We start from the raw sequence: 72,089 nt of genomic DNA on the forward strand, positions 1-72,089 counted from the left end.
GTCAGTTTTTTTGCTAGACAGTCTGCTGTTCATGGTGGTTCCCTGATAATTGTTAAAAATTGCATGAAATCTAAAGAGCGTAAAGATATTGTAAATTATTCCATAGAAAGAATTATCGAAATTTCCTGTGTAGAATTAGAAAAATATATTATTGTATGTGTTTACAGACCACCATCAGCTGACTTCAGCACATTTGAAACTACAATGGAAAGTGTGCTGAAATTAGTATGTAAGGGCCAAAAACATGTTATAGTCTGTGGAGATTTTAATGTTAACTTGCTCGAGTCCTCTAGTAACACTGTTAAAATGCTGTGTTTGTTTAAATCATTCAATTTACTTAACTTGTTTCTTGAACCTACTCGGGTAGGGGTAACTAGTTATTATTATTATTGTATGTCTTTCCCATCACGGAACAATGGTGTTCCGGACCTTTGGGAGGCGTGCGCGGAGCCGAAGCCAACACGTAGAGGCCCTTTTGACACTTTAATGAAATGTAAGGGGTACACCGAGCGGATGCTGCCCTTACCCGTGTCATGGGACGCACGCAGAGGCAGCACCCGCCAGGGTGTAAGGGCTATTGAGAGTTGATGAAATCTAAAATGAACTAGGTTATTGGGTGAAAGCGATGGACTAGTACTGAGCTATGGGGTAAAAAACCGGACGCCTGCCTAATAAAACGGTATGCAATTTTATTTCCGGCAGACGGTGACTCGCCCTCACAAGATGGGCCCCCACAAAAAAGCGACATCTAGGATGGCTCAAGGGCAACACCGGTGTGAGCGGCTCAGGGGTGTCGAGAGGTGTGCGCCGCTTTCTACCCAGTGGCTGTTAACAGCCACTGTGCCAACTCGCGTCTTATGCATATTTCACTTCCACCCCTGGAGCTTATAGCTCTAACGACTCCACTCTGGCCGGCCGGCTAAGGCAAGCCAGAGGCAGAGAATCCTGTCCCACCCACCCTCCTTGCGGGTAACAGAACTCCCCAGGAGCACTCGGGTACGTGAGGTCGCTAATCCCCAACAGCTCGCCACAAGCTGCCCTGCGTTGACTGATTGCACTGGTAAAACCAGCGGGCGATGGGGTCGTCACATCCCTACGCCTTATTATTATTATTATTATTTATTTATTCCATAATTTAACATTTACAGTCAAGCTACACATGTTAAAAGGAGTGACATTATATAAACATTGAGAGTAAGATTTTACTTAAGTACTAACTATACAATAATTGAGCTCGGCGTCGTTATTGACTCCAGGTATCGGCTACTAACTGACAAAAACCTAGGTTCCGTGGATTGGAATATGTCAAATTCGCTGTCGCTGTCCAATATATCGTTCAGGAGAGACAATGCGCGGTGCAGCGGTGAGTGGGATAATGCCCGGGTCCGCGCCGCCGGGACTGCAAACAGCGCGCGGCGACGAGGGCGCAGCTGAATACTGCTGTGGACAGGTACTCGAAACGGGACAAGTGCTAGCAACTGAGGGTTATGTATTTGGCCACGGATTAGGAGATAAAAGTATCTTACGAGTGCCACATTTCTTCTGGCCTCGAGGGTGGTGTAGTTAACCATTCCGAGAATATATAGACTGGGGTACATGTATGGATAGTAACCATAGAGTTTATTATATAGATGACGAATGAACGATTTCTGGACCCTCTCCAACATAAGTGTGTAGTGTTGTTCATGGGGACTCCAAATTATCGCATTCGTCTCAAGTCGGCTTCGTACATACGCGTTGTACAGTATTCTAAGTGCATTCTGTGCACTGAAGGATTTTGATTGGCGGATTACAAAACCTAGGCATTTTCTTGCAGCCTTACTGGCGCTGACAATGTGGTCATTGAATGTGAGCTCTTGATCGAATATTGTGCCAAGATCATGAACTGATGCAACTTGCTGCAGAGAATTATTTCCGATCCTGTAATAACATTTTTGAGGATGTCGAGCACGGGTGTATGACATGACTGAGCATTTCTCTACGTTCAGAGACAACTTGTTTTGGACACTCCAAGCACAGACACTATCAATGTCTTGCTGCAACTTTAGACAATCCTCATAATGACCAACCGGTTTGACTAATTTTAGGTCGTCAGCAAACATTAAGCAAGTAGAATGCCTAATATTTGCTGGCAGGTCATTAACTAAGACCAGAAAAAGGAGAGGACCCAGGTTACTACCCTGACCAATGCCTGAGTGTACTGGGTACAGATCAGACCTACATTGGCCATATTGCACATACTGTTGCCTCCCTGACAAGTAAGAGGCTAAGAAGGATAAGAGCTGACGGGAAAATCCAGCTAAAGCCATTTTCCCAAGTAGTACGTCGTTATTTACTGTGTCAAAGGCTTTTCGATAGTCAAAATAGGCAACATCGACCTGTTTTTTATTATCTAGGCTATTGGCAATTACGGTTGTTGCGTTTATAAGGTTCGATGAGGTCGAACGCTTTGATAAGAACCCATGCTGCTCATCGCAGAACCAGCCTTTGAGATGCCGATTTATGTGTGAGCAGAGGACACTTTCAAAAATTTTCCCGAATATGGATAACACCGCAATTGGCCTGTAGTTTTGAACGTCCGTTTTTGAACCAGTTTTGTGTATCGGCAGTACTTTTGTTATTTTCCAGGCCGAGGGAAATGTCTTCAAGTCTAGGGCGAGGTTAAGAATTACTCGTAGAGGCTGCACGAATACTTCTCGACAGTCCTTGACTATAAACTGAGGAATCCCATCAGGACCTTGAGTGTGTTTAGAGCGCAAGCGTGCTATTGCTTTACGGACATCATCCTCACTAATGTTATCAATAGTTACATGGCGATGGGTTTCTTGGATACCGCGTGCAGTTGCGGTTGCTTGTAACTAGTGCAACATGTCTGGATAATATATTTTGTAATTGTGAATGTATAGATAAGCAAATATTTAACTGTTTTTATTCTGATCATAGCGGTCAAAGGGCTGTTTTCTTAAGCGATATTCGTGATACTCCACAAACAATAACATATAGACCCATTACTAGTAGTCGCTTGGAATTATTCAAAAATGAAATTCAAAAAAGTCTTTGTAGGTTACCATTTTCACATTACAACTGTAATAATTTGTATGAAGATGTTTTTAACGTAATTCTTTATCATTTTAATCAAAATTTCAGTATGAAAACTATTAGTGGGTCAAAAACTAGAACAAAGTTTAGTGAATGGGCTACTGCAGGCATTTATAAAAGTAGAAAAAGGCTTTATGAACTTTATAGTGAGAGAGAGCTGAACAAAAATACAGATTTCCTGGACTATGTGAGGAACTACTCAAAAATCTTCAAGAGAGTGTGTTTAACAGCCAAAGCAAACTATACAAGTTCTAAACTGAAAGTGTCGGACAACAAAGTGAAGACAACATGGAATATTATAAATAAGGAAGCTGGTAAATGTAAATCACGCGATTGTCAAGTCAACATTGTCTCGGATAAACAACAGACCATGTCAAACAACGATGTTGCCTCGGCATACGAAGATTATTTTTCTAAAATAGCTATTAATACCACGAAATGTCTACATTCATCTTCGTCTCGAGCTCATTCCTTACTTTGTGCTAATGTTAAGAAATGTAATATTAACTTTGAGTTTAGTCTAGTAGATTCAGCAATTATTGTTAAAACATTCAAGTCACTCAATTTAAAGAAAACGGAAGACTTATGGGGAACATCCGTTAGAGTCATTAGTCATGTCTTGGACGTAATAGCGCCTTACTTAGCCGTAATTTATAATATTTCAATTTCACAAGGAGTCTTTCCAGATCTTATGAAATATAGCAAAGTCATACCTCTTTTTAAATCGGGTGATTCGAGTGATATGGCTAATTACCGTCCAATATCAATACTTCCTGTACTAAGTAAAGTTTTTGAAAAGTTAATGTTAAATGATCTACTGGGTCACTTCAACAGACATACTTTACTCACAAGCAATCAGTTTGGTTTCACAAAGGGCCGTTCCACGACCGATGCTGCTTCGGTACTTATTAAACATATTTATGATATTTGGGAAAATTCTTGTGATGCAATTGGCATATTTTGTGATCTTTCTAAAGCATTTGATTGTGTGGATCATGGAACGCTCATTTTGAAATTAGAACACTATGGTCTGTCAGTAAATGCCCTAAACTTTATGTCTTCTTACCTTAGCAACAGAACACAAACAGTTGTTGTAAACAAAACCCGGTCTAGCGGTACTGTAGTCCAATTAGGAGTGCCACAAGGTTCTATTTTGGGTCCATTCCTGTTTTTGGTTTATATAAATGATTTGCCATGTGTAGTAGAAAATCTTTGTGAAATTGTTCTTTTTGCTGATGACACATCATTACTTTTTAAGGTTGATCGTAAATCTACCGATTACAGTGTAATTAACAGCACACTCGTTAATGTTCTAAACTGGTTTACTATGAACAATTTGCTTCTTAATGCTAAGAAAACTAAATGCATTCGATTTTCTTTGCCGAATGTTAAACCAGTCGATACTAAGATACTTTTGAATAATGAATGCTTAGAGATGGTAGATAAAGCACTGTTTCTTGGTTTAACATTGGACAAAAATCTACAATGGAGTCCTCATATAAGAACACTAGCAAACAAATTAAGTTCGGCCGCTTACGCTGTGAGGAGAATTAGACAATTGACTAATGTTGAGACAGCTCGCCTTGTTTATTATAGTTATTTTCATAGTGTAATGTCATATGGTATTCTGGTTTGGGGCAAAGCAGCTGACATACAGACTATATTTGTCTTACAAAAGAGAGCCATTCGTTCTATATATAATTTAAGGGTGCGTGAATCATTAAGAGAACTTTTTAAAGAAATTAATATTTTAACTGTAGCTTCCCAATACATATATGATAGTATTATTTATGTTGTTAAGAATCTAGACTCCTTCACTAAGAATTCTGATGTCCATAACTATAATACTAGAAATAAAAATAAGCTTGCTATCAGAAAGTTTCGTGTTCGTAAAGTACAGTCATTCGTTGGGCAATGCATTCATTTTTATAACAAGTTACCTGAGGATGCTTTAAGATTACCCTTTCCAGCTCTTAAGAATTACTTAAAAAAGTCATTGATGTTGAAGGCTTATTACAGAGTCGAGGACTACTTGACAGACAAACATGCATGGTCCAAACCAGAAACTGTAATAACGACAAGTAGCAATTAAAAACATTGTATTATGTGTAGAGTTAAAGGTGACTCAGCTCAGGTAAGAAAGCACATCAAATTGTATGAAAGCATCTCATAACAATCAGTTAGATTCATATAATATGTATTCTCATTTCTTTTATTGATTTTATTTTCTTTTCCTTTTGTAAGATTTGATTTGTTTTCTGAAAGAGCTACGTATTTGTGATTTCATGTGCATATATGTTTATTTTTTATATCAAATTCTATAAAGTTATGTACTCACTGAGTATAATTGCATGAATTCTATAGTAATTTAAATTGTATTAATTACTCGTAATGCATGTTAATTATAAGATGTAATAATGTTTTGAAAAGATGTGTCCCGCCGAGTTTGTTGCCGGTCCCATATTGGGATACCCTCCTCCAATTGAGGGGGGATTTAAATCTTCTCGGGGCAGAGGTGTACGGTTGGAGCCGGTAAATTTATTTGACGTTCATAAGCGCATTGTAATATGCCTACTTGAATAAACTATTTTTTTATCTTTTTATCTTTTTAATACCAAATGATGAATACGTTCAGTGTGAGAAGGTATTCAATGAGCACTCCAGAACGTCTGATCTGCCGCCCTAAGCTAAAAGGCAGTTTTTCGACATTTTGCCAAAATGGACTTTTTGTGATATTCGTAATGTAGAGATCGAGACGCATCGACCACTTTGGCCCGTTTTCCGATAAGTGGCTTAGTTTTCGAGAAAAATATCGTTAAAAGACCGTATTTGCACTAATTTTCGTTCATTCCTAGTCTAAAAAGCGACTATTTGACAAAGCCAGGCTAAAACAACGTATATGCAGCTATACGTTTTTTTACGCTCTGGTTTGCGTAAAATCTTATCCACCATGTCTAGCCTAAAATAACGTATAAGCCAAAAACTAGGCTAAAAATACGTAAAAGACGCTATACGCACTTTAAGATTAGGATCTTGAGCAAAATTTTAGATCTGATACTAGTCTAAAAAATCGTATAATATTTTTTTTTTCTTTAAATGTGTCATACGCCATTTTAGCCTTGTATCACTTAACTTTTTTACGTCACCATAATAGTCTTTAGAAACGTATAACTATTATACGTTCTTCTTATTTTGTATGGACGTCGTATTAAACGCAAACAAACTTTTAAAATGGTTGAAAGTGCGTCTAACTAGTCTATAACGCAGTATATGCTCCAACCTTCGTCATGCTCCCCGCGCGCCGAAAGACACCTTTACGCTAAGTAAAAGCCGTCAGCCGCAAGCGCAGGCTTGTGGCTGCCGGAATTAGAGCGGAGGTGGCTTTTTGCGCGCGAAATATTGACCGAACGCCAAGGTTAAAAAAATACTTTATTATTGCATTACCATCATATGTTATCAATAATATGTTGTGTTTACAATTAGTACCTTCGAGTATTATCATTTTTATCAAGGTATATACTTTAAAAATACCTCGCAAATACTTCCGCTCGACAGCAAATACGTCTTTCTAGCGTAGTTTGTGATGGTAAAATTGTTCATACGTACTTTTCTACAGCAAACGTTGTTTAAGTTTTATTTATTCATTGGACGGTTTGACTGCTTTTATTTAAATAAAATCAAATTGATATTAGAGCTAAACTTATCGGGTTGAATTCCTTATAAGCCAAGTAGGTATTTGACATTATGAAGAGTTTAAATCTTATTGAAAAATGTTTTAAAGGGAAATTTAATGAGAATTCTTACGGGCAGTATAACATTTTCCGCCTAATTATTTAGATAACCAGGACATAGGACCATGGGCATCTTTGTATGGAACCTGGGTCCACCCGAAAACCAACTGAGAGTTAAATATAATATTATATTATATATATATACGATATTTCTTATCGAAATCTATTAGTGCGATATGAACTAGATAAAACCTACTTAAGTATTTAATTTAAGTAAAATATTATACATATATATACATAATATTTTACTTAAATTAAATACTTAAGTAGGTTTTATCTAGTTCATATCGCACCAATAGATTTCGATAAGAAATATCGTAAATTAATTACTGCAAATTATATTACGTTTTATTTATCATAGTATTTATATATTACAGTTTTATCTATTACGTTTTATAAAAAACAATATGTATCTTAAAATAGGTTGGTATATTTGTGTATTAGGTAATAGTTGTATGTTAAAATAGTCAAAGATATGAGTTTGTAATCTAATAGAAAACTATTTTTATTGTGAATCTGATTTTTAATTACAACCGCTAAAAGGCGTTTTAGAATTAAATAAATGACAGAGTATGTGCAGGAATTAATACACTCGTATTAATTTTATTGCTAACGTAGACTACATAGTTCGCTAACGTATTATCGTACGATGAAACTCTCGATGATTCCATGCCTATTGATAACAAACTAAAATAACTATTACAGATGCCACGAATTCGGTAAAACATTATGTATTTTTTGAGTTACGTGTATGCAAAAACTGGTCACCTACAAAGATAAATGTTTGCTAAGATTTAAGTCAGCAGCAAGCTGGGTTCTCAGTACAACTGTAGTTACGCTCTCATTTTAAAACGATTAGCTAGATTCCTCTAAAACTTTGTACTCAGTAAAGGATAAGGTATATCTATGCCTGTAATTTTATTAATGTGTAGCTTCAGATACCATAGTTAAAAAAATACAGCGAATATAAGTTTTTCATACAAAACTTATTTTTCCTCTATTTCATTAATTTTGTTGGAATATAAACTAATTAGGTACTGGCATAGATATGCCTCATGTCATTGTATGTGCAATTTATTACAATCCAACACTTTGTTTTAAAATAAGTACGAATCTCCGTTTTTATGGGAAGTAAAATTCGGCTGAGCTTATTGCGGACTCTTTTAAGTTTCGTTGCTCATGCTCATTAGCAGTATATGTAATGTCATTAGTAGTGTCGAGTAAATCTAGCCTATGATACAAATAAAATCAGAAAGACCGTACACCATCAGCTCAGTTTTGTAGTAACTACTGGAATTTGTTTCCCAGTAGTTACCACTGGTAAAAGGTGGGATTTTTTTCCTAGTAGATACCACCAACATTTTTTTGCAGTACAGTTTAAATGTTTATTTATTATATGAACAAAAAATACTATACTTCTAGGCTATTATTAAAAAACGAGATCCAGCGATTACTTGTTGGATTAGAATCCTAATCACCATACAAAATTAACACATAAATCGGGTTATTCCCACTAGTTACCATCAAGTTGTTACCAGAGGTAACTAATGGGATTTGTTTCCCAGTAAACAGTAAAGTTTGTTTCCCACTGGTAAAAGGTGCGATTTTTTCCCTAGTAGTTACCACCAACATTTTCTTACATTTCAATAGTAACAAAAACAGTATAAGTAGAATACTATAAATATAGAGGATTTATTGAACCCTAACAAAATTGTAGTGGTAACTATTGGGAAAAAATTCTCACCTTTTACCAGTGGTAACTACTGGAAAACAAATCCCATTACTTATCACTGGTTATAACTTAATGATAACTAGTGGGAATAACCCAATTTATGTGTTAATTTTGTATGGTAATTAAGATTGTAATCCAAAAAATAATCGCTGGATCTTGTTTTTTTAATAATAGCCTAGTAGTATGGCATTTCTAGTTCGTATATAAATAAACATTTAAACTACGTGACTGTTTTTTATTCCCATTTCTTCCATAAATACTAATCTATAAAACCGTATGTTCGGTGTTTTTGGTGGTATACGGTTTTTTACACTAGCACGCTAGTCGAAAATCTGGACAAAATCTTAATTTGTCCTAGTATACTAACCAAAAAGGCCGAATAGCTGCTATAAGGTCTTTTGACTTAGGATTTCAAGTGCGAATTATTCATTGTTACTAAGCAAAAAGGCAGCATGTGACATATACGGCGTTTTTACCTAGTTTATGCTTTGTAACTAAATTAGAACGCCGTATAACGCATGTTTACCGCCTTCTTGACTAGTACAACCTACACATTTTTAAGCTTAATACTAATCTAAAGTGTTTTTTATAAATTAAAAAAAACTGAGCTGTTTAGAAACATACTATAAATGCCTAAAATAAGTACATATATATACCTACCACATACAAAAAGAAAAAATGGAAAAACTTTTTCCGTTTCGTAGAAATTCAAGAAAGATGTTTGGGTTGGTTTTTTGCGATTATCTCGAAACTAGCTTTTGTCGAAAAACTGCCTTTTAGCTTAGGACGGCAGTGATGGTAACTTCGTGGTATCTATTCCCTTTAAGGAGCCGCCTACCGATCTAGGTCAATCGCGATCTGTAGTTTACAAACGATTTAAAACATTAGAATCCAAGTTCTCTCGAAATCCCGAATATAAGGAAAAATATGTTCAATTCATGAAAGATTTTGAAAATGCAGGACATATGGTTCAGACAAAAAATACTGAACACTGCAATTACCTACCCCATCATGCCGTGTTAACCCCCCATAAGCCCACGACACCTCTTAGAGTCGTGATGGACTGTTCATTTCAAACTAACAATGGAAAATCACTTAATAGTATTCAATACAAGGGTACAATAAACCAGGACGACTTAGCTAACATATTGCTAAGGTTCCGAAAAAATAAATATGTAATAAGTGCAGACATCGAACGTATGTACCGAATGATTTATATCAACCCCGACCAACGACATTTACAGTGTATACTATGGCGCGAAAATCCTACAGAACCTTTACGTACATACACACTTACAACTCTAAGTTTCGGTTTAAAAAGCGCACCCCATATAGCTACTCGGTGCCTACAGCAGCTCGCGCAGGAGTGCCAGGAGAAGTATCCAGAGGCAGCGGCCGCGATACGTGACAGCTTCTACATGGATGACCTGCTCCACGGAGGCGACGACGAACGTCAGGTCGAAGAAACAGCTGTTCATCTCAAGCAGATCCTGCAAGGAGCGAATTTTCACCTGCGAAAATGGAAATCGAATTCTGCCAACATATTGAAAACTGTAAGTAATACCGATCCCACACACACTAACACAACAACACCCATCTCACTCGCACACGATACGCATAAGGTGCTAGGGCTCGCGTGGTGTAGTACAAGTGACGATTTAATGTACCAATTTAAAGACGAACCAGTATCAAAGCCATTAACCAAACGAAAGATTTTATCCCTAGCCTCAGCTATATTTGATCCCCTAGGGCTTCTAAACCCTACCCTAATTATTGCTAAATTCATTATTAAAAAGTTGTGGGACAATAAATATCAATGGGACCAAAGTTTACCTACAGATGTTATAAGTGAATGGGAAACCTTCTATAAAAAGTTGTTTACGCTCAATTCACTGCATATACCTAGGTACGCGCTTATCAGTGATTACATAACGTTAGAATTGCACGGATTCTCGGACAGTTCATTAACTGCATATGGTTGCGCTATCTACCTACGCACTATAGATATGTACGGACATGTTTTAACACGATTACTATGCTCAAAAACAAGGGTGGCGCGTAAGGAAACTATACCTAAACTCGAACTTAGAGCGATGCTGCTACTCGCACAGTTATTTAAAAAAGTAAACAACGCCTTAAAGTGTAATTTTACCAAAGTATACCTATGGTCTGATTCAAGTGTAGCTCTGGCTTGGGCAAAATCGCAACAACCGAATAATCTTAATTGTTTTGTAAAAAATCGAGTAATCGAAATTCAAGGCTTAACCGACATTAACGATTGGCATTGGATTTCGTCGAATGACAATCCCGCGGATCTTTTGACGAGGGGCATACAGGCAGACAAATTAGTTGACTGCGCCCTGTGGTGGGAAGGACCTTCGTGGTTAAGTAAACATAGCGACGAATGGCCTTCCAACCGTACCCCTACTACGCTATTGCCAGATACCGAGCTGGCAGAGACTAATTGCAATGTCACTACGAGTGTACAGTCAAACTCATTTATGGATAATTTATTTCAAAGATGGTCAGATGTAAACAAGCTAATCAATTGTGTTTCATTCATATTTAGATTCGCGAATAATTGCATAAACCGAAACAAAAAACTTACCGGTCCATTCTCTGTGAGCGAATTAGAATTCGCATTAAATAAATTAATCGAAATTTCACAAGTTGAAATGTTTTCAACCGAATATAATTTACTCCAAAATAATAAACCGTTACTAAAATCATCAAACTTATTGTCTTTAAATCCATTTATGGAAAACAAGCTAATTAGAGTAGGTGGCCGTTTGGGTCTGTCTGCTTACGACCATAATAAAAAACACCCAATCATTCTTTCACACAAACACATATTAACCAAGCTCATCATGAGCGACTACCACGTGAGACTGCTGCACGCCGGACCTCAACTGTTGCTGTCATCGGTTCGCGAACGATTTTGGCCGATAAACGGTAAGAGTTTGGCAAATAAAATTGTAGATAAATGCGTAACCTGCTTCAGAGCCAAACCAAGGTCACAGATTCCCATTATGGGTAACTTGCCGCCGACGCGGGTCACACCCGCGCTTCCCTTTATGTTCACGACGTTGGATTACGGTGGTCCGTACACGGTCAGGGACAGGAGGGGACGTGGGTACAAAACCTATAAATGTTACATAGCTATTTTTACATGTATGACAACGAAGGCAGTTCACATAGAATTGATTTCAGGGTTACAGACCTCAGCATTTCTCTCGGCTTTTAGACGATTTATTGCTCGACGAGGGGACCCCAAGGAACTCCTGTCAGATAACGCTACAACCTTTCATGGTGCTTGTAACGAGTTAACAGAGCTTTATGATTTTTTGAATGAGCATTCTAATGACTTGATGACCTTTTGTGCGAAAGAAAGAATTCAATGGAAATTCCTTCCACCCTATACTCCCCATATGGGAGGGCTCCATGAGTCCGCTATAAAGCGATGTAAATTTCACTTAAAGAGGGTTCTAGGTCAAGCTCTTTTAACCTATGAGGACTTTTTATCGATACTTGTACAAGTTGAAGGAATTTTAAACAGTCGTCCCTTATGCCCTATTCCAAATTCAAATACTGATGAAATTACATGTCTCACGCCAGCCCACTTCTTGATTGGTAGGACACCTAGCTCAATGCCCGATTATGACTACAAAGATGTACCTATAAACCGACTCACCCTGTATCAACAATTACAGCAGCTGCAACAGAACTTCTGGACCTCTTGGTCAAGAGACTACATAGGACTGTTGCAGGAACGTACAAAATGGAGAAGTTCCAAAGGTCCAGCGCTTCGTGCGGGAGCCGTGGTACTGGTGCGAGAGGAACGTCTGCCGCCCTGCCTGTGGAGGATGGGGCGCATCATCAGCTGCTGCCAAGGTCGTGACGGCATCGCAAGGGTGGCCGAAATCCAAACAGCAAGAGGAATTATTAAGCGATCTTTTAATAATATTTGCCCGCTACCGATCGACGCGATAGACATATAAGTAGATTATTCTATACGTATACCTAGCTATATAAGTAGTTTTAAGTTTAGCACATACCTAATGTTACATAAGTTCCTATTGTTTATTAAAATTTGTTTCCTGGTTCTTTTCATTGACCTTAACCTAAATAGTAAAACAAAATGTTTGGTACTTACTAACAATTGCTTAAACTTTACTCTTAAATAAATATATGACGGAGGCACCACGGGCAGCACGGGTGTTTACACAGGATGGCGGGTGGGCGTAGTATCTCAATGTATTACTTCACAGCTAACTCAGTATGCTACCAGTGCATGAAATAAACTTTCGGACTTGTTAACCATACTAGTGCCTACTAAAATATCTAGTCGCTATTGGGATGTATTTGGATAGCACTCAAACAAAAGGATCGCATAAAATCGTTCAAGTCTTTATTCACATCTTTTGAAAACAACACTAACTTCTTCTCTTTACAAAGGTAAGCTTCTAATCACACGTAAGAAATCAAAATAACACTTTAACACTTAGCTAAATGGTTAAAGAAAGTTGGATTCTATAAGCTTTCAGAATAATCCTTCAGGTATAAGCCTTCAGGAACGTGGCGAATTAGGCACGAGGTTGGCTAACGTCCGATCTCTAGCGCGGTCCGGTCTCTAGCGCGGTCCGATCAAGTCTGATTACGGAGCCTCACCGCTCCCGCCTTTTAAGTCGAGCAGGCACACCTGCTCGACCGGTCCACCAACATAACGACAAAACTACCAACTCGTGCCTACCTTCACCCAAGAGAACCCTCTTGACGTTCCAAAGCCTTCTACCTGTCATCTTAGTTCAACAACACGCCAATAGATGGCGTTACTCTCTACGCAACATTATGAATTTCGTTACAACCCAGTAATACGTAGCCAAACATTGCTAATCGACTTTATACAGGCGTCTTTAACTATGAACTGTAACGCTGCAATACGTCCTTCTGGAGTCACGCTCCGACACGGCCGTCCTGCGGTACACACGTCCTCGTGTGTGGGTGTATGCATTTGCTTCTGAAACAAGATACACAGCACAGTATCATATCGCTCGGTCACTCCTGACCAACAATTTGTGTCTCACTCATCATCGAATAAAATCAATGATCACATGTGATTCTTATTGCTCGGCTAACCTGACCAATTATACGGTCGGGGTAGATAAAACAAAAACAGGGCCACCAAAGACAGTCTTTCAATCAATCTAGATCTAATGATCGCAACAGCAATTGCACAAATGTACTGTGTTTAAATTACACTTGTTAAATCTATAAAGCTCACAATGACCACCATCATCATGAACTCGTGACTGGACCACCATCCGATCATCTCGCAATGCTACACTCACAATGACCACCATCATCATGAATGCATGACCGGACCACCATCCGATCATCTAGCAATGCTTCACTCACAAAGACCACCATCATCATGAATGCACGACCGGACCACCATCCGATCGTCTAGCAATGCTACACTCACAATGACCACCATCATCATGAATGCACGACCGGACCACCATCCGATCATCTCGCAATGCTACATTCACAACGACCACCATCATCATGAATGCATGACCAGACCACCATCTGGTCATCTCGCAATGCTACATTCACAATGACCACCATCATCATGAATGCACGACCGGACCACCATCCAATCATTTCGCAATGCTACACTCGGCAACACCAGCCGATGACACAGACCAAACGCACGCCACCACGTGTGGCCGCACAGCAACGGAAAAGAACATAAAAATCTACTTCCGGTGTTTTACGCCTACGTCTACGCTTGGTAAGTGTAACCTGACTGACTGTAATTGAGCATTATGAACTGCACGATCACACATTTTAACCATTACAACTACAATAGACAGTAACTTCGCTCGGTTATTCTGACCGTGCGCACTTGAGACCTTGTGACAATGTGTATTGAAACTCACAACTCCAAATGATCGCATTTAATCTCTATTCAAATGGAATACCATACACATCATTACAATCTCAACATCCATTGTAACAAAATTATTTTAAATCAACATCAAATAGCGCCGCACCAACGGCTCATCTTACTTTCGCTTTCTACTTTAGCTTTAAACAGAAACTCGCTCAAGAGTTCCAATCAGAAGTAAAACAACTCAAAATAACCCCAACGAAATGTGAACTGCTCACCAGATAATAAAGTATGATGCACGTGTCCAAGTCAAAAGGTCGTGGTGGTGAAGACCAACCCAAGCACGAAGGCTGACGCTTTCCGCCTTGCAGTTGCCGTTACTGTGGCAGGTGGCGAGATGCACGATGTGGTTTATCGTAGCTGGCTGTTACTGAAATCATCATTTGTACGGTATCAGGTTTATCATGTATGCAGGTTATACTCCAAGATTTGTGAAATGCCCTAGTAGCGCACACAAAAGGCATGTTACCAATGGATACAGGACTTTAAAAAACTCAGAATATGATTTAAACTTCAATGAGTGTGTTTTATTTTATTCCATGAACAAACACGTGTTCCTAAAATGAGTAAAAAGGTAAAAGGGCCAATACGAAAAGTGACAGCTAATTAGTTACGTTCGACTGTTATGCTTCGCCATTACACTCAAAATAAAAATCACTAATAAACAATCAGAACGAAACCTGTCCTTTTATTTCCAAATCTCCATCACAGAAGATTCTGCACAGCTGCTTCTGTGTTACAGGCGTGATGGCATCTGTAAGTTGTCTCTGCTCAGGTTGCAGCACACTGTAACATTAATTTTCACATGCGTAGCTCATGTTTTCAAAGTAAGCACGATTTGTTATCTATCACGGCATTACGGGCAATTACTTGTCGCAGCTTATTAATTACAAAACGATACAAAGGATGTCATAATTTTTAATAGGAACATTTTCTACCAGTTCATTTCTATTTTCATTAAAAATCCATTTTTGAGGGTAGATTCACAAGTAAGCGATGAAATAATATCACGTCGTGATAGTCGATAGTTGGTTTTAATTAAGAATATGGATTTCACAACAAAATAACTCAAGATCACTTTGATTTACATGGATTATAAAAAACAATTATAAAGAAACGTCGCGATACCAGAGATAACGTCACGTCACGACTGCTCTGTTCGACTGTCTCAATCATAATTCACAATTTCACAATAATTCACATCAAATAACATAATGAACTGCACTCACCTTTCAATTAAGGTTAGACACGTGAGCTTACCATTACCACGTGTCTCGATGTAGGTCACCAAAAACACACCGTAAATACACCGCACTCCCACGTGGCTGTGTAAGCAATACATGAGACTCGGCATCCCACTTCTGATGACGGAGGCACCACGGGCAGCACGGGTGTTTACACAGGATGGCGGGTGGGCGTAGTATCTCAATGTATTACTTCACAGCTAACTCAGTATGCTACCAGTGCATGAAATAAACTTTCGGACTTGTTAACCATACTAGTGCCTACTAAAATATCTAGTCGCTATTGGGATGTATTTGGATAGCACTCAAACAAAAGGATCGCATAAAATCGTTCAAGTCTTTATTCACATCTTTTGAAAACAACACTAACTTCTTCTCTTTACAAAGGTAAGCTTCTAATCACACGTAAGAAATCAAAATAACACTTTAACACTTAGCTAAATGGTTAAAGAAAGTTGGATTCTATAAGCTTTCAGAATAATCCTTCAGGTATAAGCCTTCAGGAACGTGGCGAATTAGGCACGAGGTTGGCTAACGTCCGATCTCTAGCGCGGTCCGGTCTCTAGCGCGGTCCGATCAAGTCTGATTACGGAGCCTCACCGCTCCCGCCTTTTAAGTCGAGCAGGCACACCTGCTCGACCGGTCCACCAACATAACGACAAAACTACCAACTCGTGCCTACCTTCACCCAAGAGAACCCTCTTGACGTTCCAAAGCCTTCTACCTGTCATCTTAGTTCAACAACACGCCAATAGATGGCGTTACTCTCTACGCAACATTATGAATTTCGTTACAACCCAGTAATACGTAGCCAAACATTGCTAATCGACTTTATACAGGCGTCTTTAACTATGAACTGTAACGCTGCAATACGTCCTTCTGGAGTCACGCTCCGACATATATAACTAGTTCTTGTGATAATACACCTATTTTATCTGTCTATAGTACCAAACAGTTTGTGTTATGCTTCTTCCAACAAATGTCGCGACATGTCGCCAATAATATTTTTTTCCGATATTTCCTACACAATACAACCGATTTACTTATGTATTTTACTATATATTTTTACACTATATTTGCAACTATTATTATAAAATAAACATTTTTATTTCAACGATGTACCAACGTATTAAGCGTCCATACAAATGTCATTGTAGTCGTACCAAAATATATCGAAAGAGATTCTTACTTGTATTAAAATAAATTAAATTGTTTTCGCGTCTACATTCGATGTCAATCGATGCCCAACTAATCGCTCTATTGCGTCGTAAATTTAATCTAACCGTTATCCAATAGATAAAAAAGATTATAGGGGGTATATTTAAGTCATAACAAAACAGGTGCCGCGCGGGACAGCGATAAAAACGCTTCTCTTGTTTTATTAAATAACGCATTAATTTATCAATATGATTAAATCAATTCTCTAGAAAATGCTCTTTATAAAAATATAAAGCAGTTTTTAATACGTTGCCTACATCCCAAGTTATGATTTTTTTTATTGCGCTATGACGCCACTGGAACACGCGAAAAACGGCAAATTTCGCCGTTTTTGGAACTTCAAATGCGATTTTGTCAGGAACAAATAACATATTAGGTACAGTTGTACATGTTTTTTAAAGCTTATAATACATTGAATGAAAATATATACATACCCAGTCTTATAGTCCTATGGATTTCGAGTTTTAGCCGTGGGACAGCAAAAAATGCGTATTTGAAAATTGACCCTTTAACGGTTTTTGAGCAAGTGACATAGTGAGTGTTGTGTGCAATTTGACACCTCAGAAAAATTGAAGACAGATCGTCATAGAAGAAAGCGAGTACACCTACAGAAGAGCTGGGGCCCATTTTCTGGAACGGTATTTCCCCAAACTGTCAAGTCGTATGGGTTACCATGGCAACACACATATAAAATTAGACTAATACTGTTTGGGAAATGGACCCCAGAGTGCATGCCCACAGTGCACGCTGTTTTTTTTAATACATTTATTTACCTACTCAGTATTTTTTTATCAGTCCCAGTTGATTACATTGTGGCATTTTTTTACATTCTAGGAAATTAAACTAATAATCAGTCAGAGCAGTCTACATTTTTGAGCATTCACGAACCACTCTAAGTCTTCCGGATTACGTTCGGATAAAATAATAAAGCTATGAACCCAAAAATTATAAGTAAAAATGAAGTTCTACAAAATCTCTCACAAATTTTAATATTTTCCCCGTCAAAGTGAAAGCTGTCTTGGAAATAATAACAGATCATTTTAATCTGGCTAGCAAACGTTCGGCCGGCAGCCCCTGGCGTTAAGACGTGATCAATTACCCACGTATCCCTCTGCCACCCGCCACGGCCAATTTCGGCTTAGAAGAATTTTAATTTGAATATATTAAACACTTTTTTCTGAGACAAGTACATCAAATTAAGTCGAAGTTATTTTTTTAACAAGAGATTTCATCCCGAAAAAAAGTATAAAACTAAAAATACCAAATAGACAATGATTATTAAGTAAATTGCAAAAACCGCTAGACAAAAAATGTCTACTTAAGTAGATAATTCCAGATAACAAAAGAGAAACATGTTAAAATTATTATATAAGAAAATATACTTACTAAAAAACTAGAACGAAGCCACCTGAGTGAAGAATGACTTAGAAATCGTGCTTATTAAAAGTTTTGAACTCGGGGACAAGTCAGACGAATAGAACTAATCTTTCCTAATAAGGCTTCCAAAGAATATTGTTTTGGTAAAAGGGATATTTATTTTGTATCTACTAGTATATACTAGTATCTACTCATATAATACCTACTTTAAATGAAGGATGTATTAAATGAGAGCTCAACGTAGTAACTAGATACACAATATTTACTTATTACTTACAATAAACTTGATACGTAATAGTAAGTAATTACCTTCTCTTACCGGTTGGGCGGTCATTATGAAAATAAAGCCATTATGAAAAAAAAATTACAATACGATTATCACATTCTGGCAATGTCGAGTAATTGGCGATAAATAACAACCTAATAAATTAAAGACAGCCAGTTATAAATCGAATATAATTATGAAAACAATTCTTTAATTAAAACAAGCTTGTACAACAATAAGCTGCTATTGTTTATTATAATTATCTAAACGAAGTAGGTACTTTATTTATTATTGAACTAACGCCGCCGATACTGGAATCAGTTATGTAACGCTGCCATACATGACCCAAAAAATTTTTATTAAGCTATGAGCTTCATCACATCTGATATTTGAGTAATTCTAAGCATTTCTAGCCTGGGGTAGGGGGGAGGGTGGGGTACAAAGACGGCCGCCACCCGTCATCTTTAAAAAAAATCTATTCTGATCCTGGTGGGAACTAGGGTAAGTTTGGTATCATTTTCGTATAAACCAAAGACGTAGAATTGATTGCTGATATTTGTTTTTTTCAGTTTCATAGTAATTTTACAAGAAAAACGTAAAAAGGTGAAAAATATGTTTGGAGATTTTTGCTACGCGGAGCCGAAACTACAAAAGATAGAAAGTTGAAATTTGCACACTAGATTACATTTATAAAGTGTACAAGAGAAAAGAAGCGATTTTGAGAAATTCAACCCCTAAGGGGCTTAAAAAGGGGATGAAAGTTTGTATGGGGTTCAAGTTTTATTTTAAGCTAGGAATTTGAAACTTCGTAAAACGATATATTATTAAAATAAAAGGAAACTAATTTCAGCGTTTTCGAAAATTCATCCCCTAAGGTGGTGAAAAAGCGGTTGAAAGTTTGTATGGATATCAAAAAAATTTTCGAACGCGGGACTTGAATCTTTGTATTTGGGGATATTATTAAAAGACAGGAAAAGTAATTTCAGCGTTTTGTAAAATTCATCCCCTAACAGGGTTAAAAAGGGGTTGAAAGTTTGAATCCATTACAAATCCCAGTAGACACACATTTCTTATTGCCTCCCAGGCTTGAAATGCTTAGAATTACTCAAGGAACATACGTGATGAAGCTCATAGCTTAATAAAAAATTTTTGGGTCAACTTTATAACTACTTCCGCTACGAACAATAATGTATTGTTGATGAAGAACAAACGATAGACCGACCGCGCTCTAATGCTCAGTAATGAAATGATAATCATCCTAAATTGATTCAGGTGCATATCCACCGAAAGTGACCTCTATATTAGAATCCAAGTAAAACCACTCAGACTTGCGGCCGTTAAAACCGCACCACTTAGTTTCCTAATAGATCCATCTATTACTAGCAGGGAAACTAAATTTCTATAAATTTTCGATAGGCAGGTGCACAACTTGATTGCGAAGGAAACAAAAAGTTGATCGGTTTTAAAACTTATATTTTCTTCTAAACCAATTTAATTTAAATGCAAAACATGAGGGGCAGTTGTTCCAGTTTCCTCCTTCCATTGTTGTGAAAGATTACTTTACATATAATAAAGTTAAGAAAATAACTCTCATTTGTAGCTGACGGGAAAGTTTTAATAGCAGTTTTGGATTTCTTTTTATGTTTTCCTGAACCAGATTTTTTAGTTTCAAAACTCAGGATATAAAAACTCTTTTATGCTTGATTTTCATATCTAGTTGCCATTATATATACTGATATGATATGTCAAATATATATACATAGCTGATCTAGGGCCTATTTCTCGAACGGTATTACTCTAATAATATTAGTGTGTTGCCATGGTAACCCATACGATTTGACAGTTCGTGGACTAATAATATTAGTAAGTAAGTAAATATTCTTTATTGCACCAATAATCATACATCTTACATACATGTAAAATTACAAAGAAATTTTAGTGGAACAATAGAACCCGATAACAACAGGCGGTCTTATCGCTAAAAAGCGATCTCTTCCAGACAACCTTTGGAACAATCTTTCTTTTTAGTCTAATACCGTTCGAGAAATGGGCCCCTAACCTCACTCTTCACTTACTTTTTTTCATCGCATTTTCTAAGGTTATGAGCAGTTACTTTTATAGACGGTTATTATTTGTCTAAGTAATGAAACGTTCCAATTAGTTTTAGTCGGTTTTTTTTCTATTTTGCCACTGACATTATCGCTAATAGAAAGTTACTTTATCTTCAGCGGCTGAAAGTTACAAACGTTTACTAATCGCTGGCAATGACTCGGCGATTCTGAACACTGAGCAATCAATTACACCGTATATCCTTCGTCACTTCGGCTACCCCTCACTGCATTCACTTTTGTATAAAAATACTATAATCGGAAGACTCTCAACAGGAATAACGGTGTCGTAAATAAGGATTAAAATAGACACATGAGTAAACAAATTGCGATGGGAAAAATAATAATGAATGACAATTCAGGCTATATAAGGCCCACTGTTGGGCACGGGCCTCCTGGGGCCTTGGGCTATAATCCCCACGCTGCCCAATGAGGGTCTAACACTACTTTTTTCTTCCTCAACATGTTTACCTACACCGATAAGCTAGTGGTAAATCTTCTTCCTCGCGCTGTCCCGGCATTTTGCCACGCCTCATGGGAGCCTGGGGTTCGCTTGACAACTCAATCCCAAGAATCGGCGAAGGCCCTAGTAGTAGTAGGTTTAAGTTACGTAAAGCTCAGTTTTGAACCCGCGGACTTCGGATTGAAAGTCGGAAGTCAGATCGACTCGGTCACCACCTTCACAGTTCCACAGTCGATGTGCGCTGTAATAAATAAAATAAAACATTGCTTGTATTAAAATTTCCTTTTAAAAAATTATATCGTTTTCCTGATCACCTGTCATACGCAAAATGTCAGACCGTGAGTGGCATTCGAAATTCCCTTTCAATTGGTTACCGTATTCTCGCGTAATAAATTGTAACTTCAAACTGGTTTTTCAATTTCACTTACGGCACGGAGTTTACGTTTATATTTCGCGAGTCAAAATCATACAAAATACAAAATGGTTTATTTACATAATTCAGGTTACATACAAAAAAACTGGTCAAGTGCGAGTCGGACTCGCGTTTCAAGGGTTCCGTACTAAACACAATTTACAAAAAAATTTTTTGTACGTGTAACGTGACGCGAGTGAAACGCCTTGAAAAACCCGAATGAGTCAATCAAGTTTTCAACACATGTAACATGAAGTTTTCTGGCGTGGTGGCTTATATCTCTGCAAATATGCAAAGTAGCTTCTAGATAGGAAATTAAATGCCGAACAATAGTACAAGTGTCTAAATGCGAAGACTGAAGACCGAGCTCCGCTTAGGGCTGAAACTCGGAGCGTCCAATGGGTCGCGCTTCCTACAAATTCCGCAAGTGTTTTAAAAGCGAAGGCCGAAGAGAGATAATACCTACAGAGTGGCCAAAAAATAAGTACATTCCCGTAACCAGGGAGGTATTGGGATTATACCTACCTACTGAGCAACATTTACTATGGGACCCGAAATCGCGAAAAGAAATGTATCCTCCCATAGAAAACGGACCAGTCAAAACGTATGAAACAGCCAAATTTTTCTTTGCGATTTCGGGGTTGCACGTCGGCAACGGAAATACACTTAGTTTATTTTTTGGCCACCATGTATAGTGCTTTTTAAAACACGTGACAATACCTAGTAACCTAATCAATCAGTACTACAAGTACCATTGCGGCTGTGTGCCAGATACAGCTTAGTCGCATTTTTTATCTTAAGTCCGACTCACGCTTGAAGCTAAAGGCACGTCTCTTCGGGACGCTTCGGGTCTTCGGCCTTATGCGGATTTCAGCCTAGGGCCTTCGCAATAGCTGTCTAGAACTCTAATACATCACGTTTCACTTAAACCATTGCGGCTGTGTCCCTAAAAAACCTAAACCACATTTTTGTTCTTAAATCCGACTCACGCTTGACTCTAGATTTCTAATAGGTTTTCCTGTCATCTTTAGGAAAAGGACAATTTTGTGTATTTTTTTCAGAGTTTTAGACTTAGTAGTTTCGGAGATAGAGGGGGGGGGAATGGTCATTTTTTGTCTATTTTCTTGAATAACTTCTAGAATTTTCATTGTAAATTTATAAAAAAAATATATTTGAGATTCTCACAATGAGCTCTTTCGTTTGATATGTAACACGACATAGTTTGCAAAACTTTGATTTTTAATTTTATGGTTTACCCCCCAAAAGTAGCCCCTATGTTTAAAATTCATTTGTTGACGTTACATATCCGTCTTTGGGTCACGGACTTACATATGTGTACCAAATTTCAACTAAATTGGTCTAGTAGTTTCGGAGCAAATTGGCTGTGACAGACGGACGGACAGACAGACGCACGAGTGATCCTATAAGGGTTCCGTTTTTTCCTTTTGAGGTACGGAACCCTAAAAATGTGGATATCCGTCAGAAACCAAACTAGGCTGAGCCTATATCTTGGCCATCTGCGCTACGAGTGCGGATTATGTGCAATTATGGATCGCTTTATTCACATTTATCCATGTGATAAAACAACTGTCACTTTTTAACTCTGCGGGATAGAAAGACAAAGAGACCGTTTTATCACGCTGTCACGTAGACAAATACGACCATCATATCCGTACATCCGTATATCCGTATCGCTCCTTTAGATTAAATGTATTTGGCACTTTTGCACAATCATAAAAGGCGACGGTAAAAATAGATATAAAAATGCAAACAGCTCAGAAGGTAGCCAGTTATAATATTTATCCAAAAAGACAACTACTAAAAGACTATATTTTAGTAACTAGTTTTCTTAAACCCAGACGTCTCTAAATATTCGATTTCTCAATCACCTTGCATTAATCTGTTGGATAATTTGGTGTGATCTATCCGTCGTTTCATTATTTGCGACATGAAACTAGGCTGTTTTAACGACAACGGTTATAACTTGAACTTTTATTCGCTATTGGCGATATGTTTCGGGCCCTTCGGGTGGCCTTCCTCAGGCTCGATTGCTCGAGTGCAGGAGTGAGTGAAAGTTTAATTTCGATGTAACGAGACTTAAGGTAAAATTCTAAGAGCGATAGAAACAATGTAGCCTCACCTGAACACATCGCATCAGTGATGAAACTGATGAATTTCATAATTCCCAATTAAATATTACAGGTTTTTACCGAAACACCTCAACCGTTGCTAAACTCCCTACACTCCCGCCGGCATTTTAGTGCAGCCATCTACAAAATTTTATAGCTGTTTAGACGCCATCTTTACATTCGCCGTCAAAAACATTTTCCTGCGAGTGAACATAAAAACGTCTTCATGTCAAAACGATTCACCGAACGGGTAAAGGAATTCTCACGTTTGCGAAATGTGGCAAGATTTGTACAAGTGGAGGCCCTTTGGGAGATCCAGTGTAACGAAGTCGAGGGTGGGCTGGAATCCAATATCTGTGAGCTGCAGCAACGATTAAATAATACTACAGTAGATACGTCACTGTGAAAAAAATATGTCCCTGATATCATAGGAACGCGCAGTAATCCATTCCTTATAATATTTTCTAGTTTACTTAATCAGAGTGACGTATTAGGCTGTAATAACAATGTATTTATTCTGTACAGATATTAATAACTTGTATTTACCAGATCTCTCCTACTTAGAAATAATAAATACCAAATCAATCATCAACAAATTATAGGATCCATCGGAAATAAAAAGTTTTTTATAATGTTTTTTTACTCCCGTACTTGTATTTGTCATTTAAAGGGTCGTGCACACACCTTTTAAACCCTACCTTATAGTTTACCAGACAAGTCTTTAGTCTATTCCCCAAAAAAGAATTTGTGCATACACGCAGTATCTTTTTGGCGATTTTACGATACTTCGTGTAATGACCACTTAAAAAATATTGAATGAAATACAGTGTTGCCAACCTTATTTTAAATGTCATCTCTGACAAATAAGTGAACCATAGACATGTTTTTTTTTTCGTTCATTCATTCATTCTTTTCCCGCCCGTACCCTCTATTTTTCCTACTTCTTGAATTAAAACTGCTTGGTCGTAGAAAAAGTATTGTATGCAACGTTGTTTAACTGAATCAAAAAATACTCGTGGCGTTTTTATTACCGTTTTTACTCACGCCACTCGCCTTTTTTGACCTGTCTTAAACAATGGTTGCATAAAATACTATAATGCAATGTTTTAAATTGACTCCTATTTGTTTAGGAATCTGGTATGTGTAATTGAATAAAATCAATGCAAACTTCATTCGTTATTACTAATATACGACAAAAAGTTAATACGATATAGTAGGTACCTAATAATAATTACTGAGCGTATCTGCTGTAGTAAACTTAATCCGCAACTGCATGCCTATTACACTATAGCAAAGGGTTACGGCTGAGAACTAGTCTGCCTTCTGCTATAACTTTTAATAAATGCTTTTGAGCTTGTAACTTCTCAAAGCGGCAAATGGAATAAACGGAATCCCGAGCGATATTTACGTTTAGTCTTGGCCTAACGTTTATTGGCAGTGATGTAGCGGCGGCTTTATTCATAATTTGCCGCCGGGTTGACGTTGGTAAATCAGTTGTATTAAGATTTGGAACGTTTGTGGAGATGAGATAATATTTATTTATAAAGCTAATAGAGCTTACTGGTTTTGTAAGGGACGGTCACCAGAGTCACCCCACAGTCGACGACAAACGTCGGTGCACCAAAACTTATACAGCCTGCTGTTATTTTGAGTGTATTAATTTAAACAACAAATTGTTTTTATAATCGTGCAAAGTGGAGGTAAGCAAGTAGGAAAGCGGACCCTGGCAAAGGCCGGGATAACGCTAGGTAGAAGAAGAATGCCTTTTATTATGACAGAAATCAGTAAGTACATAATAGTTATTTACGATACAAGTGCAGAAAAGAGGAAATTCGAAACGAGTGGCGATAAATTAAAACACGACCGAAGGGAGTGTTTTAAATCGACACGAGTTGCGAATTACCTTTTCGCACGTGTATCGTACAACGTTTTACAGTACATAATATGACCCTTTAAACTTTTGACATACGCACGAAAAGTGCTATTTTACTCATTAGTGCGGGAACATAGGACCATATGTAGTGTAAAATATTTTCTCCATTCCTATAAGTTCGGAGTTGAAAAAAACATACAAGAAAGCGCGCGAAAGCACATATCGGTCCCAAATCGAATTCGAACGCGTCTTAATACCCTTTATTGTATTTTTAAATGGAGAGCTTATATGAAAGAGGAGTCGTATTCTAGAACAATATTCAACTAGCAGTGGCACTTCGATTTTGAAAGATTCCGTACTTTTTGTTAAAAAAATAGTTTTCAGTATTGATTTATTTCTTGAAATCCATAGTTTGCAGGGGTGCTAAGCTAATAAATTTTAGCTGCCTATACCTACCTACACCTTTCTGAAGGTATCGTAGCGACCCTGAATATAATATAGCGCAAATACAAGTGGGAACTATAATAGTTATTAAGGTTTTTTTTAAATCTATGAATTTAATATAATAATAATTAGTTACGTAACTAAGGAATGTTGTGTGAGAACTACGCAATAATTTGTGGCGATGTTTTCTTTTCTACCAAGCAACATACCAAGCGGAAGCTACGAGTGCATTTTACTAAAAATAGGCAACTAATCCCACAATGAACTAATTGTCACAATAAATTATAGTTAAACCAAACCATCCCATTCTCAACCGCTAGCCGTGAATTTATTGCATTGACTTCCGACTGCCATTGTCGTCTGATAATGAAATTCTGCTTTCATTGACTCTGGCAGTCAGTGAACCGAAACAAACTGGCAGAAACAATAGATTTAGGGTAGTTGCCACCCGCATAATCTTTATCCCAGATCAACGCTAACGTTCTATGACGTATTCAGAAACGAATGGTACCAATTTGATAGCAATATCAGCTCGTGCGTCTAGTACATATGAGTGAACGAGACACTAATATTGAAATAAAATGAATAACAATACGTTTCTGGTACTAAAACCGAACTTATTTATAAAGCAAAACTAAATTAAAACTGAAAACTAAATAAAACTAAAATATATCTAGAATTATGTTGCCCCTTTGGCATGATGCCGAAGATGCTGGCAGCATTTCCTCGCTGTATTGCGATGCTAATGCGTTGCGCGAGAAAGCTGCTAGCTCTTGGACTCCACTAGAGACTGAAATCCCCATCCTTTTTTTACATTTATGTTAAATACGCATAACAGAAATGTTCCTTAACTACCTCTACAGAACTTTAAATACCTCCTATGTACTATAGTACCTATACTATACTATACTAAACGAATTAGTAACAAATCAAAGAACGATACAATCAAAAATAAGTTACCTACCTTTTCTTCGCAAACGACACATACATTGTATTTTTCAATTTACCTCTCGGAAAATGATTTCATTTTACAAGACAAAAGTTTTATTACATATGAACTACCTATTATATCAATAACACAATGCAGCCTACGTTGATCATGGGGCATTACCTATAATGACGACCGAGCTGAAAATACATTAATCCCCATATTCATAAACGCAATACAAGCCTTAATGAATTAATTTATGTTTTAATCATTTCTTAATACATAGAATACATACATAAGTCAAAATAACTAGCGAATAGCTAATTATAATATATAATAATAATAAATTTCTTAATTTCAATAATTGAGGCTTGTAGCTCAATTATGTAGCTAATGATCGTTTGTCTTTATCCGTCATTTTGACTTATGTATTTGTAAGAAAGGGATATAAAGTTTTATAAATAAGGGGGTTAGTGTTTATAGTTTACGCCAAGCCACATCTAGGAACTGTATCAAGACGTCCCCCGGAACTGTAGCTGAAAATCTTGGCTGAAGTGGGACTTGTATGGACTATTTACTACATGCCGGTCGTAGGGGCAGCCCCGCTTTGATTAAACCCTTTCAGCCCGCTCGACTCGTTTCACTTTTATCTACTTCTTCAGTCGTAAAAAGACCCCCGAAAATATTTCGTCTGTGGACGTAAATGACTGGCATTTTCAAGAACGTTTCGGATTAAATTTGCTTGTAGCATTTGACTCGAATAAGGGCTGAATTTATGACGCGCCGTTTCTTGGAATAGGTATCTTTTTTTGAATTTGTACGATTTTATTCATACATTTGTTACTTTTCTCTCAGTGACAACTTGTCTATTCTCTGTATGAGTATTAAATGTTGTAGTCACTGTAAATTTACTGCCATCTATCGACACAAGACTATAACTCAAAATAAACACGTATAAAATTATCAAAAAAATATATCATTTTGACCCGTGTTCATTCATTGATATCTATGCGTTAAAATTGCTAAATATGAAACGGTATCGTCACGCCATCTAGCCGAGAATGACTTTTTCTTGATTTCCGAGGCACGTTTTTTTCTTAGACTTTATTCATCTTTTTGATATAGGTATTTAAATGAAAGTAATCAAACAATTTCTACATTTTCGGATACTTATAACATTTATTGGCTAACCAACCAAATACAAAACCGTCTGGATCTGTTACTGAACGACCTGACTTTAACCTACATTATTTGATCATGTAATGTTTTCATCTACCCTCAACTGGCGGAGGTCAAGAAAAGGAGGGGAGGCCTTTACCCAGCAGTGGGACACGAACCTAATCTAACAAAAAAAATCAGATAACCAGGACCCACCAGCAACTTCGTCGTCTTATTTATTTATTTATTGTGACATCAGGATTCAATATACATTATTATCTCAAATAATGTTCTAGTGCTCGACATGCGAATGCCCAATAGATGACACCTTTCTGTCACCTCTATTGATATTGATGTTTCAAGATGACATGGTACTGGGACCGCGTCGAGCACCAGTACGTCTACCTTAGACTAATTTGATTAAAGCAGAGCATGGCACTCTCATTTACAGCGCATATTAGATAAATAATCAAGTACAGTTGCCATCAGATATATCGGAGCGGCCGAGGAGCTCAAAAATCCTTGACAATATAGGCGTGTTCAGATAATTGTGAGTGCCTTGGCTGCTCCGATATATCTGATGGCGACTGTACCTACATACCGGGTGTGGCCTGTAATACGAGCAAAAAATTTAACTGTAGGCTATACTCCTCATACTGACCAACATTTGTTCAGCAACTTTTAAAAATAACTTGTGGTTTGATTTCTAATACACTTTAAAGTTTATTCTAAGACGCAATGTATTGCGAATTTTGTTATGTTTAAGGCGTGACAAGCAACGTCAATCACAATGATATGGCATGGCAATGGCGTCCATTGAAGATAATATTTATTTTGTATGAAAAATAGGGAGTCTAAATATTTATAATTTTTAAAAGTTGTTGATCAAAAGTGTCACCGTTTGAGGAGTACAATCTATGTTTTAATTATTTGCTCATGTTACAGGCCACACCCGGTATATTCGTGTATTTATTTTAAACATATCGCATTTCTAAGGCGAGACGTGAGCGCTAATTGGTATGTTTGTACATAACGCTTTGTCTGGGGATAAATTAAGCGTATTAATGCATTTCGTTGGAATTCGCTATTAATAATGTGTTTCTACGATGTTACTTTAATGAATAGTTATGTTCGTCTGCCTCTGAATGAAGTTAACTTCAGTCGTCCTAATGAGGGCACATAAATTATGATTACTTGGAACTTACCCTCTACTCAACAAAAATATTTTTTATTATAACTTATGTACTTGCCTGGAAATTTTCCCAGGATGTAGGTAATAGGGGTTAATTTGTTCAAATGTATGAAAACTATAAGTGGCTAATGCGCAATTGAGCAATACTTTTAGGCTTGGTAATGTCGCAGTAAGATAGATAAAGCCGTTATATAGTTATAACCCTAGGGATATAATTATATGACGTAACATAGTTATATGAAAGCGATTCATTACTATCTTACTAGGTATATAACTATAATACGGCTTTAGTTTAGTGATATAGTTATATTACTGGATTAAGTTTAGTGATATAGTTATATTACTGGATTAAGTTTAGTGAAATAATTATAGGTAGGAGTGCAGCGGTGCGGCGGAGGTATAGTTATATCCCAAGGGATATAGTTATATGCCGTATAATACTTTTTAGCAATATTACGTAAAAGTACAGGTCGATTCACGAAAGCTGGCGCGAGATTTGTACTGAGTGACAGCTATTTTCATTGAAATTCTGTCAAATCTCGCGCCAGCTTTCGTGAATCGATCGCAATGCCTCATAAACCCTTAAAAATAGCAGCATGAAAATATATATAATAGTTATCTTACTAGGCATATGATTATAATACGGCATATAACTATATCCCTAGGGATATAACTAAACCTCCGCCGCACTGCCGCACTCCTAATACCTACAATTACTATCTTACTAGGAATATGATTATAATACGTAGTTACGTACTACACGGCATATAACTATATCCCTAGGGATATAACTATACCTCCGCCGCACCGCTGCACTCCTACTTACAATTATTTCACTAAACTTAATCCAGTAATATAACTATATCACTAAACTAAAGCCGTATTATAATTATATACCTAGTAAGATAGTAATGAATCGCTTTCGTATAACTATGTTACGTCATATAATTATATCCCTAGGGTTATAACTATATAACGGCTATGTCTATCTTACTGCGACAGTAACATTGGGTTTTTTTAAATCTTATAACACTGTAAGGAACAGAAGTCAAACAAGGGTCTTATAAGAACTTCTTTTCTGAAAAGACACTACACAATAAATAGGTACCTATAATAAATATTTGGTTACTTATTCCCATCACGCTGTTGATTTTTTTTAATATTCAAATAATTCCAGAAATTAGAAAACAAATACTTGCCCGGCTGAACATCGCTGATCATTAATTTAAAATAAACATCACAATGAAGGGATCTTTTTAGAAAGTAGGTAGGAATTTAATTTAGCCATTTTTCCCGTGTCCGATTTATCCTGTCGTGTACGTAACTTTTTAGCTCCGGGGAGTAAACCAACCGTTGTGAATGGCCAAGACTTTTTTTAGGATTCCCTTTTCTTGCCACAAAGAAAGTCGGATACATTTTAACGAACGGCCTTTTAAAAGAAAAAGTTCTTTGAAGCTTATTAAAGAATCCCGTTTCCGTGGACTACAACCCTAGGGCAAAGGAAACATCGCATAATGTATAGGTGTTTCTTCTTCAAATCTTCAAGAAATGAGTTGGCGGTAGGTGATGTAACCGGGAGGCAAATGAGCAGGATTATTGCTTAAAACATGACCATCATTGGCATCATTTGCTTTGAAAGTGCTTTTAGCCGAGTAGCATGGCATGTGACTTTGGCCAATTTCCTGAAATAAAGTACAAACAAAATATTAATCAGTATTTTTCAGTGACAATTTTCACTTCCATCAAGATAAGCCTAGTTACTTCACTTGAATAGGCCGTGGCATTAGGTTTCCCAGCAAATCCTGGCAACTAAAAAATCACTAGGATAACGATAACGATTTCGCTCTTAAGCTAGATTGCAAAAAGCATTACGCTGAGTGGGGGTCCTTTTAACGTCCATCTGACCGATATATTGTTTTAATTTAACTGGTTTTGTAACTATGATGACGTGATAAATGTATTTTCTTTCTTTCTTTCGTATTTTCTTTCAAAAAAAAATATAGGCCAAAGATTATGAAATGGAGCGACAAGTTTATTGGTAAGATTTTATAATTTATCGGGGAAGGAAGAATGTAGGCGAAGTGAAAATCCGATTTAACTCGGTCCTACCTGGCCGCAATCGCCGTCTAGATTCGATTCCCTGCACCCTGAATGGAAATTGGATTTGCAGTTCTGCAGAGCTATGCATTATTGTACGTACCTAGAACTTGATAGTTTTCAAATTGCCTGCTTAAATGGAAAGCAAAGGTTGCGATTATTTAATTTGATTCAGTAATAGGTACATGTTTTTAAAAAAATATTTTTTTGTTAAACCTAATTCAGATATTTAGTATAGGTATTTAACTTAATTCAAAGAATCATTGACACTTAGATACCTACCTATATTTAATACCTACTTATATTTTTTATTTTGAAATCGTGCTCGCCCTTAGATGCTCACTAAAAGTGACATTCCATTTCCAACTGCAGCTGCAATACTGTTCATTTTACTATGGAAACGCGTCGCTGTCATTGTCAATTTCCATAGTAAAATGAACAGTATTGCAGCTGCAGTTGGAAATGGAATGTCACTCTAAGAGAGCCGTAGGGTAACATTCCATTTCCAACGACAGCTGCACTACTGTTCATTTTACTATGGAAATTGACAATGACAGCGACGCGTTCAGTACCGGTAGTGCAGCTGCGGTTAGAAATGGAATGTTACCACTAGAGGTCAGTTTGGTTTCAAACGTTGGCAATACAGTTATAGTTTCTATAAGAGCGACTGCCATTTGACCTGTCAACTTAGGAGCAAAATTAGGCCCTATTGATATAAGTTCGATTTCCTGTGATTGGTTTTCAAATAACGTGGATTATGTTCCGAGAAACTCATCGAGCAATACTACGACCGGAGTTCGAGTTTACTACTTCCAGCTTACCACAATAGCTGCTTTTACCAGACTACAAAGGTTTTTAGGTTGTCTGGAAGAGATCGCTTTTTAGCGACAAGACCGCCTGTTGTTACCGGGTTCTATTGTTCCATTAAAATTTCTTTGTAGTTTTACATGTATGTGAAATGTATAATTATTGGTGCAATAAAGAATATTTACTTACTTACAAACTATTAGCACAATTATAATAATTTATGAAAATTTCTACAATCAGCTCCAAATACACCGTGAGGGCAGTTATGGCCAAACTTATCGGACCAAATCCTAAAAAACTGTGTTACTTTGGCCGTTAAAATCTGTTTGATGCTTACTGTATCAATCAAAGCTTAACGTTGTAATATACACCTATATTTAATTAAAACAGCCTAGAACGCGAATCAATACAATCACAACGCAATGTATTTTGTTTTCATTTGAGCTCATGACGCGTCAATCAGGCGACACATGCGGGCGACAACTGTCTGAGCAATTTAACGCTCAGACAACGGCCACCATTGTTTATCTGTGCCATAATTGAAAAACACAACTGCAATGTTCCGCCGTGCTATGCTCCGCTGTATCTGCATTTGAAAACCAGTTTAAACGCAGTAATTTGTTGTAACTGTAAGGTTGTGTGGAAGACAGCTTTACAGATGCAATTCACTCGTACCTGTCTACCGTCCCATATTCTTGTTTGTGTGTTTTTAATCAATGCGTTTAAAAAACCTAGTGATTTTTTATTACATTTTAGTAAGCAAGATTTTTGAATAGGTCACAGATTAGCTAAATTAGAAGTAACAAATTAAGTGTTCAAACATATTTTGGAAAATCATTTGTTAAAAGGAGAAAATTCTGTAACTCAAACAAAGGCGTTTTTACTGATATACTCGTAGGTAACATATCTGATATATGTTATTGATGAAGAAAACATGCATTTTCGCGCGGATTTTGTAACGATGGCTTTAAACCTTTGTCCCTTTGCCCCATGTATTTTCATCATATTAGTAAGAACAACACCATTGTTAAATCATAATAAGAATTGTCCCCTTCCTGAACCCTACAACGAGACTTTTAACTCGTATTTGAATATAAAACTACGATAATATTCTACAGATTTTCTTGACTCCAACATTGAATCGCTGTATTAATACTTATTAGAGAGATAAGAAATATCGTAGGATATAATAGCGTCTTTATAAACTATTTATAACTCTGTTTACTCAACAAAGCCTATCTAACAAGCCATTAAAAGTTTATTTTTGTTGAAAATATCACGTTAATTATAGCGTTTGCTTTCCCAATCAAATTCAATTAGCTGAGCCGGAGGCATTGTTTAAAAGTTTTGAGCGATTTCAATAATCAGTCAGGAAACGGCCAGACGGAAATCACTTCGTCTTGCTTTGACAGACAAAATACCTTGTTTTAGTTCGTTTTTGGTAAATTTTCTGTTGGAGATTTATGAACGGTTTCGTACTTAAGATAAGATAAAGATAAAAACCGGGCAAGTGCGAGTCGGACTCGCGCACGAAGGGTTCCGTACCATAATGCAAAATAAAAAGCAAAAAAACGGTCACCCATCCAAGTACTGACCACTCCCGACGTTGCTTAACTTTGGTCAAAAATCACGTTTGTTGTATGGGAGCCCCATTTAAATCTTTATTTTATTCTGTTTTTAGTATTTGTTGTTATAGCGGCAACAGAAATACATCATCTGTGAAAATTTCAACTGTCTAGCTATCACGGTTCGTGAGATACAGCCTGGTGACAGACGGACGGACGGACGGACGGACAGCGAAGTCTTAGTAATAGGGTCCCGTTTTACCCTTTGGGTACGGAACCCTAAAAAATAGTTTATTCAAGTAGGCATATTACAATGCGCTTACGAACGTCAAATAAACCTAAGCCGGCTCCAACCGTACACCTCTGCCCCGAGAAGATTTAAATCCCCCCTCAATTGGAGGAGGGTATCCCAATATGGGAACGGCAACAAACTTAGCGGGACACATCTTTTGAAAAAATTATTAAATACATCTTATAATTAACATGCATAACGAGTAATTGAGACAAATACAACTTAAATACGATTTTCGTAAAAACATCCTAAATAGAGGAATGACCGTAGTAATACATCATATTAGGTCCTTCTAAAAATACCGTTGTTTGTCTTAATAATTCTTCGTTCGTCTTAATAACGCAATAACAAAGCCAAAGTAATATTATAGCTATAGACAATCTACTACAAATATTGGCCAATAGTTTACCAATTCATAATCATATACCTGGGTTATGTGCATGATATATTCAGTAGGAGCACCTACTAGCACGTTTATAACGCTTGTGCATAAATCCCGATCTGGCTATTTTGTTTGTTCAGCTAATGCATCGCAGACAGGGCTGTCCAATCGCTATAGGCTAAGTAATATCTAGCATTAATTTACATTGGGATTCACAATCAGACGTCGTAAATTATATTTATACTTATATAGGGTATTTGACTACCTACTAATCAAATCAGTTTCTTTTTTCGAACTGTCAAAACGATTTTGCTACAATGTAATTTATATGAAACACTAGCATGTGACGTCACTATCAAATTACTAAACTACTCTTTATAGTTTTATACGGGTTTAATAATAGAAAATGTGTCTAAAAATAACTGCTGTCCCCGTTTTTCTATTGATCTTCTGGTGCTTTTCTTCATGCATGGGGTAAAATGTGTAATCAAGTTTAGATATTGTATTGAGATTACCTGAATAATAAAATAAAAAATTGCACAACTTCATAGGTACTTCAGATTTAATCACCAACTATTCAGATAAACGTACTTTGATTTCAACAGTTCACGAGTACAGTTGGTACCTACTAGCAAACAATCCAGAAATCAACGTCTACACTCCATAGAATCAAAGGCCCCGTCTGTAACTAATTACGGAGGAATGCTTTGGCCCCAGCTTTGTTGCATGATTATACGGCGCCCGTGAGCCACACCAGAGATCACTCAAAAATACAGACTTGTAATTTTCCTGCTCAATAAAGATTACCGTTTTACTGAGGTGGTTGGCGTTACTGCTGCAGTATTGTGGTGCAACGTTGCTGTCGTAGTCGCCTAATCATTGCTGCTACAAATGCCAAAATCAATGTCGGCACCTGAAAATCGTGACATATGAAGTAGTAACGCTGTTGTTGAATCCTAATGGTACCTTTACTACTACTGTAATATTGCAGTGCAGCACTGGTGCCGACTACAAGCCTACAGCAAATGTAAAAAAAACAGTCAAAATTTGTAGGTATTGATGTCTGCGCAAGTGTACTGATGTAGTCTGAATCAGAATGATTAGATCAGATTAGATTTCTTTATTTCAAGATGAAAAATACACTATCAATTTGCTACATTCATCAAAATTATGTTTATCTTCTTATCAGCATGATCGTCAAAAATTACATTATAAATTTAAAATAAAAAATAATAAGTTTAATTGTGTCTCAGTCCCAAATAAGGATCGTCATGTACAATGAAAAACATGTCAAACAATTGAATATAAACCAAATTAACATTAAACTCGATGTCAACGTCAATAATTGTAACTGTTATTAAAATGTCAAATAAGGATAAAAATATTACAAATGAACAAAATAACAAAATGTCGTGTTTAAATTACATATGTCGTTACAAATTCAATTCCATGTACTCATTTACAGAGTAGGTACCTACAGAGAGTTATCCAACAAAAGGTTTCTCAATTTGCGCTTAAATGTTTCGTCACACGGCTCATTTCTCAGATCGGCAGGTAGGTTCTCGTAGTAAGTCGGGCCGATGACTCGTGGGTTCTTTCTTGAAAGTGCCATGCGGCGGGGAACTGTTCTCAGACGTCCTGCAGCTCGAAGCAGCTTGTCCGGAAAGTTAATACGTGCAAATTGGGATATATTCTGCCCGACATATATCAGTACATCGAACAGGTATTGTGAGTAGTGCGTCATTATATTGAAATTATAATTAAATTTCGTTTGCTATCTCGTGAATGACGTCGAAGGCAACTTTGTATGGATTTTTTGTTTTGTAAGCAACGCCAGATCACAGTCCTTATTATTTTAGCTGCTGGTGCCGTATGCTGCTGTCTGCATTAAAACGGCTGCAATTCCAAGAAGGGTGCTTACTTATAAATTGGTTATGAGGCATTCCTAGGGCATCAGGCAAGGGTGCTATAATATTGTGTATTGTTGTCGTTGCTAGTGAAACTTGCGACAAACGTTGCAACTGACTGCAACTGCACCTATTATGCACCATCTCTTTGTTGTTGTAAACTTCGTTTCTGAACAGTCAGGGACTGTTTTTGTAAGAGAGTCAATGCAACTACCGTGAAACTTTTCACTCAAGGCAAAACGTCTGTCGTCGAAATATGATGTAGCGAGTATAAAATCGGAATCTTTTGGTATTTTTAAAAAGTTTGTTCACGATCCACGATTGAAACACCATTTAAACTTTGTCTAGCTTTAAAAACAGACTCCACTGCCGTGATTTAAGTTTGTAATCATTGAAGTGTTTATCGTTAAAATTATAATTGTTTCTGTTGTTCCTAAACCAAATAATAATAAAACAAATTGCTTATATTTTCAAATAGATTTGTCTCCTTAAAAAACAGTTCACAAAAGGCTCAAACGAGCGAGACAGCGTGTCATACTCCCACAAAACGTCGATGAAAACCGCGGGCGAATAAAGTTTTCCTTTTTCGGAAATATGGAAACTGGTGCCAATATTTGCTTCTGTATTGTGTTTTTGTTTGAGATTTTTTATTTATTTAATCTCTATTTTACACAATAAAGCCTTAGTAGTGTTATTCATAAACAAGCTACCTACAAGCCTCAATAAGGTATTACATGTTTGTCTTTATCTATCATTTTGACTTATGTATTTGTAAAAAAGGGATAAAACATATATTAATTAATAAAGACTTGCAAAGTTTTATGTGTAACCCCTTCAAGCCTTTTAGTACCCATTGCATCAAAAAGAAACGTTTATTTGATACATGTATTATTATAGAAAAATAACAGTAGAAAAAGCAAACCTTTGTTAAATTCTGTTTAATGAATATAACGGCATTATAGGTATAAAGCGTAAATTTTAGTAGCCAGCTCGAAAATCTTACGCGAAATTTCCAAGCAAATTTCTGCAACTAAACTTTGTTAGTATGTGTGTTCATAATTGGCACATTTCGTAGTTATAATTTGAGCAGACTCTCATCAGAAACATATTACTTAACCTCAGTAAAGTTTGCAAATAACTTGAAACTCCTAACAAAACCTCCACTATTATACAACTGATATTGAAAACGCAGGGTTAATACGACGATAGTTTAATTATGTAAATTCATGCATATACTTATTCACGTAACATTAGTTTTTAATATGTGAAAGTATGTAAAACTAACGCCCAATTTGTACCATGCCAGCATTCTAATATTCTCTCTTCGCATCTATTATCAAAATGTTGTATTTCAATGATACCTGCGAATAAATCAAGAGTTTATAATTACTTTCAGAAAAAGACCAGTGCACCAGACTGTAGGTAAGTGCACTTTCATCTGCGATTTAAAAACCCCTATTGACTTTAACGGAGGGGAAACAAGCAAAGGCATTTATCATAAGAAATCAGCACCGCCTTAAGTCTTCAACCTTTAAATCATTTAATTGCTCCCTTCTTAGCGCCAAGTTAACTTGAATTTCATTCACAGATCTTTATAATATGATCGCGTGTGACGGGTTATTATTAATTATGGCGCCATCGCTGCCGTAAATGCATTCGGAACGACAAATGTATAAAGCTTTTAAGCAAATGAAACTCATATATTATGGAATAACGCACTCGTAACTCGGTGATATAAGCCGCTACGAAAATTGCCTGGCACAATGTAGCAGTGATACGTATCGCTCTCATAACAGTCATAACTTGTTTTATGCGTTTTTGTAATAGTTTGGTGAAATTATTTGATGACGCGGCACTAACATTCCTATAGCAGGCGCTGAGTGGCCAGTCTTATATTACATATAGTGCGACATAAAATTATTTTATGTATCTACTATTATAGTAGACATTAAATAAAATGGTACTAAAAAAAATCCATGCTTAATTGTTGCCATTTTACGTCAAATGTGACAGTTACGTAGGAAGTGGCGCCCTCAATAATTTTCTGCAATTTCTTGTCGGACTTAAGTTACCTCCTATACCTATGTATAACGTCCTTTACAATCTCAAAGTTCACAATTACGTGACCCAGATTGACCGTAAAGATGTTATTTAATTTTCGTACAAAAGTATCACGAAATCTAATTAAGTACTGGACACAGTGGACGAGTAAAAAATTCAACGAGTATTCTAGATGATTTGGTTTCACTGTAATAAAATGCGTGTGTACGTAGGCTCTAAATCCGTTGCACGCGTAACCGAATAAGTTCATAAGTAATTTAGACACAAGAAGTAATTTGGGAGTTATTAACACGTGTCGAATATACAAAGAGACGGCATTCAAACTCAAACAAACCAGGAAACAATACATTTGGCTACATGATAAAGGGAAAGTTTTGTACCTACCTATTTATTTTGACAAGTTAGTTAGTCTTTCAAGTGTAAGTATACACGTGTGTAGAAATATGCGGGTTGCAAGAACATTCTCAAATTTCCAGAAATTTTCATGAGAAAATTCTCATGCAAATTTCTACGTAGAAAGTTCCCGTTCAGATTAGGGATTGTTACCCAATGTTCTTAACTGTAGACAACTGTTTTATTTAACATTTACGTCACTCATTGGTGTCTAGTTCAAGTACTTATCATAGAAATCGAAACTAACTGTAAGAGGGTTGGGAAATAAACGTGCAGAAAATAATACCGACAACATTTCATGGGAACTTTGCTATTTTTACACACATTAAATACACGTGTGTCTGCTTATCTTTTTCTATCACACGCTTTCCAGTACGGATATGATGGTCGTATTTGTCTACGTGACAGCGTGATAAAACGGTGTCCGTCTCTTTCTATCCCGCAGAGTTAAAAAGTGACAGTTGTTTTATCACGTGGATAAATGTGGATAAAGCGATCCATAATAGGCTTGTAGGATTAGTTATTTATTCATAATTGAAATGTCATCTCGCCCAACAGTTACCCATAGTTACTAAGTATTCTGTATGTCGTGTTCCCGATGGTGAGTAGGGATGCAATTTCATCAACCGGTTAGGTTGCAACTTAGCAACTCAGCGTATATTTGTATATATATCTATACTGGATTTGCAACACGCTTGCAATCTGTAGGTTTACATCCTATGCTGATTGCCTTTTAGAAGCCGGTGCCATATGATTGTTTGCCTGTTTGCCGGTGCCATGGTATTGTCCAGAATATTTTATTTATGTCTTCATCATAAATCTTCCAAAATATTCATTCTGGATAAACCTAGTTTTATTTTCAGCACAGCAGGCGTCTCCATTAAATTCTGTCAGCATAATATCACGACTTGGATTGAAGTAATACGTAACCAAACCAAATAGGCCATTACATTTGTCGTGCTACGACAACAAACATCGCAGTCGCATCAATCAAGCTGTCTTTATGTCGACAGGGGATCGATCCAAAGAATAACTGTGCAATTTTTTTTATTATAACGATTGCGAACTTCCTTGGGGGTTACCATTAATGTCATCTTTCATTACCCGAACAATGTCTAGTTGCGTCACGAATACCAGATATCAAAACGAAAGGAACGTTTATTTTGCATTGACTTATTATATCTAAGGACTGGCCTTACGGGTGCTAAAAATGGTACTAGTTCAACGGTGTCACTTACAAATTCGAGCCAATCGTGCAGCTTAACGCAACTATTTGCGACCAATCGCGCGTGTGATGCAAGCTCATCAACCAATCGCGTGCGTGATGCGAACTCGTTAACCAATCGCGTTGTAACGGTGTCACACCGTTGTACTGGCCCTATTCATTCCCCATTCTTATAGCCCAACATTTGAGATAGAAGTAGCCATTTTTTTAACGTCATCAATTAAGTAATGAATTAATGTTAAACAAGGGCTCCGAGTCCAATACGTAAAACTTTAATATTAATTAATATAGAAAATACATTGTACGATATCGACGGTGCTCATTAACGAGTTTAAACCGTGATTAACATATCAACTATAAATTCATGCGTATATTGTCAATATTGTATCCAAGAGTAACGGAGTACTTAGTTGATATTGCATATACGAGGACATACATGAAAGTACATGGACTTTGTAATCGGATTACTTTAATCATTTCCAGACACGCAATTAAAATATTGAGTAAATTTTGCAGAGTGGATATACTGAAAAACAAGGCTTTTCCAAATTGTATTGATGGGTACAAATATAACTTCTGCCCGAATATCGTGCTTTCAAAGGGGAATGCATTAAGGACATTTTAATTTCACACGTTCGCTGTGGCAATTAGTTTAACTCGTAATACAGGCCAATTCGAACGTGCACCTAGCATCAAACTGATTTTGAATCATGTTGAAATCATATCAGTTAACTGTCACGTTAAAAAAAGTAATATTAAATTTAATTCACGTCATGACATATCAATGACGTAAAATTAACACGATAGCGTATAAAACCTAAGTGGGAAGTCACAGGACAACAAGTGACAAAAACGACGGCCGTAACCATTATTTATATTCCGGTTACTGCCTACGTGATACGATTTTTATCCCAGGACAACATGAGAACTTTTTGTTACATACATTTTTTACCCGTAACACAAATTGATATTTTCCTCGCTTAAGCACGGGTTCTTGATATTACAATTGACAATACGCAGTGCTCACTTTAGCTCCAACACTCATTGTTAATATTACAATCAATAGATACATAGTCCTCAATTTATCTTCATCAATAAATATCAAAATGAATTCTCAATTCACACAAATTCAATCAGCATTCTCATAATTTCCGCAAACATGGTAATTATTTAATTTGATTTACGCAAACTAGCAAACTCTGGTTAACAGTTGTAATTTTATGTTATTACTTTGAAACTCGGCAGAGATGTTGGTTTGTTCGATAAGAAAGTTTAGTTCGTTAAGTAGGCACATTAGGGGGGGAACAGGAAAACATTAGGGGTGTCGACGACAGTGGCCCGCCGCCAGACACTAAAATATGCTATCCAATTGGACGCACTGACTTCATTTTCACTCCTTTTAGTGATGGGTTGTTTCCTAGGGAATGTTCCCCACTCAACAGATCATGGGGAAACTTCGATTTTGTATGCGTGAATGTGACATTTTAAAATACTTTGTTTTAATGAACTTAGGATTTTTTTTAAATTAGGGACTATAGAGTTGTGTAATACTGTTGTTTATTTAGTTATTTAGGACGATGCCCCAGACAATTTTAGATTTTTAATGTTTGCTTGTGATTAATGTGGATATATTGTAAATTAACTATGAATTAATCATAATAATTAATATGAAAACTTTAAGATCCTACTAAACTTTGTCACTACAAATGCCATGAAAAGTTACGAGTAGCTGTAAGTCTGTAATAATGTTATCGTATGTAATGTTCACTTGTTCTTCTAATAACGGCCTGGGAACAAAGGAACAATACAATAGGAACATTCCCGCTGTAGCCTCACTAGACGCACTGACTTCATCCTCCCCTCCCCTAACTGCACCAACGAAATCTCGAGGCAATGGTGTAATTTGCACAGAATAATATTGAATCTTGAACAGCTATTTGCACTTGTTTCATTTAACGCGCTAGGAACTTTTTTATCCTTTTCTTTTGCATTTTGATTTTTGTCCATTACATCCGCAAATTTGCTTAGCAAATGAACAAGGAGAACGATTTTGGCAAAGAGGCCGAACTGAGAGAAGGAAAAGAAAATCATGCTTTTTCAATAGACATACACATTTTTAATTTTCGCACCCATCCCCAGCGCCTCTACCCACATAAGTAATATGACTAACTTTTGTTTTGTTTGTGTTCGGTGTGTCTTTAGGTGGTGCTGGGAGTGTAGTTCAAAAAAAGATATATTATCCTCCGTATCTTAGTAAGTTTTGATTTAATTTAATATATCTATCATCACAATACACACACATTCATCTCTGTAATATTAAATTGATATATTATGTTACCAGACATGAACTATCGAAAAAATATTTATTTACGGGAACACAATAACACAAATGAGAAATAATGCTTGCTGTATCATTACCATCCAACAGAGCGCAAACAAGCTAACACCCAATCCCCCGACAGCACCGCAACACTAATTTTGTTAAACACTAACACGCAAATTGCCGGCATGTTTATCAGCGCGAACTCAAATCGCGTACATTCGTAACTCGCTTTATATCTAATTGCGTTATATTTATCGCGTTGTAGACATATTAGTTACTCGTAGACTACCATACTAGTTAGATTCCATTATTATGGAGCGATTACGAATACGTTCAACGAAGGAGCGGACTGCGGAGTATTAGGGTCGGCAACGTGTATTGTAACACCTCTGGAGTTACAGGCGTCCCAACTACGGAGACTACTTGATCCCATAAGTGTTCCGTGAACAAAGTTTTGTACGGAACACTAAAAATATTGTATCTTTATTTTGCTACGTTAGGTACTTGTAAATACATAGGTAGGTAGAGACGTAGGTAGGTACTCCGGCGCATCTCAATTGCACCTTCACTACATTGCTATTTTATCTTTCAGTATATAGGTATATTTTTATTTCTTCTTCTTAAATTTAGGAGGTATTCTCTTGTCAGTGGAGTATTTTCCACCGATATATTTTTTATATATTTTTATTTATACTTCAAAAATTAAACATACACACATACAGTTTCTATAAATATTCAATTTTTTTCGAATCGTTTCGAGTCGTAAATTGGACGGAAATGAAGTGAGCATGCAATGGTAGTGAGTGTTATACTAATTTAATATGTTATTATGAATATTATCCTCTTTGATAATACTTATAATTATGATAGAACTTCACTTATGGTAAGTTCGTTTAATCATTAATTATGATCAATCTACTCGTAGTAGGAAAGTGATCTGTGTAGTAACTACATAGGAGCAGTTTTACTTCGCTGTTTGTATTGAATTAAGGTACGCGCCCAGCCTAACTGCTGAATTTGGGGCGAGAATTAGCCGCGTCCGACGACAGACGGTGAATAACAATCCCAATTAGAGAGTAGTTACTGAGGATAGTGCGCAAGTTCGCGTTGTGCTGATTGTGCTTCGTTACAAAAACTCGATTAGGTAGTTCGTGTTGATTCAGGTGGGACCGCAGGCCTCCTTAACAACACAAACATGCATGCTCGGCCAAATTACCATCTCAGTTCAAGCAGAGACTAGTAAATATTCGAGACAAACAATCCTCCATTACTACATCACGTTCCTCGCGTGCCTTTACTATTTTTTTCTATTTTATTGTGTGACAAATAATATTTATAACCGTGTTCGAGATGATTCGAAAGTATTATCGTGTAGTAACCAGGGTAACATAGTATGAGGGTAACCACCAAATTAGCGTGACCCATTAATGCTGATTGCTCTAACGATCAAGGTCGTATCGAAACAAGATAAAATCCATATCAAATTGTTAATAAAGAATCGACTTCCAGGTTCCCGAATAGTTAAAGAACGTGTACAGTTTCCTGAAATAATGAGCTCCTTATTTCGATATGTTGTACATGTACAAGTAACATGAAGTAACATAAAATAAGTATACTTCGTTCGGAAGGAGAAACATAACGAACAGCGAACACTCGTTATGTTTAAAGTGTATTACGCAACCATAGGTAGAGTGATTGAAACTAAATTGTATTTAGTTTGATATATATATTTTTTTAATATGATTGCGCGATACATAAAAGTATAACTGGTGAACTTATGGACTACATAGACACATGTAGAATTTATTATCTGCCTCAAAATTCCTCTAATATCGTAATTGGCTGCAAGGCTACCTATACATTCATGCTTCAAAGTTAATAATGCTTAGCGTTATAGCGTTAATAGTGTTATAGCGGCAAGGTAAAGCACAGTGAAAAACTAAACTAGTGCAATTTTAACACTGCAAAGCGTACTCATACATTGTGAAAATATTATTAAACGTCACAACAAACATAAAACAAAGAGCTTTTCATTTTCAAAAAGTGCTTTAAAGCAGATTTAGTTCCGTGTTACTTAATTTTATTGTGACTGCAGCTCGGGGCCAGTTTTAAGATTGTATTTGTTCGCTGCATATAATTTAGCGTAAATATTTGTGAAAACCTCTTAGCGCGCTGTATTCAACTTTAATATCAGCAACTTCATTTTTCCTGCTGAATTTTTGTATCTCTTTGGGAAGACAAGTATTTTTAAGACTGTTGGTAGTACTCGTAGAATAAAATGATAAAACGAAATGTCGAATCTAAATAATATTATGCCTTGATATCTCCGATTATTAATTTACTACACCATTATGCTATGTATTGGCACGGCCGTCAAAACATTTGAATTTTCTGGTAGGCCGCACTTGCTGGCTTATTTGCTTTAAGCTAACCGTAATGTTGTAAACTTTGAAGAGAATCGAAACGTTTATGATTTTTAATCGTATCGTATACTATTCCTCGTGTGGTTTTAGTATTCTTGTATATACACAGTAAGTTAATATACTCGTAATTTGTTGTTACCCGCCGCTTAAACATTTTTTTAGTATGATCTGCCAAACTGTCTTGACGCCGATTTTAATGTAAAGCATCCTTGGTACAATGCCTCAAGGGCCTTTTTTAGATTTAAGCTAGTTATTAATTTCTTTTAGTAACACCACTGTATATATCTAGTTTTATTAGAATTGAAATAACATTATCTCAAAGTGACTGAACACCCAGCTGCCTTACTAAAAATGGCCTAATTTTAAGAATCGCAGTACCCCTCCACCGTTAAATGTTCGTGACAAGCACTTACGTCCACGTCGCGCCAGGGGGCTACTTCTGCTGTCCGCTTCACGAACACGCTGTACTTTCAAGCATGTGCTCCGAAATTCGTTTATTTCGAGAAAGGTATGACTAAATGCCTATTTACATTTTAATAACAATTCCGTGAGACACAGACATATTAAATACCTGTATTAAAACGGGTTCAATGTATTTAAAGTCGAAGGTTGCTCGACATGTTTCACCACATAACGAGTAGGCTTCAACGGGAGCGGTCTTCATTGTTTTTCATATAGAGACAAAATCCTTATTTGTTAAGTCATTATATTCAATTCAATTCAATTTATTTATTTAAAGACAACAATGGCCCAAAATGGTTACTAGTTAACAATTATGATTAAAGAATATAGAATATACTTGATACTTTTGACGAGTAGTCTGATCCACCACTTTTGATACTGACTGTACCTACTTAAGTAGCAATAGTATACATTCCATAGTTGTCAAGCGGACCCCAAGATCTCACGAGCCGTGGCGAAATGCCGGGATAACGCGAGGAAGAAGGAGGAGTATACATCCCATAGAGAATTTCACGCCCAGATTGATCTACAGTTCTAATTTCGGCTAAGGGTTTCGGTGTACAAGTTGCGCTGTACCGTTTAGGCTAGTCTAATAAGATTCCTCAGAAGCAGCCAGCCGGCCTGCGGCTGGATGCGGCACAAGGATCACTTACTTATTAGACGGAGCACGTAAAACTCGCGATTACTACATATATGCTGCCCGTAAGTTACTACATAAAGGATAAAAGAGATTGTAAAATGAAGGGCGACGCGCACCGTGAATTCAAATCTACCGCAAAAGGATGGAAATTCAGCAAAACATCAAGTAAATAAATAAATATACATCTTACACAAATCAACCTAGCCCCAAACTAAGAAAATCCTGTACTATGGCTGCTAAGCAACGTGAAGTGGTAATGACGTACGCTCATCGCTAATTGTAGTAATTGTACAAAGCCATCTCAATGTTGTACAATTGCGGCTTAACACAGCTGCAGCAGCGGAAACACAAGAACAGCCTTTCTACGTGTGATGCCTCTGCATCACAAGCTACTTCTCTAAGGAGGGTCTCATTTGAATTCTCAAAACCCCCACTCTTATGATCTCTCCAAACGTCACCTCTCTCCGCCGCCTCTACATGTGATTTGCAATATATTGCGGCATTTACTACTTAAACAACAACTTTCTAACATCGCATGCCATTTGTTGCAACGTCTTCTCTATAAGCCTTAATGCAGAATCTTTGGGACATAGTCTGTGTTAGGGCTTCAGACCGGTGTCAGCGGTCGTCTCAAAACGGGAAGTAATTAAACTTGCTACTCGACTATTATCTGTGGACCTCCTGGAGTCAAAACTTCGTCGTGTCTGGGAATGCGAAAGTTTCGCGTTGAAATTAATCCTTACCTACTTTATTCGCGATCTTTGTAAAAACAGTTGAGAGCCATTTTTGAGATGAAATTCCTTCCTTATTTAAATACTTTATCTTTGAGTTTGGAATATGAATAAGTTTGTTACTGTTATACGATAAGAGCATTTCACAGAGGAGGTTGATAAAGAGTTATTATGAGTGACTACGAAATTGTTAAAGGCTTTATTTAACTTAACAAAATTGAATGTAGTTGCAGAAATAGTTTGCCCCTCTCCCCTTCGGAAGTCAGTCCTCTCTATTAATGACTGTACCTGTCTACAAGCTGTTTTATATTTGTTGATTTAGATGCTATTCGTGGTATGTACTTCAAAGGTAATTTTCCCGTTCTTCCTTTGCCATTTCGTCAACACTGTACGAGACAATGAATAATACAGGCCCGTCCTATGACCCCGGAAAAGTCTCCCAATTAGAAGGCAAATTTTATGACTGCCTACTCTCCTGTATGCCATTCAAAGGAAAGGGACCGGAACGCAGCTTAAATCATTCAGAGTCATTTCTCCTCTGTATATTAAGTTGCAAGGTTTGTTAGAGCGGGTGGTCGTAAAGATTTAAGTAGATTGAAGGTGTAACATGAGGCATTTACGAATTTAAATGTATTTAGTTTTTTCCGTTTAAATTCTCCCAATATTATCTTTATTGACCCTATTTTAAATCTCTTCTTATTCTTCTTCACAAACAAGAACTTGCTACTCGACTTTGTCTGTCTGTTTGTCTGATTTCGTTTCTTTTTATTGTGTGCACTTTGCCCAGCAGTGGTACACACGTAATAGGCTAAACTTGCTCTTTCAAACACCTCAATTTCGTACCTATCCAAAGTAATGGCTCATATACTCATTGAATGCAAGCTGGATCCTTCACATAACTCGTAACACAAGCTATTATAAGCACGCTAGCCGCCGGCAAACTTACCGATATAACAAGTTAGAGCAGACTAAAGGTACCGTTCGGATTCAGAGTACACCAGAAATATTGCAGCGCGACATCACTGCCGATTGCATTGCTGCCACAAATGGCAAAATTCCGGGCAGCAACATCGATTTTGTTGTTTGTGGCAATAACGTCAATTTTAATATAAAGTTCTCGAAAAAAAAAATACTTTTTGACGTTTCCTGCAGAAATGCACTCGGCAGCAATATCGCAGCGGGACATTAATAAAATAATAAATAAAAAATGTTTATTTATCAGCTCACAAAGGATTTGTAACAATTTCACAGTATGATAACAAAATTTAAATTCGAGATAACGTTGTGATCCTTTGTGAGAGACTGGAGTCTGAACTAGGTATAAACCTGTATTACAGTTCACCAGGCTCTCAAATAAATATTTTTTGGAGATTAATATTAAATTGACGTTACTGTCACAAATGACAAAATCGATTTTGCTGCCCGGAATTTTTACATTTTGTAACAGCATTGCAGTCGGCAGCTACGTCGCACTGCATTTACTGCAAGCTAAACGCGGTAAATTAAAGTTACGAAATACATTATCATTGGGGCCTAGACGTATATTATCAAGAGCAATTGAAACATTAATAAATTACTTAACTATATTGTCATTATTATTATTATTTTGACGACCGGTCTGGCCTAGTGGGTAGTGACCCTGCCTGCGAAGCCAATGGTCCTGGGTTCGAATCCCAGTAAGGGCATTTATTTGTATGATGATACAGATATTTGTTCCTGAGTCATGGGTGTTTTCTATGTATTTGTATATTATATATATCGTTGTCTGAGTACCCACAACACAAGCCTTCTTGAGTTTACCGTGGGGCTTAGTCAATTTGTGTAAAAATGTCCTATAATATTTATTTATATATTTTATTTTATTTATTTATTATCAATAGTTTTATACGATTATGTTTAGTTACATAATTATTAGACTTTTACTTTATGCTTTTATTTTAAAAAATATATTCAAACGTGACTGTTTACTTTGTATCTACTTTTTCTGAAAATTCTGTTTTAATAAAATATTGTAGCAAGTCCACCATTATCGATACGATGCTCTGGTCGTTCCTACCGTCATTATAAAATAATAGCATAAAACTACGTTATATAAAGCATCCACTCGCTACTCTTTGAACTCTCGACGTTGTAGTCCTTTGAGCACGGCGCCGTAACAAAGGGCGAACATAAATTAAGCATTGTCAACGTCAGTTAATGGGCAACTTTGGTGTCGCGGCGTATAGGCAAAGTGAAACACTGGAATCGCACGGGCATGATTTGTGATGTAACTTGGAAATTTGATACTTGGTACACAACCTTTGTTTTACTCAAAAATATCTAGCAGGATTTTAAGGTCTCATAGTACGGTCGGTGCCCCAACTTATAAGTACCAGCGTCGCCATACTTTGTTTAGAAAAGTGGATACTTAGGTATGTTAGGGAACCGACTGTACCATCACATAAATATATGTAATAATAAGTAATGTACGTATGCATAATTATGCATTCACCGTTGTTTTTTTCATTAGGTGAATTCACCTAATGAAAAAACTTACTTAGATTTTTTGTTATTCCAACAAAGCGTACAGTAAATAGTCTATTATTGGCCACTTTCCAATAACTAGACACCTTCTTGATATACAATCAAAAATTGTACAAAATATGAGTGTGTTTTGACAAAAATAAAAGACGAGCACAGAAACCACAAACAAAATAAATGAATAAGCTGAAAAGTAAGGTCGCCATTCACAACCGAAGCAATGCATAGTTTTTCCTTAGTCAACCCAAATCAAATAATACTCAGATCTATTGTGATTCCATATCGAAGGTGGCGTTATCTAAAATCAATCAGACGCTTTTTGCTGGTGACGAGAACCATAAAGCTGCGTAAAATGTCAACGCGGGCGCTGATGTTCGATATGAATGGTCCGCTCAGACTGAGACGCAGATTAAATAGATTCTAAATTACACAAGTTATTATCATAATAATTATGCAATTACAATGTACCAGTATGTAGGCATACAAGAAATTTTGTGCTTAATGGGACAAAAATATCGTTAAATCTTAAAATTACACACTTAAATAAAACTACATTTTAGATCAGATTTTTGACCATCTTAGTACTTCTACTATAACTACAAGAAACAGTATTAATAAGTAGGTACTCATGCATATAAAAATTTAACCTAATAATGTATTGTCATCTCTTTAAATAACAGGTTAGCCAGCAAAATAGGTACTTGGCGGGGGCACTACCGTGTGGTGCGGGAAGTTGGAGGAGCAATTAAACAAGTGGATGCTGATTAAGGACTAAAGTTTTATTCAATAAACACGTAATTTATAGCTACAAAACAGCAAGGTTGCATTATTACTTACTTATGAACTAACTCCTTACATCTCCCACGGAAAAGAGAAAAAAAAAATTACATAAGTTTTTTTTTTTTTTTACATTGGTGTAAAATAAAACTTAGTTCTATTTTTATGAACTAACAATGGCTTACCATTAATTTCTATCTCTACATTAGGTGAAAGATCTTTCAATACTTTATATGGGCCCAAGTATATACTATCTAACTTACTGCCTACTTCATTTTTTATTAAAATTAAATCATTGGGCTTATACATAATAGGTTTCTTATTACAATCGTATTTTTCTTTTCTTTTCATTTTTGATTTTATCAAGTTATCTCTAGCCTCTTTTTGAGATACCTGGAGTCTATATTTTAACTCTTTAGGGTAGCTTTCGTGATTGTACAAAGGTTCTACAATATTACCCATTAAATTGCTAGGAAGTGAGCATTTCCTACCGTATACAAGTTCAAATGGCGTGTATTTAGTTTCAGTGTGAACTGAAGTGTTAAAAGAAAAACTCCAGAAAGGCAGCCATGTACTCCATGTTTGTGGATTCTTTTCTGATTGTATACGTAAAAAAGCAGCCAAGTGCTTGTGTGTATTTTCCAACGCACCTATGCTTTGATGGTGGTAGGCTGTAGAGTTGAATTGGTCTATATTTAGAAGTTTACTTACCTCTTTGAAAGTAGCTGACAGGAACTCTGTACCCTTGTCGGTCGCTATCCGTTTCGGAATGCCATATCTAAGTAAGAAATTGTTGACAAATACTCGAGCGACTTCCTCACTCTTCTTTGAAACCAATGGATACGCTTCGACATATTTAGTTAATTCGCACTGTACGGTCAGTATATAAGTATAATTATTCTCATCGAGTTCGACTGGGCCTATTAAATCTAAGAAAACTTTTTCGAACGCGTACGTGGCGGTTGTGGTAATAACCATGGGTTCTTTTATTGGAATTGAGTACTTATGTTTTTGGCATTTATCACAACTCCTTACAAATGTCCGTATATCTTCCTCCATGTTGGGCCAAAAATAATATTTTTTAACGTTATTGTACATCCGTCTCATACCCGCGTGGCCACTGGTGGGTAAAAGATGGAAATCATTCAATATTACCTTTCTTTGATCTTTGTCGTCTACTCTTATTAAATCTTTTAAAATACATAGTCTTAAGTTCGAACTGCAGTCTGACTTTTTAAATTCATGCAATAATTTCTCTATAAATATGTAGTTATTTTTATTTTTCTTTATATACTTATTTATTTATAAGGCAGATACAAACGTTAAAAATAAAAATAAACTTTTTCTTTATATATATCACGTTAACGTTTATTTTCCTACAAAAATTATCTAACTCTTTCACAAATTCGCCTGGCGATAATTGCGATGAAGAATCTAGATATTTAATAAACAATATTTTCTTTAATGAATCATAGAGAAATATTTTATTTTCCACGCACACTTGTATATGATTCCGTTTCTTAATTAATTCTTGTCGTGTCAAAAATTGTAATTCTACCGACTTCTGAGGTTTACTATGTGTTTCCACGATTTTCGGTTGATCAGGCCGATCATCTGTAGAATCAATAGTCTGCCTAGAAGTAGCAGAAGCCTTCCTAAACTGTGATCTTGTCATTACATTAATACTTTCATTCATTTCCTTTAATTCATCGCTATTTATACAAATACGTGACAATGCATCGGCCGGTGCGTTATCCGATCCCTTCACATACTCCACTTTGAAATCATACTCCTCTAGCGCTAGCCTGAACTTGAGTAATCGACTTGAGGGATCGCGCATGCTAAATAAATAAACTAATGGTTTATGATCCGTTCTGATTATGAACTTACGCCCATATAAATAAGGTCTAAAATGTTTTATGCTCCATACTATGCCAAGTAGTTCTTTATCTACGGTCGGGTAGTGCTTTTCGGCTTTATTTAATGTTCTACTGGCAAATGCTACTGGCCTATTATCAAAATTACTTAAGGTAGCTCCAAGTGCGTATGCTGACGCATCAGTTTGCACAATAAATGTGTTATTTTCTGATAAATCTGGGTATTGCAATACAGGTGTCGATGTCATAGCTTCTTTAAGTTTTTCAAAAGATTTTTGACAGTTATTATCCCAATTAAATGTTACATTTTTACGTGATAAGTGGTTTAATGGCAAAGCAATTTTTGCGAAATTTCGAATAAATTTTCGATAATAATTAGCGAATGAACGAATCTTTTTACTTGGTCTGAACTAGTCGGTGTTGGATAGTTTTTAATTGCACTTATTTTTTCTGGATCGGGTAACACACCGTTAGATGACACTACGTGTCCTAAATACAATATTTCTTTTTTTAAGAACTCACACTTACTTGGATTTAACTTAAGGTTGACTTTCCGTAATCTTTTAAAAACATCCATTAAATTAGAATTGTGGTTATCTAGATTCTTTCCGAAAACGATTAAATCGTCCAAATAAATTAGACACTTGTCATATGTTAAACCAGACATTGCTAAATTCATCATTCTAGAAAAAGAATTTGGAGATGACTTGAGACCTTGGGGCATGCGAGTCATGCGCCACTGGCCTGAGGCAAAGGCTGTATAATTTCGACTGTTTTGGTCTAAATTGCATTGATAATATCCGTTTGCCAAGTCTAAATGTGTAAAATATACGCAACCTGATAAAGAATCAATAATTTCGGTAATATTGGGAAGTGGAAATTTATCATCTTGAATGCAGTTATTTAATTTTCGGTAGTCTACAACAATACGCCATTTTTTCTCACCACTTTTATCTAATTTTTTGGGAACTATTAGAAGTGGGCTAGACCACTCACTTGAACATTTCTCTATTATGCCTTTGTTTTAGCATACTTTCTAACTCAGTGTTTATTAAGTCTTTCTGAGCGTGTGGTAACCTATACGGTTTCGTATAAATAGGACTAGTGTTCTCTTTTAATGTTATTGAGTGATTGTAAATATTTGTCGTTGTTAACTTGTCACCGGGTAAATAAAAAATATCGGAATATTTGGCACATAAGTTTTCTACAGAAATCTGTTCTTCTTTGTTAAGGTTTTCTAATTTTAAATGAGTAAATAAATCCTTTACACGATCTACACTTTTTGAGTCGCATTTATCAAAACAACAAATATCATAATCACTCGCTTTATGTATTACTAGCTTTAAATCACTCAGTTTAATCTCTTTTTCGGTCGTATTTAATATTTTTATAGGTAATTTTCCATTGGAAGGTCTAACTATTGAACTAGCCAAAAATATACCGTCTTGCAATTCTGATGAAAACACTACGCAATCTTCTTCTAAGTTTGTAGTCACGAAATGTAATGATTCGGTTCTTGGTGGAAGAGTTAAATGAGTTCTATCATTTTCAAAAGGTATACAAACTGTCTCATTCTTACTTGATTCTAAGGTCAATTCCATATTTCGTAAATCTATCAAAGCGCGGTATTTTAAAAGAAAATCTTTACCTATTATTCCGTCCCACGTGGTTGAAAAGAAGTCGTCAAAAACCCTCCGGCCGTTTTGGCAACCAAGTTTCGCAACCAGTTGTCGAAAAAGAATTAACATTCTTGTTACGCAACTAGTTGCCTAAAAAGAAATTATATTCCTGTTTCACATCTAGTTGCCAAAGAAGAATAGGTCTCGGATACTTAACCTTTAGGTGCATGATTTAATATTTTTATTAAGAAAATATATATGTAATGGCTAAATACATTTTAAATACGAGAAAAATAATTTTAAAATCCTAGCTCGTTATTTTATAAATTTTATAATATTTATTTTGAAATCCCTTCGGCCGCGTACATAACCGACCAAATATAGCTCAATTTTATAAAATAAATTAGGCCAATGATTAAATTGTTCCGCGATACAAATGTCCAAAGTCATGTCAAAATGATAAATTTGGAGTAAGTACCAAGCCAACCTTCGTGTTAGATTCCAGGATTCCTGTTAAAAAAGGAAAAAGATAAAATGACGTTCACACTGTCATTGTGATTTAGCGTTTTAGCTAATTTTATTTACTTACTGCTTTGTTGCTAAAGAATATTATTAAATATTAGTACTGCGTAGGATTTTAAAACTAGCAAAATGTCAGGACACATTGAACCCGATGACAGAATGTTGCGGACTCCGGAAAACAATGATATTTGTATATTTCCAAGGTGCCTCAGAAACGACTTCGGGGAAGTTAGCAATATGACAAAAATAAACTTCCTCTGTTTTTTAAGCCACTGATTTCGAAAATATGTGTTGAACTTTTTAATTTTATTGTCTTTAGGGCTTCTTCCAATAACATATTTATACCCTTCATTAATGTCACTCTGTGGCAAGCGGGCTATCCCGATACATCTTGATACGTGTCTTTTTAATACTCTTGTAGTTATCTTCAGGGATTTCGCTTTTTTTCCACAAGCAGCGATTGAAATGATAGTAGCAGCCTTTAAAGATGATTTCAGGAAATGTTTGTTGAAAGGCATTTATAGCAGCTACCTCAAAATCGAGTGTAATTTTAGCTGGTTGGAAATCAGAAATCTGCTTCTTGATCAATTTCAGTAACAATTTATAAGTTACTGTTTTCTTGTTTGGTAGAAGGGCATAAAATATAGGGGTAATGATGTGAGTTTTATCATCATATCCGTGTATTGTGTATAATTGATGGAACCCCTTTGGACAACTCTTGAAAGTTCCATCAGCAAAAAAGTGACTTATATTCTTAATTTCCGTTTTCATATTATCATTACAGAAAACAATCAATCTTAAATCCTTATTTTCGTCAATATAATCACAAAGTAACATTTTTTCGTACTTCTTTGGCACTGTCACGTCAAGTGCACGTGCAAATCGTAATTTCTTAGCACCGACAACTCTGTTTCTCTCAGCAAATAACCCAGTTTTCACACTATTAAATGTTGGTACATTAGCTATTAATTCATATCCGTTATTTTTTAAGTCACGAACCATATCATTATATTGTTTGTGAATCGATTCAAAATTGCTGCTTGTTTTCTGTTTGAGATCATCCATTTTCTTTTTGATAATATTTTTACCGCTGTCACCCAAACAACACAGTATGTGTGCACTATGGTTCACAATTTCATTACGACTATTTAAAGTGATATTACCTTTGCATCCTTTTGTTGTGAAACATTTCCAGAACGAGTTCTTATTAACGTAAATCTTTTTCCGGTGATATTGGCGATCATTGTATAGCATTGACACTCCTCCTCTTTTCGTACTAATAAATACAATATCACGTGTGGGATATACATTTGAAGTAGACATTATGAGATTTATGAGTACCCGTCCGATATGTAATGGTGTGATCACTGGACACTTGATCAATCGTTGTCGCTATTATTAGCAATAAATACTAGATAACCTTATGTGCATCACTGCAGCATAAAAAATAGTACAAATTGTATATGGAGCAGATGTCAAAGATGTCAAATAAACATTTATATTTTTAAATAGCACTATTGAAGTTCTGTATATAGGTATTATTAAAACGTCTGTTTGATTTTAGGATATTCTAGGTGTCACGTGGTGTCATCATGCTAGTTGTGAAATAAGAAATAAAAGTCTTATTTGGTAACCAGTTGCGAAACTCCAGTAATATAAACGCTAGTTGTCGAACAGGAACAAGAATGTTAATTCTTTTTCGACAACTGGTTGCGGAACTTGGTTGCCAAAACGGCCGGAGGGGTCAAAAATATAAAACTTATGTTGAAATACATGGTCACGTTCCGTTAATTCAATGTAAGCATATCCGATTGCTTGTTTTGTTCCACCTATTCCGTTAATAATTAACTTGATAAAGATAAAGATAAGATAAAGATAATTTATTTGTCAAACATGAGTAAAGTAAAATAGAGATGTTACTGTACAAAGTTGTCCTTCATGCTTTGCCTCGCGGCGTACAAAATATAGTATACCTATCTATAATATATGTACAATAATAATTAATATCACAGTCTAACCTGTGGACATTCCTTAAAATTAAAATACAAATATAACAATAATTACTACTACTACATTGACTTAAAAACTAACATCATTAATAAAATCATTAACATTATAATAACATTTTTCCAATAATAATTTCGTTAAATGGCGCTTAAACAAATTAATATTACTGTTCCTTATTTCCATGGGTATCTTATTAAAGATTTTAGGTGCTATACCAAGTATACTTTTTCTCAGCAGGGCAGTATTAGCAATTTGATTATGAATTCTATTATTATCCCGTGCTCTTAGTGAGGCACACACTGAATTTTGCCTCTGAAATAGGTCAGGGTTATTCCTAACAAATAAAGCTACTTCATATATGTAAATAGAAGGAAATGTCAATATTTTATATTTTGTAAAGTATGGCCTACTACTGTCTAGTGGTTTCAGACCAAACATTGCTCTAATACATCTTTTTTGAGATTTTAAAACGTGTTCTCGGTCGGTACTATTACCCCAAAAGATTACCCCATATCTCAAAACTGACGCTACCAACGCATGATAAGCTGATAATACTATTTCTATATTTACTATATGTCTCAACTGGCTAAGTGCATATGCTGATTTTGCTAGTTTTGAGCAAGTGGCTTCAACGTGATTTTTCCAGTTTAGACATTTGTCAATATGCACGCCCAAGAAATTTACAGTTTCTGCTTCATCTAATTTACAACCTTCATATGAAATACTAATGTCTTGTATATTGGCTTTACGTTGACTAAAATGTATTACCTTTGTTTTAGTCAGGTTTACTTTAAGATTGTTACTTTTTAACCAGTCGATAATATTACTTACTGCTAAATTGATGTCGGCTTCATATGTCATTCTGTCTTTGCATTCTATTATTACTGTACTGTCATCGGCAAACAGAGTCATTGGCTTATCTACTATTCTCGGTAGATCGTTGATATATATAATAAATAACAAAGGGCCGAGCACAGACCCTTGTGGTACTCCATATTTAATAATACGGCTCTCCGAAAGGAATACAGTCTCTTTTCTTGTTTTTGGATCCAACCTAGTTATTTCTACATATTGATTTCTATTGGTCAAATAAGATTGTAACAATTGAAGAATATTGCCTCTTATTCCATAGTTATGTAATTTCCTCAGAAGGAGGCTATGGTCGACAAAGTCAAAGGCCTGGGTCATATCCATGAAAATACTACAGACTGGTGCTCTTTTGTCCATGTTTTCTGTCACAATGCTGAGTAGGTTGAATATTGCCATAGTAGTGGACCTGTCTTTACGAAATCCCTGTTGTTCTTTTGATAGTATACATTTATTTTCAAAATACGTGTACAGCTCTTTATGAATAAATTTTTCAAATATTTTTGCAAATATTGACAAGAGTGCAACAGGTCTGTAGGATTCCACATCTTCCTTATCATCTTTCTTAAACATTGGTTTAATAATGCCTGTCTTGAGATTATCAGGGAAAATACCTTCACTTATACAAAGATTAATAAGATAGCTTAAATGTGGTGAAATATAATCTGCAACATGTTTTATTACTCTGGTCGATATACCATCGTGCCCTACACTTTTTTTGTTTTTTAAGTTTTTTATTATTGTGTATATATCCATTGGAGTACTTGGTGGCATGAACATAGATGCTATTCTAGGACTTTGTCTTTATAAATCGGAATATCTAATTTCAAAGCGATCGCCAACTTCAAAGCACAGATCGAGGCACCGGTGTCACATAACCATAATTGTCTTTTGTTTTGCACATTGAAATAAACTAAACATGTATCATTACTTGCAAATATAGATTCATTATCCACGAAAAAACTGATTTGGGCTCACATTTTTATCAGTTTCAGTTTCGGCCGTAAAAATACGGTTGTTGCGATATCCATTGTTTCCATTAAAAGTGTTAGACTTACCTCGGTTTCCTTGGTAGTTTCTGCCTCGGTGATTGCTCTGGAACTGGTAGCCTCCTCTGCCAGCTCCTCGGCTCCTGTAGTTGTATGATGCTCCTGTTGCCGAATGTCCTGGGTTGTGTAGCGTCCTTGCGCCTGAAGAGTAGTGTGGTTGCCCCCTATAAGAGCCACGCCCTCGAACGTACCCTCTACTGAAATAAGTTGTTTTACGATGGTTAAAAGAAAATACATCACTTGACGTATTGCTTGAAGTCGTCTCTTCGTCCTTGGCACCCTGTATGGCGTCTTTTAAAGAGTCGTAATCACGAGCTGCAATAATTGTACTTACTCTACGATTGCGCAATCAGTCCGCGAATCTTTTAATCGCTTGTTTTTCATTAAGACCTTTTAATACTTCAAATGCATTTGAGTCACCGTCTGATTGCGCGATCGTGAGATCTACAAACATTTTCGACAATTTTTGACCAAAGTCATCAATCGAAGACTCTCCTTGTCTCAAGGTCTGCAATTTATTTTGAATAGCTGTGGCTGATTTTTTAGGCAACAATAGTTTTTTCATATCTGTCACTAAATTTTGGACAGAAGTGTATGACGAACTTAACTTTAATTTAGCTACTTGTGTAAGTCTATTTTTCAAGACAAAGTTTATGAACTGTTGTTTCGCGTCACTTTTTAAGGTAGAGTCGTAGTATTCTATAGAGTCTATTAATTGATTAATTGCAACTTCATCGTCAGTCATGGACGGTATTAATGAAAGAGCTATTTTCAAGTTAAACTAGCCCATTTTGAAATTTTTATTAGACGGTGGATTTGAACTTGTATAGGTTTTGTGACAAAAATCCTCTATTTGCTTATACAAACTCCTAATATGTTCATAAAAACTCTGAATATCCAATAAGCTTTGACCAGTCAGTTTTTTCTTATCGATATCTACCTGGACTTGTTCACAAATTTTTAGATAGTTAGAATATATTAAAAATGCCTCTTCTAACTTTGCATTAAGGACTTCAGGCGTCCTTCTATCATAACTAAGCTTAACTAAATATTCTTTAATGGTTTTTAAATCACCAAGTAACTCTTGCAATTTACTTATCATATCAAATTAACATATTTATCTTAACATTAAAAAAAAATCTTACGATCATGAAAATGAAGTATGCAGACAATCCTTGCTGAGTAATAAAGAAAACTTACGCGTAGGTACGCTCTAATTACCGTTCATGCCGATTTTTACACTAATTTCACTTCACATTACCGAATACGCGCACTTCACTTTCACTCTGGAATCGCCGTAATGTCCTGATGCTGGATACTGGGTCACTCGTTCATCTTGTTTGCTGAATAAGAAACACCTCGAGCAGGTCCACATTGATGGCAGTGAGTGTGTGTCTCGCGAAGATCTCGATTGAAAGAGCGGCGAAGGTTGTATTGCACGATCAAATCTCTTGACCATTTGTCGTGGCACTTCTTGTATATCTTATAGCAAGCGTAGAGTACTCCGATGGCCAATAGTGCACAAATCACTATCATAACAATGCTGATCGACGATAAATGATTTTTCATCTCGTGCAGATGAGCGTCGTTGGCAGATTTCCCCGCAGCGTTTTGGTTGATGAAAATATCTTCTTTTTCGACTCTTGAATTTCACATTGTTCGATTTTATTTAAAAAAACCCGAATGATGTATGAGTGTGTCGGCTATTGTCCGATTAATGCAATTTCGCAACCGCGGCGGCGCGCGAACCCGACACCTCACGTGGCAGGGTCGCCATGTGGTGCGGGAAGTTGGAGGAGCAATTAAACAAGTGGATGCTGATTAAGGACTAAAGTTTTATTCAATAAACACGTAATTTATAGCTACAAAACAGCAAGGTTGCATTATTACTTACTTATGAACTAACTCCTTACACCGTGCCCCCAGATCTATGAAATTATTTTTTGAGATTAACCTACAGTATTATGTATTCCTTGGCCGAGATAATTCGCATACAAGAAGTATTAATGTACTTAATGATTATTGAGTTATTACCGGGTTGATGATGAAAACTAATACTTGTACCAATATTTTAACTTTATTCATTTGTTACAAACATAATAACAACCAATTTACAATAAAATATTCAAGACGTCTTCACTCTAACTTGTCCGTACTCGAACTGGCCACTTGTCACTGTCATACCGGCCTTTTTATAACAATTCAAAATGGCGGGCACCAGTGACAAGTATGAGTCAATTGATACTCTTTTATAATCTAATCATAAATAAAAGTAAGAAGAAGAACGAACGAAGAACCCATGGCCGACATCACACTCGGCAACCTCGTGGGGGGCGCGCTCAACGTCACCTGCAAGGGGAGGGAATCCGCGGCATGGCTCGGCACGGTAATCGGAGGTGGAGAGATTGCCGGGCTGCGCCTGAAGGTCGTGAGTGCCAAAGATCTGCCGAAACCGGTCAAGATGGCCTGGAGAACGGTGGTCGATGGCACTCAGGACATGGCGAGAGCCCTCAGGGTGCTGCAGAGGAGGAACCCTAGGCTGCGCACGAGCGAGTGGAAGGTAGTCGACACCGTGGAGTCGGGGCCGAGCACCAGGCGAATCGTACTGATGGACCGGGTGTCGGCCGCCGTCATCAAGGAGGCCGACTACGTTCTGCACACGGGGCTCGACACCAGCCACTTCAAGCTTCTGGAGGAAGCGCGGGAGCAGGGGCCTGGGGGGGCTGAGGTCGAGCCGTGTAGGGAGGGGGGAGAGGGGGGGAGGTAGCCCAGAAGGCTACGGTCGCTGTGGCGACAGGGGGGCCCCGGAACGGGAGGCGCCACCAGCCGGTGACGCACCTGTGGAGGTGGCGGAGGACCAGTTGGAGGAGGCGGGGGGCATGGTGCAGCTAGGAGAGGACCGTGCTGGACCGCGCATGTCTCGAGCATCGTCACCGATCTCATCGATGGCGGGCTCAGAGGATCTGCGTGGTCTGGCGGAACTCTACCTGGAGGGTACCATGTCACCTATGTCCTTCGACGACACGGTCCAGGAGGTGGCTGCTGATCTCAGCACCACCAAACAATAAACGCCGCAATGGAGGGCTTAAGGTGCGTACAGATTAATCTCCAGCACAATAAAGCAGCCACTGCCCTTCTGGCTAAGCTGTTAAAAAGCGATAAATTCGATATTGCTCTTATACAAGAACCATACATTTACAAAGGCGAGATAAGAGGCTTAAACGGTACTGGCGGGACATTGTTATATGTTTGTCCTGAGAGTACTATGAGGACATGTATCTATGTTAAAAATGGCATTGACGCTCTGCTTCTACATGCTTTCTGTTCCAGGGATCTGACTACGGTCAAAATCCAAAACAAGGGGGGGGGGGGTAAGGCACTAATCATCTCATCAGCCTACCTTCCCTACGAGGCAGCGGATCCAATCACTGGGCAACTGAGGGATCTCGCTGCTTACGGCAGCCAGGCGAACACCGACCTGATCATCGGCTGCGATGCAAATGCTCACCACGTCATCTGGGGGAGCTCGGATGTCAACAGAAGAGGAGAGAAGGTACTGGATTTTCTGGTAAGCTCTTCTTTACAACTATTAAATAAAGGCAATGAACCGACATTCGTCAATGCAAGGCGGGGGGAGGTTATTGATATAACGCTAGCGTCCAACAACGCGAGTAATAAGATTAGCTCATGGCATGTCTCTGGGGAGATTTCTTTATCGGACCACAGATATATATGCTTCAGGTATAAGACTAAAATCCAATTAGAAACTATACGCAAACGGAATCCCAGGAACACCAACTGGTTAGCATTCAAAAGTGACCTGGAGGTGGAACTGGGAGACCCTAAAGGCAAGTTAAACTCTATTATTGACATAGAACTTGAAACAGACAGAATAGCACAAGCTGTCTATACAGCTTGGACAAACAACTGCCCGGAAAAGAAAATCCTGGCGAAGAAGGTGCCCTGGTGGAACCCGGAGATTGCAAAACTCTGGAAGGAAACCAGAGCTGTCTTCAATGATGCTAAAAGGACCAATGACTTCGAGCATTACGCGCGAAAACTCACGGAATACAGCAAAGCTGTGAGGAAAGCAAAAAGGAAAGCATGGATGAACCATTGCGATCAAATCAGGTCCATACCGGAAGGCATGAGACTTACAAAGGCACTAGCTGCAACGAAGTCAGTTCCACTCACTTCCATCAGAAGAAGTGACGGAAGAATGACTGAAACGGGGCTAGAAACCCTCAAAGTTATGTGTGACACACACTTCCCAGGCTCGATAATACATCAGAGCGTAACGGACGATGTAGCAACCGGTGCAATGGAACAATCCATCAGCACGACCAGGTACAACTGGGACACGTCTAAAAAGGTAGTAGATCACGATAAGATACAATGCAATGCAATGCAATGCAGGCACTATCCACATTTCAACCATACAAAGCCCCGGGGCCAGATGGAATCTACCCCATACTACTACAAGAGGGCGCCAATGTACTAATACCGCACTTAGGTAGACTGTACAGAGCGTGCATAGCCTTCGGACACGTACCGCGTGTGTGGAGGATGGTAAAGGTAACGTACTTGCCTAAACCAGGCAAAGCAGATTACACAGAAGCCAAATCATACAGGCCGATAAGTCTGTCATCGTTTTTCCTCAAAACACTGGAGAAACTGGTAGACAGACACATAAGGGATGGTCCTGTTAAGAGGCATCCGCTGCACCAATTGCAGTGTGCGTATCAGCCGGGTAAATCGACTGAAACGGCACTACACCTGGTGACAACCAGAGCGGAACAGGCGATAGAGAACAAAGAACTATGTCTGGCCACTTTTATAGACGTGGAGGGGGCATTTGACCGCACCACGTATCAGGCAATCCATATTGCAGCATCTAAACATGGCATAGAACCAACAATCTGTAGATGGATTGGTACTATGCTAAATAGCCGACTAATAAAATCCTCCCTTATGGGAGATGAAATATTAGCTACGGCTACGAAGGGTTGTCCACAGGGTGGGGTTCTCTCACCAACTCTCTGGAGTCTGGTAGTTAACTCACTGTTGGAAGAACTAAACAAAGGCCCAATACATACGGTAGGGTACGCAGATGATTTAGTGATTCTTGTAAACGGGAAATTTCCGGGAACAGTATCGGAAATCATGAATAAAGCACTGAAGCAAGTGGAAAGATGGTGCAACTGTCATCAACTCTCCATAAACCCAGGCAAAACAGTAGTAATACCGTTTACCAGGAAAAAGACCCTTAATGGCATGAAGCAGCTGAAGCTTTATGGAAGGGTACTGGAAATGTCCAATGAAGTGAAATATCTAGGCGTTACACTAGATAAAGAGCTGAACTGGAGAAAGCATGTCGAACTAACAACCACCAAGGCACTTAGAGTGTTTGGAATGTGTAGATCGGCTTATGGCAAAACGTGGGGTCTAAACCCAAAGGTACTAAGATGGATCTATACCATGATGGTAAGGCCTATCATCTTGTACGGATGCCTGGCATGGTGGCCAAAGACACTAAAGAGCACATGCAGGGATGCCCTTATGAAAATACAAAGAACGGCATGCATGGCTATTACTGGTGCGTTTAGAACGACGCCAACAGCGGCGATGGAGGTACTGCTAGACCTCTCGCCGCTACACCTAGTGATACAATCTGAGGCGCGGAAATCGCTACACAGGTTGACCCTAGCAGGACTCTGCACGGTGGGCTGGCTTTAGGCCATAACTCATAAAAACGCATGTGGTATTTTTTGGTTTCCAATGACTGAATATTATTAGCTAATAAGTGTACTTTTATCAGGTGTAAATAGATCCGGCATAACTAATTACTTTCATTCTTTAACAATCCTTGAAAGTTAACGCAACTCCCGTTTGTACGCGCTCTCTTATCAAAGGCTCATTAAGTGAATGTCATTAGTAGTGAATTCCTGAGGCGATAGTGATTTTAGTGATTATTATTAATATGGAGCTTAAAGAATCAGGTATGTTGTTTCATTTTATATACAAAGTATAACTTTTTCATTAAAAGTATATTTATAATAATAGGTCTACGAGGTAACAGAAAGTCATACAAACAGGATTAGAATATTTTGTTTACTTAAACTTCTAGTTATGTTCCTAATGAATTCTAACATTGAAAGTAGTATGGTTTTGAAGCTTGATATCTCTAGATTAACGGCCATAAAAGATTATATGCAGACGCCTGCGGGTTTGATAGTTAAAAGACTGCTACGCCTGCGTAGGCCAACGCGTAGCAGTACTACGAAAACATTACGAATGGAAATTTACCCATTTTCTGTCTTTTTTCAGGTGATGTGTAGGTCGGATCTTTTACAAAGGGATTTTTATTTAACTTAATAGTTCAGATACAGAAGGATGTTGTCAAGTGCTTAAAACAAATTAGTAGGAATGTTGCCAGATGTAGAAAACGTAGGTACAAGTGATTTGGATAACATAATAAAGTAGACTAAGATTAGAGTGAGTGAGTGAGTGAGTGTTAGTAGTGATTTGGATAACATAATAGAGTAGAGTAAGTAGAATTGGTAGTAGACTTGTAATTTATTGGAAACCATCTTTGCGAAATTAGTGTATAGTTCTTAAGAAACATTCGAATTGGTTATATTGGTTAATGAGAAGCAAAGTGATAATTTTCCAATAAAAATAAGGTGACTGAAAAGACGTTAAATATTGAATTGGGACAACCGTCATCATCGGGCAATTCGGAACCCTCTACTTAAGCCGGATGGCCAAAAAACCGGGCAAGTGCGAGTCGGACTCGCGCACGAAGGGTTCCGTACCATAATGCAAAAAAAAAACAAAAAAAAAGCAAAACAAAAACGGTCACCCATCCAAGTACTGACCACTCCCGACGTTGCTTAACTTTGGTCAAAAACCGGGCAAGTGCGAGTCGGACTCGCGCACGAAGGGTTCCGTACCATAATGCAAAAAAAAAACCAAAAAAAAGCAAAAAGAAAACGGTCACCCATCCAAGTACTGACCCCTCCCGACGTTGCTTAACTTTGGTCAAAAATCACGTTTGTTGTATGGGAGCCCCATTTAAATCTTTATTTTATTCTGTTTTTAGTATTTGTTGTTATAGCGGCAACAGAAATACATCATCTGTGAAAATTTCAACTGTCTAGCTATCACGGTTCGTGAGATACAGCCTGGTGACAGACGGACGGACGGACGGACGGACGGACGGACGGACGGACGGACGGACGGACGGACGGACGGACAGCGAAGCCTTAGTAATAGGGTCCCGTTTTACCCTTTGGGTACGGAACCCTAAAAAAGGATTTTTCGGCTTGTAGTAAGCGATCGAAACGCAGAAGGTTACCAGCACTAGCAACCTTGGATGCATCAGCAGTCAACAACCTGACGAATATTAGCTAATTTAGAGACCAATCAAATCCTTACGATGTATGTGCTATCTCTTCTCACAGAAGCTATACTAACATAACTCCAATATTTGTTACTACGTACTTTTATAAATTTTCGAGTTTATCCTGTTTTACCTTCGTTTGGTAAAGTAATTGTGTGCGCGCACATAGACAAATACGAATCTCTTAAATCATTTTCTAGTAAATTCGGACCCTATGATTACGGGTCGTAGGAAACTACCAAAAACAAAAAATCAATAATTGTCACAATGAGTACTTATTTAACTAGATGTTTAAAATTCATTTTAGATGAATCTACAATATTAGTTGATCTATGTTAGTTTTTTAAGGCGACTGACACGTGACGTGAAATATTTTGCGTTGCATAATTTGTACGATATTAGCATCTCTGTAAATATATAATTATTAATTTTAAATATAGATTTTTACAATATAATTGATAAAAACTATTTGTTCTATTATATTATTCAAGAATACGTTGTAATTTATTTCTTAATTCCATTTTTATAAAGCTTTAAAATTGTACGTATTTTGCATATTTTTTGTTATCAGTTAGATTTTTTTTTATGCTAAAATATACAAAGAAGAACTATTTATTACTGTTTTTTTACTAGATATTTAAACAACAAACACAAACATATTTTTATTTTGAGGGTATCTTTGATACTTTCGGAGAAATCGAGTTTTGACCCTTTCTCCATACAAGCTGAGCCACCGTGCTCTGGAGCGATAGCAAGCCAAAGACCAAACACACAAACATGGAATGCGACAATTTCATGAAAAGGATTACGAACATGGGCTGCGATAAGATGCAACCCAAGTTTGTGTTCCATAAGAATTTTAACGTTAAAATTCCAACGAGGGCTGAGTGGACCGAAGGTCTTGAAGCACCAATCTCTGATGAAAACGACATTATATGGTACACAGATGGGTCTAAGACAGAATCTGGTACGGGGGCAGGCATTTATGCAAATGACTTTAGTAGTAGCATAAGCATGGGCAATTACGCCACTGTCTTCCAAGCCGAGACATTCGCTATAATTGCCTGTGTTCATGAGAATATAGTTAGGCGAACCCAAGGGAAGAATATCTATATACTCAGCGACAGTCAGGCCGCTCTCAAAGCGCTCGAAGCTCCCAGAGTGGACTCTAGACTGGTATATAATGGCGTCCAAGCTCTGAACCAGCTTGGAAGGCAAAACAGGGTGCAACTGGTATGGATCCCAGGGCACGAGGGATTCATAGGCAATGAAAATGCAGATGAACTCGCCAGAGCCGGATCTGTAAGTAACCTTATAGGTCCGGAACCATTCGTGGGGCTCTCACAGGGAACCATCACAACGGCTATTAAAGACCATACCAAGACCAAACACCAGGAAGAATGGGATAGTCTGACGGGTCTAAAGCATGCAAAGCTCTTTATGCAAGGAATAGACTCCGGCTGGAGCAAAAAGCTTTGGAAACTTAGCAAAAGACAACTCCAAATCATAACGGGGGTGTTTACTGGCCACTACGGGGTCAAAGGATTTCTGGCCAAGATGGGACACTCTGACAACACCGATTGTCGTATGTGTGGCGAAGAGGAAGAGACAGTAAGACACTTAATGTGTGAATGTCACGCCCTCGCCAGACAAAGAATGAAGGACTTTGGAGCAGGATACCTGGAACCAAAGGACTTTAAAACGCTACCCATGAGCTCCATCATCCGACACATGGATATGGTGGGAAAAGCTCTTGAGTAGTTGACGGATCTCTTCTAGGGGGTAACTGCACAAAAGATCCCTATGGGTCTAAGTGTATCCGCAAGGGCCCCCGAAAACAATAAGATAAGATAAGATAAGAATGATCAAAATATAAGCTATTAATAAATAATGATCCTTACATGATGAATGATGATTTGGGTTTTACGTTTAAGAGTGGTGTATCTCCGTATGGCATATTGTAACCCATGCGACGAGGTAAGCGTCGGCGCCGGTTGCCGGAAGCGGCGCCCACGGCAAACTGCAAACACTCTTCATGCAATGATAAACACTGGAAGCTGATTCTAATTGAAAAAATCGTTTTGATACGACTATTAGGCATCTCACGCCTCAGTCACAAAACGAACGCCATGAGAGTTCACACTCGACGTTGACGCGCCTACCGCCATGCATTATATATGCATTAAATAAAACCAATGGCAGTCGACGTCAGCGTCAAGCGTCACCGCTCGGATCAGTCTCAGTCGTATCATCAGCGTGCTTTTGTTTTAGTAGCTTGCGAAATGCAGTGTCGTCTCGTCTCGCTCGTACTTAGGGCCGGTGCAGACGGACTGACTCTTGTATAGGACTGCACGCCGACGTTGCAGTTGGCGTACAATCGGCGTGCAGTTCCCATACAGATTGCCGTCGGGTTGTAGTCCATCCTTATTGCAGTCCGCTCTTATTGAGGCCCGTGAGGTAAGGGGTCATCCATTAATTACATCACACGTTTAGGGGGAGGGAGGGGGTCAAGAAAATGTGACATATTGTGACATGGGGGAGGGGGGAGACACAAACTTTGTGACGACACTTTAACTTCATCAGTAACCGAAAATCTATTTAAATTATTTTATTCACTGTACATTTAAATAACAAGTTTTAAAACGATAATCGTTTAATTCGTTTAATTTTCTTTTCTAAGCAGTTTTGGGTTATAAAATTACTAATATTTATATCGTCAAAAATATTTTGATAAAATATTAATAATACTTAGGTACTTACTTAATTCGATTTGGCGATTTCGTCGAAAAATGTGACGTCACACTAGGGGGGAGGGGTTGGCCAAATGTGACCAAGTGTGACAAGGAGGGGGGGAGGGGTCAAAAACCTAGAAATTCGTGTGACGTAATTAATGGATGACCCCTAATCATGAAAGGACTCAACAAATTGATAAATCAGAATTGGCCTCGCTTGCGCCGCGTCTTTGTGCCGCTAAATGACGAGTTACGTAAACAAGCGGTGAGCTTATTATTGGCTGAAAATAGAAAACCGGGCAAGTGCGAGTCGGACTCGCGCACGAAGGGTTCCGTACCATAATGCAAAAAAAAAGCCAAAAATAACGGTCACCCATCCAAGTACTGACCACTCCCGACGTTGCTTAACTTTGGTCAAAAACCAAGTTTGTTTTATGGGAGCCCCATTTAAATCTTTATTTTATTCTGTTTTTAGTATTTGTTGTTATAGGGGCAACAGAAATACATCATCTGTGAAAATTTCAACTGTCTAGCTATCACGGTTCGTGAGATACAGCCTGGTGACAGACGGACGGACGGACGGACGGACGGACAGCGAAGTCTTAGTAATAGGGTCCCGTTTTACCCTTTGGGTACGGAACCCTAAAAATGGTGTCCAGAAATAAAATTTAGTGAAGTCTGATTCGGTTAAAAGTGTATAGTGTAAACATATTTGTTTCATTGACCTGAAGCGTACAATTTTAATCTTTTAGTTAGTGAAAGCATGTCAAAGTTCAAAGAAAGTTGTTAATACAGGGGGTTATTTAGTAGTAGTAACCACTTTAGATGGTATAAACATTTTAAACAACAAAGCATTCTGGAAAAATGTAAGAATATAGGCAAAATGATCTCGATTACAGATCTCATCCTTTCCGATCTAGAGAGATCTAGATATTCTGTTGTATTCTGCTGCTTGTTTTTATGTTCTGTGTTTGTTTACGTGTCAATGGGTACACTGGAAATCACTTCGTAACACTACTCATGTGCTGCGACACATGCCGAGTGTTATCCTTTTCTGGAATCGTTAGAGCCGTTTCCGAGATCCTTGTTCGATAATGTTTTTTTTTTGACATGACGCACGAAGATTTATGCAAATATTTTTATACATGTATATAGTGGGTATTAGTGGCTACTCATGCATATTTTTTTTGTAGGTGTACCTCCGCGAATAGTATAAAAAATAATGAGAAGAAAAATAAAATGTTTTTTTTTTATAATGAAGTATAAGGACATGATGCAGGTTAAACATATTCATTTTGAAGTCTATTTTATTGTTGTCAAATATAATTTTGTTTGGTTAATCTAACTTGAACGGTTCACAAAATATGACACTTTCAATGATACACTGATGATTTTACATAACTCGAAAACAAAAGAAGATCGAGGACTGATATTAAGCATAGAGAGTTCTTAGGACCTGCCAGTACACCACCTGAAAGAATGACCAAATCCGTCGTTGGGGGCACTTCTTGTTCGCTTAGCCTGCTAGACCCTTTACCTAGATTTTTAAGCCTATTTTAATGCTGTTGTGTATGTGGGTTTCGAATAAAAGCATCATTCATTAATTTACGCAGCCCAGCCACTTATTGAGCTGAGTGCAACAAAATTATTTGCAGTTTTTAGATTTACTTAATTCACCGATGGGGTGATTAGTTTTCATTGTGTGATTAACGAGTGTGATTAATTTATTTTCCATGCATGCGTGATATGAAAGAACTTCACAACATTTTACGTGAACAAAGTAAGAGCTAGTTAGTTCATAACAGGAATGCAATGAAAGCAACGCTCACGCATATCCGACACGGCGCCGGCGGATACCGTCCGCGGCAAACTGCAAATAATGAAAGCAACGCTCACGCATATCCGACACGGCGCCGGCGGATACCGTCCGCGGCAAACTGCAAATATCACAGATCACTTGTCTTGGCAACTAGACGAACCATATTTAGATCATCATCATCATCATTTCAGCCTATATACGTCCCACTGCTGAGCACAGGCCTCCTCTCATGCGCGAGAGGGCTTGGGCTATAGTCCCCACGCTAAATATTTAGATGCGTGCGTGAAAATAGCTGTGAAAATAACATTGTGGAAATAAGATAATTAGTTCAACATTATAAATATGTTTTAAAAGTTACATTCGGAGTGCTATTGCCGCAGTGTTTGTGCTAAATGAAGAAAAATCTAGTACGTATTATATGATTTAGACATTAGGAATTATTGCTTAGTCATGTTAATTAGATCCACCCAGAAATTTTCTAGTAGAAAAAACTGGATTTTTAAGTGACAAATAGTGTATTGAACTGTCTCGGCTTTGAATTTTATAACTAAATGATTTTTCTCACTTCTTGAATGTTTCATAATTTACAAATACAAATAATTTATTGAGAAAAGTATAGTACACAGTCGTTACTCTTACATAGTAAGGTTTTTTATTAAAGACAAAGGTTTATAAATGGCTGAACAACTCGTACCCAGGATTCCCTGTGTTGCAGGCAGCGAAGGACAATATTAATGAATTTTTAATTATTCACTTAATTATAAACTATGAGAAGAACATGAAAGTCTTATCACCTTAACAAAATAAGTAGATTCTTAAGTAAGAAATATCAAAGTACAGTAGGTAATCATAATGCACAATGCACATTGCGCAGTCTGATGACGGCAGTCAATGGCAAATATGCTTCGTGCTATAAAAACATTGCTCGGTGTCGACGTATGTTTAATCAGTGCCACTGAACGTTCGTTAGAAATATGAAAAAGTACAAGAAAGTACGCATTTTAGAACGTTATCGATTAACTGCACCAACGAACTCGCGTGTATATACCGGTTTATGTATAAACTAGAAAGAAAACTTATGACTGATGACTCAAAACTAATGTACGGTATTACGTTTATACTTTAATTTGTCAGGATTTGAGCTTCGTATTAAGAAGTTTGATCCGATTCAACTAGGCTCAACCGGTCATCAAACGGTTCCGTTTTTTTGCCATTTGGCTACGGACGGAACCCTAATAACCCATACAATTAGAAAGAAAAATAGGTGAGTGCAGTTACATTTAGAAATAACTTATTATATTTTAGAAAGAATAAGTAAAATAATATCTGTTTCTAGAAACTTTCATTTACCTCAACGTTTTATTTAGAGTGCCCAATAAATACTTCTTCCCTGTATACTCGTACACCATATACTTAAAGCAATCTCAACTCAAGTCCACAATGAAACCAACGAATTACATGTCTCCCACTTAATGTAGTAATGTGTATTCCGAGCCGGACTTGCGGCGGCACGGTTTAGGTATACAATGGACAATTACACTATTTTCTAGTCTTATCTAAAATTGAAACCCGTATTATTGCCAAATACGTCCCATGGGTTAAAGATGCCTTAAATGTAATAGCAGGCGCCAAAAACCGCTGTAACCAGACGATTTTGTTCCGTCTGTTTGAGGATGACTGCAAAGGGAGCGATTGAATCTTCAAAATTAATGCAACACAATGTATTTAACACGTAATATTTAGTTATGCAAGCAATAAGTTTTAATACCTACATTATTTATGAACACGTATGTAAAACAAAAATAGAAGCGGGTCTATTTTATATCAAATAATAAATTATTATTTTTTCAAAAAGAATAATTTATTCTTCAGAATCACCGACTCAAATGATTCAGAATTAACCTAGTTTATTCAAATGAGAATATTGAATATACACCCATTTATTCCGCTTTAGTAAATCGAATAAAATTATCTCAACGCAAATTTGTATCACATTCAAAATCATAGAAATTGGATCCGCACAAAAGGGTTAACGATGTCCGGTTTAATTCTTCCGAAATTTGTTAAAACTAGAATAAATAGAGTGGTCATATTTCAGCGATATCGGCCGAACGTGCCGACCGACCCAAGTTTACCTTTATCATGTTGCGTTTTGTTTTGTTAATAATAACAGTTTAGATTTTCTAACTTCGAGTTTCGGTTAC

General features: G+C 37.2%; 1 pseudogene; it reads right to left on the bottom strand.

The window, feature by feature from the left end:
• Positions 1-9,968: 9,968 nt before the first annotated feature.
• LOC134664687 (uncharacterized) lies at positions 9,969-59,307 on the bottom strand (annotated as a pseudogene).
• Between the last annotated feature and the right edge of the window lie 12,782 nt (positions 59,308-72,089).

The sequence above is a fragment of the Cydia fagiglandana genome, chromosome 5 (assembly GCF_963556715.1).
Source record: "Cydia fagiglandana chromosome 5, ilCydFagi1.1, whole genome shotgun sequence".
Classification (NCBI taxonomy): domain Eukaryota; kingdom Metazoa; phylum Arthropoda; class Insecta; order Lepidoptera; family Tortricidae; genus Cydia; species Cydia fagiglandana.